The following is a 72,089-nucleotide window of genomic DNA, read 5'->3' on the forward strand; positions in this document are numbered from 1 at the left end:
TCTCCTCTACTCGCATCTGACAGACGTGAGTGAGGAAAAGTTGATCACCGGCTCTTCCTATTTACACTGTGATCAGCCATGATTCGACACGGCTGATCTCGGGGTAAAGAGTCTCAGTCGGAGACTCTTTACTGAGATCGTAGTTGTGGGGTGTCAAGACTGACACACCGCAACAACGATCGCCGCAATGCGTGCCCCCGGGGGCGCGCAGTGGCTCAAAATCCTGATCATGTTATATGACGTCCGGTCAGGATTTTGAAACCACTTTGCCGTTGTGCTTTTGTTATAGGGCGGGCGACAAATGGTTAAATATCTCACCATGTGTAAGGGAACAAACTTTTTTTCCTAGCATATAATTGGGTGAATACATTGGTGGAAATTTACTAGAGCTGGTGCACACAGAATCTGGTGCAGCTGTGATTAGTAACCAATCAGCTTCTAGGTTTTAGGCTGGGTTCACACTGGTATGACAAATCCTCCGACATTGGGAGCTCATGTCGCATGACGTGTGAAAAGCAATGTTTCTCTATGAGAGCTGTCTTAACTAGTCCGAGACAAGTTGGTCCAACTTTGAAAATGCTCCCTGCACTACTTTTGTCAGACTTTGATCCTACTTCAGCCCATTGAATATCACTGAAGTCGGATCAAAGTCAGATTGCGGTTTTAACTGATCTGACTTTGGCATGCGACTGATGATCTTGAAAGGGAACTCCATGCCAAGTAAAAAATAAAAAACAGTTTCCCCCTCCAAAAGCATACCTGGCCCTTCAGTCTGGTATGGATTTTAAGGGGAACCCCCATGCCGAAATCCATATCACACCCTTATCCAAGCCCGGCAGGTCAGGAAAGGGAGTGGGGATGAGCGAGTGTCCCCCCCTGAACCGTATCAGACTGCCTGCCCTCAACATAGGAGGTGGGTGCTTTGGGGCAGGGGGGTCTTGCGCCCCCACCCCAAAGCACTTTGTCTCCATGTTGATGAGGACAAGGGCCTCTTCCCGACAACCCTGGCCATTGGTTGTTGGGGTTTGCGGGCGGGGGGCTTATTGGAATCTAGAAGTTCCCTTTAACGAGAAGGGCCCCAGATCCCTGCCCACACCCTATGTGAATGAGTATGGGGTACATTGTACCTCTACCCAGTCACCTAAAAAAGTGTCAAATATAAAACACATTACACATGTTTTTAAAGCAATTTATCAAGGCAGCTCCAGCAACGCTTTTGATCTCCTCTTCCTTCTCTGGCTCTTCTGCCTCCTCCACTGGTGTCTTCTTAGATATCGGAATGTCATGCAGTAAAAAAGCTGCCAACACATCTGTCATTTCTTTAACTATTTCAGAGACCATCTTCCAAACTTCTTTCAGCCCAGGACATTCCCAAAATATATGTAGCATAGTGCCCTATGCACCCTGACAGCGCCAACATAAATTGAATACTTGTGGATATATCCGGTGCTATACTTCTGGGGTTCTATACCACCTAGTCAACATTTTATACCCCTCTTCTTGGTATCTGGTTGCCATTGACCCCTTGTGTGTGAGCATAAAAATCTTGTTTTTCTGTGTCTCTGAGAAAGTAACTCCCAGATCCCATTCCCATGCTCGTAAGAATGCCAGTTTTTGTGGGGTTTCTTGCTCAGTCAACAACGCATACATAGATGAAAGTGAGTGTTTCAGTGAGTCCCCTTCTAGACATATCTGTTCAAAACCAGATGGTGTCCTTACCATCGGTGCTCGCTGCATAATCAATCGAAGGAAGGCATTGAGCTGTATTCGCCTAAATGGGTCAAGGTCATTTGAGAATTCTCGTTCAATCTCCCCCTTGTTCATCACATGGTTGTCAATTGAAAAATGTATGATCCTGCTAATTCCCTGTTACCTTAAAACCCTGGCCTGTAAGGCCTGGCTCAAAGCTCAGGGTGCCCAGGATTGGTATCAAGGGGTATCTTAGTTTCTTAGTGCCCAGGATTGGTATCAAGGGGTATCTTAGTTTTCTATTGGTATCTTAGTTTTCTTAAATATCTTTTTAATAGTCTGAAGTGTAGCACCCACCGTGGGATGTCTCCATACCACCTGTGGGTATTTCTGCATCTGAGAGCCCTTCTAATCCCTCCTAGGGTATCGCGATTGTTGCTTGCTCCATATGTATCCATGGCTTTTCCTTTTGAAGTACACACCAATCCACTACCCGTGCTAGATGTGATGCTTCATAGTAACCCATAGTAGCCCACCGGGTCATTATCCCTTTACCCTTGTGAAAATATATTGTGTACTATGATCTTAAATTCCCCCCAGCGTGCCCCCTGCCCCTCTATCTAAAAAAAAAAAACTTAACTAGGTGCCTTCTCACAGCACAAAAAAAAAGAAAAAAAGGGGGGCCCCCTTTACTTTCGATATTATGATAAGCCCCCCGCCCGTAGAACCTGACAACCAAAGGCCAGGGTTGTCGGGAAGAGGCCCTTGTCTTCATCAACATGGGGACAAGGTGCTTTGGGGTGGGGGATGCTGCTGCATCCTTAACAACCAATGACTCATCAGCTGTCAGTGGTCTTCCCCACTAACAGCTGAAATGTAAAGGAAAAGATGGCAGCAATGAAGAATGCAGGGAAAAAAGGTGATTTTAAAGGGAACCCTACACCAACATTTTTTAAAGAAACAGCATGGGGCCCCCCAAAATCCATACCAGACCCTTATCCATGAATGCTGCCCAGCATGCGGGGGGGGGCTTTAGGACAGGGGAGGCTCTGCCCACCCAAAGCACCTTGTCTCTTTGTTGATGGCAACAAGTGCCTCTTGTTGTGGGGCCCCCAGATCCCAGGATACATAGTAACCCTACTCATTCACCAAAAAAGTGTAAAAAAATAAAGACACAACACAAGTTTTTGACTTAGTGGTAGATCCATCACATCCAAAGCACCCCCCCCCCCATGTTGAGGGAACGTGGCCTGGTCTGGTATGGTTCAAGGGGGGGCTCACTTGTCCCCCCCTTTTTCTGGCCCGCTGGGCTGCATGCTCAGATAAAGGTCTGGTATGGATTGTGAGGCCCCACATGATAAGTTATCGGCTGTTAAGGACGCGGCAGCCGGCTTCCCGGCCACTCCTTAACAACCATCTATTCTTCACACAGAATTGATCATGTTTTGATTGTTACGAATTCCAATTGTTCCAAAAATTAGAAAATTGTTGGAAAACAAATATATGAAATGAAATGAAACAAATTTCAATTAAATTCATTACTATTTCATTTGGAGATACACCAGAATCTCAGAATAACCAAAAATGTGTCCAAATTTATATTCCGACCGAAATTAATTGAACACATTTATTCAGTGTGTTTATGTATTTTTTTTCAAACAAGCGTCATTAAACCACACCACATTACATTATATTTTGAGAAGGATGTGCAATATACATGTGGTGTTAAAGTTTGTAAATTAGGGTATAAATGGTACCATATAATAATTCCAATGAAAACAAATCATCCCTGAAGCATATAAAAAGGAAATGGGGTCCCTGATGCAAAAGGTTGATTTGGGATGGCCCTGGATGCCTAAAACCATTAGAGAAGCAAAACAGGCAGAGAGCAAAGGGTATGTAATTGAAAGGAACAGGGGAACCAGAGAAGGAAGGATAGAGGAGAAAGGGGAGGAAGAAAAAAGGAGAGAAGAGGAAGAGTGGGTGGGGAAAAAGGTAGAGATGAGTGAGGAAAGGTAGGTGTATCCCACAAGCACAGTCTTCTTCAGAGGATCAGAAGGTCCCACTCAAATCCAACTGGGAGATAGTGAGAAGGCCAGGGATATCAGATAGTCAAATATGTATGTATTGTATCAATCAGACTTCTGTCTCTTTGTGGAGCATGATTGCATTAACCTCAGATTTAGTTTCAGCCATAAAAATAGTGGGCAATTTCCAGCAACAATCTGTTTGGCTGCTGTTAAAACATAAAGTAGAAGTATAAGTTAGATCTTGGAAAGATGTGGAGGTTTGAAGTTTAATAATGTGTGCTGCACTAAGAAGTAGGAAAATGTCTTTCTGGAAGTACTTTGCTACTTGGCAAGTCTACCATATGATCCCAGTTGACCACAATTTTTGGAATTTTAGAACAAAGCAGCAAGTGTTCAGGTACATAGCGTGCTATTTAGGTCTACAAAAAATATCAATGTGTCATTACTTTATAGCTGATCTCAACAGCAAGGGTATTTCAAGAACAGGATTTGGCTGTTTTCCATATTTGGGACCAATGTTGTGCACCCATTTTTGGGTGTATTTATGAGACTGTTGGAAGTTAGGCACTAAGAGAATGATGTATAATAGGATGATAATCTCTTGTGCTGCAGTGGTTCTGCTTGCCTTGTGGCTCTACTCTCATATGCTGCAGGCTTCCGTGTTCACATAGCCTGCTCTATTGTGGATTTATATCCCTTTTCCTTCTATCACTTCCTGGTCCACCTCCCAGTCTGCTTCTCCTTATATAGACATGCTCAGTGAAGCCAATATTGAGCAACTTCCTATTTTCTCCATGTTCCTGCTTGCCCAAGAATTCTATGTCTGACTTCCCATGTGCTGACCCGGATTTGTCTACCATTTTACCTGCCTGCTATATGCCCTGACCTTGGCTTGTTTCCTGGATTCTTTTCTATCTTCTGCCATCTATACTGTGCATATGTGAGTGGTCTTCACATCTTCAGCTGGGCGTATCTGGGACCATGACCTGACTCCAGTTTGCTTCTTCACCAGGGCCCCTAATGGTGGGGATGGACAAACTGGGGCATAGATTCTGTGCCCTTGGGAAGTTGGCTTTCTGCAAGAGCTCACTACCATAGGAACCTGACATACTGTATAGGTTCTGAGTAGCATCATTGCTGAAAGAGTGTGATGACTAGAGGGTCATCTGGGTTACAGACATTCACCTGTAGAAAATTAAATATAGCAGATAACTTCACCATTGAAAATAATTTCTCTCTTTTTAAGAACAAAAAAGGGCTTTACTTCTGCTTTATTCATTCAGTGTTGCACTTGGGAAAGTCCTCTAGTTATTCATTATTTAAAGACATAGGGGAGTATTTAACTGCAGTATTTAATTGCATCCCAGGCTTGCATTGAAAGCTTGGTGATAGGGTAGGACAAGAATTGTCTGTAGGGCAGTTGAGCCATAAAAAGTTGTTTACACATAGAGGGTCACATTCTATAGCCTTGAGGACCACCCAGAAGGGTGTCTCATGTAAGGCATGTAAATTAGGGATTTGGACTAAATTAGCTATGTATTAGTATTTGAGCAGGTAGCCAGGTCCTCCTGAGCAATTAATGTGAGTAAGGGTCTATTATGGTGATGTTAGCATAGTCAGTGTCTGGGAGCTTATGGGGTTTCAACTGTTTAATGGTTTGGATGACCTCATCAGAGGAGAAACATTGTTCAAACATAGAACTAAAAGCTGTAGTAAGATAAAGGAGAGCAATATCAGTTAACATTTCTTCCACATAGGCTACTGAAAAAGAGTCAGAATCAAAGTACAATTTCAGATGTAGGGAACAAAATTCAGACAGAATCTTAAATGGGTTTCTGTTGAGACCCAAAGTTCCCATCCTAAGTCTGATAGGTTTGTGTTCCAAGTGAGGAAGCCTAAATCTGTGGGCTAGCAAAGTATTGTGTATGTTCCCTTTGTGTAGAAAATGTGTCTGTTAACTAGGTTCCATGTATATGTGAACACACTCCAATCACTATAAGCATATTCACAAATACTGTACACAGCTAAATTTGAGGATTATTGAATAAAAGTAGTAGTTTGATATGCAATATACATTTATAGATAGGGTTGCATAATATATACAAATTATTCATTAAACAGTATTTACAACACAATGTAAAACATTATCATAGTGGATTACATGATATTTACAAATTACAAGCAAAAACATAATTACAATACAATGTACAATTTACCTCTCAGCTTCAGATCTGGTCATGCTGACTGCTTTTGGTGTCCCTGCACAAAGAACATTAAGAGTGAACAGTTGGTAGCAATGCATTATATCCTCCTCTCCTTCCTGTACAGTGGCCAATACAATGCACTAATTGGTCATTATTAGGGATGAGCCCGATGTTCGAGTCGAACGTGAGTTCCACTCAAACATCGGGTGTTTGCCTGTTCGAGTAGCGAACAATTAGGGATGTTCGTGGCAAACTTGAAAGCCGCGGAACACCCGTTAAAAGTCTATAGGCGAAATTAAAAGTGCTAAATTTAAAGGCTTATATGCATGGTATTGTCATAAAAAGTGTTTGGGGACCTGGATCCTGCCCCAGGGGACATGTATCAATGCAAAAAAAGTTTTAAAAACTGAAGTTTTTTTGGGAGCAGTGATTTTAATAATGCTTAAAGTGAAACAAGTGAAATATTCCTTTAAATTTCGTACCTGGGGGTGTCTATAGTATGCCTGTAAAGTGGGTCATTTTTCCAGTGTTTACAACAGTCCCTGCACAAAATGACATTTGTAAAGGAAAAAAAGTCATTTAAAACGACTATAATGAATTTTTGGGTCTCGGCAATACAGATAAAAGTCATTGAAAAAAACGGCATGGGGGCCCCCCAAAAATCCATACCAGGCCCTTTGGGGAACCCCGAACCAAATTTTTTTAAAACAATGCATGGGGGTCCTCCCGAGTTCTATACCAGGCCCTTCAGGATATGGATATTAAGGTGAACCCTGCTCCATTTTTTTTTTTAAATGGTGTAGGGATCCCCCTCAAAATCCATACCAGACTCTTCAGGTCTGGTATGGATCTTAAGGGGAACCCCATGCCAAAATGTAAAAAAAATGGCGTGGGGGTCCCCCCAAAAATCCATACCAGACCATTATCTGAGCATGCAACCTGGCAGGCTGCAGGAAAAGAGGGGGGACAAGAGAGTACCCCCCCTCCTGAACATACTAACCCTTAAAATTAGCACATTTAGTTTTTCACATTCGTGTCCCATAGACTTTAACGGTGTTCACGTGTTTGAACAAATTTTTTGGCTGTTCGCATGTTCTGCTGCAAACCGAATCGGGGGGTGTTCGGCTCATCCCTAGTCATTATACCCAGCAAATGTATATTGGGTGCAGCCTGATTGTGGAATTCTAATAAGGCTTCTGTTTACAACCCATGTGAGATGTGATAAGGAAAGACAATGGAAGTAGAAACTATTTACAATAACAGATGTAAAGTGAATGTAAACAATTCTGCCCAACACCCAATGCATAAAAAAATCCTCAAAAAACGAAATTAATGAAAATGTGATCATTCATCAGTGAGTATCACCACTAGTCACTCTCTGTGCTCACCTTAACACTTCGACCCAGCATTACCAGTCAATTGCATCCAGGCAGCTCCTTCCGGGGTGGCGTGATGACATCTCTAAGTTCCGCCCTGATGTGTTTTGTCATTTCCTGTGACTTATTCCAAGGCATTGATGAGCAGGTTATGTAAAGGCTGCGCAGCACTTTATAAGATATTTATTTGCAAAAACACCTACAGGGAAACTAGTAATGGTTTGATGCTGAAACACACTCAGTGGTTTTAACCATTGAACACAAAAGCGTTTGACCCTAAATGTTTTTCCTTTCACATCTGATATCTTTCATCATCAGTTAATCATATTCAAAAATATAGGGCTGATATACTGAACAGGAACAGATCACTTAGCAAAGTGGATGTTTACGGGAATTTCCACCATTAGTAAGAACAATTAAAGTGTTTTGCTAACTTTAGTAATACGAACATGTGCCAGACATAATACTCCTTTTTTTTTCATTTCCTTCCATGCAGGATTAGGTATTCACCAGGGCTGGACTTTCATCACTGGGGTCTGTAGAAACAGCCTATGAAATCAAGCATAATTCCCCTCTTCAAGGGTCACCTCTTTTGCCCAGAATATTTTCATTTTTTTTATCCTTACTTAATTAAAGGAGTTGTAAAGGTAAATGTTTTTTCACCTTAATGCATTCTAAGCATTAAGGTGAAAAAACATCTGACAGTGCTGGCGCCCCCAGCCCCCCCGTTTTACTTACCTCACCCCTCGAAAGTCCCGCGCTCGTCCCCCGACGTCCTTTCCACCGTTCAGCCTGGCCGCTGATTGGCTGGAGTGGATGGATAGAAAGCAGCGCAGCCATTGGCTCGCGCTGCTGTCAATCACATCCACTGATGCGGAGCTCCGGGGGCGGGGCCGTGTGATACAGCGAGCAGCTATAGCCGCCGGCTGTATCACGGGAGCGTGCCCGCAGATGCTTCTCACCATGCGAGGGAGCTCGCATGAACGTGAGAAGCACATGCTGGAGGAAACCGAGACAGCCGCCGAGGGAGCCCAGAAGAGCAGGTTCGGGGCCCCTCTGTGTAAAATGAGCTGCACAGTGGAGGTAGGTATAACATGTTTGTTATTTATTTATTTTTTTAATTCACTTTACAATCCCTTTAAGGATATTTAAATTATTTGTAAATAGTCATCCCTCTGCCCCTACCAGCTAAAGACACAGGGCTACTGAGGGAGATTTACTAAACCTAGAGCATGCAAAATTTTGTAAATAAACCAATTAGCTTCCAGATTTTATTAAGTGAACAAGCTGAAGTTAGAAGCTGATTGGCTATCATGCACAGCTGCACCAGTTTCTGAGGGCTCCAGTTTTAGCAAATCCCCCCCACTGTTCTGGAGAAGCTGTGCATGGTAATCAATCATCTTCTAACATTCATTTTCAAAGCTGAACTGAACAAGTTTATTGGTTACTTTGCCCATTCGCTCCAGATTTTCTCTGCTCCAGTCTTAGTAAATACCCCCCACTATGTTTACTATGTGAAGGGACAGGTTTCATTATTTTCATATGTTTAATAGTTTCCAACAGTGTATAAACTTGTGCTGCTAATAACATTCTATGTGTTAATGAGTTTTATTAACTGCCCCATCCACAACCATTCAATTCTCTAAAATTGGGTTTTGCATTTGCAAGAAAAATATAAATGCAGACAGTTTCTAGGAAAATGTTGAAACAGGCACTGTCTCTATTTTATACCTCTTGTATACTGGTATATACAGTATACTGTACATATACAATATATACAGTATATATTGGCATATCCCTAACCAGTTGTAATGAATTAATGGTTAATGCTAGACCTTCAGCTGTTATTGAACAGAATTTTCTATGTTGCGCTGTTTAAATGATGTTCCTTTGGGGACTATAGGGTGAAATATGAAGATATCCAAGATAGTAAATTTGAGATGCTGGACAGATGGTGAAGCCTCTCTGCATCCTTGGAAATGCATTTTATTCTTTACAGGATGCTTTCAAACAGTTTTTGACTGATAAAACAGTTGTTGTTGTTTCATATCGAGCTTGTTTATACTTTTTTTTTTCTTTGCAAATCAATGACTAATCCAATTACACTACAATGTCTTTGCCTTAATGAATTATTAATGAGTAACATAAAACAAGCAAGAAACCAAAGTATCAGGAATAAAAACATGCAGGAGAAGATACACTATGAATATAAGATTAGCTCAGGATATGTGCTTTAAAGGTAGAAAGTGCTTTATATTCCAACTCCATTGATTTTTATTTTTCATTTTTCAAATATATTTCATACCTGTCTGTGTGCCTAACATTCTACCTGATCTCCAATACTTGCTTCCATTAGAAGGCTTCTCTGTACTGTATTAATAAGTATAAATATGTAAAAGAGGAGGGTGGGAAATTATGGTCTGTTCTGTTAACATCCCTGGCGATATGATTATTTCAGATTTTTGATGCTCAAAGCGATACAATGTTTTGCATGGAAATTTGGCGTTTTATATTTATTGTAGGCCTGTAATGCTTAGGAAAAACACATTTAAATCTGTCCAAATGAGAGTCTGGTAGACAGCCCGGGTATGATAAAGTTTGAAACACGAAATCATCAATTATAATATAATAAATAACTATAAATAATTATAACAAATAATAATATAACAATAATAAAAAAAAATATTCAATAATGTAATCAAATCCAAAACACTGAAATTTGCTCAGTTACAGAATTGTCGCTGTCATTACTTTCAGTGTCTGATGATTAGTGATGGACGAACTTCCGACAGCGGACCGTGAACGCGGCCAATAGTTCGCGAACCGGAACGTTCGCGGCGGGCCCCATTGACTTCAATGGGAGGCGAACTTCGCAAACCTACAGGTCAAATTTGCAGCCACAAAATAATTAATAGCTGTGCAAACATAGTCCCACCACATGGCCAATGACATAACACATGTATGAGGTGAATCTGGGATCGACAACTACAAGCATTCTTTTTTTATATGGGAAATTGTTGTGACAATTCAGGACTGTGGAGCACATGAAGGCAATGGAGGAGAGGGAAGGTCAGGGTAGGCAAAGAAGAGGGTGCAGGAGATGATCACCAGCAGCGTGACATACAGCAATGACACCTGCACCGTGATAGAGTCATCTGACACCAGCACCGTGATAGAGAGCACTGACATCAGCAGCGTGACATACAGCAATGACACCTGCACCGTGATAGAGTCATCTGACAACAGCACCGTGATAGAGAGCACTGACATCAGCAGCGTGATATAAAGCACTGACAGCAGCACCGTGATAGAGAGCACTGACATCAGCAGCGTGACATAAAGCACTAACACCAGCACCGTGATATACAGCACTGACAGCAGCACCGTGATAGAGAGCACTGACATCAGCAGCGTGACATAAAGCACTAACACCAGCACCGTAAAATACAGCACTGACAGCAGCACCGTGATAGAGAGCACTGACATCAGCAGCGTGACATACAGCACTGACACCTGCACCGTAAGCAGCCCCAGGAGGAAGTCAGCATAGCACTGGGATGGTGGGAGCCCCTCATAATGAGCATAGCACAGGGATGGTGGGAGCCCCTCATAATGAGCATAGCACAGGGATGGTGGGAGCCCCTCATAATGAGCATATCACAGGGATGGTGGGAGCCCCTTTATAATAAGCAGCCCCAGGAGGATGTCAGCATAGCACAGAGATGGTGGGAGCCCCTCATAATAAGCAGCCCCAGGAGGATGTCAGCATAGCACAGGGATGGTGGGAGCCCCTCATAATAAGCAGCCCCAGGAGGAAGTCAGCACAACACAGGGATGGTGGGAGCCCCTAATAATAAGCAGCCCCAGGAGGAAGTCAGCACAGCACAGGGATGGTGGGAGCCCCTCATAATGAGCACAGCACAGGGATGGTGGGAGCCCCTCATAATAAGCCGCCCCAGTAGAAATATGACACCGCTCAACCTCTTCAAAGAGGAGGGTACAGGCATATAGTACGGTGTGCTTTTTTTGGACAAGGAAGTGAGCCAAATGAAGAAAGAAGGTATCTGTGCTTGATTAAAAATATTGTTTATAGACATATACATGGTCTACTGGTCACATGGGTTGAATTCCTCCGAGATCCATGCCTCATTCCTTTTTAGAAATGTGAGGTAGTTAACACTGTCGTGAGCTAGGCGAGTACGCTTATCTGTCACGATCCCCCTGCTGCGCTGAACGTCCTGTCGGACAGGACACTGGATGAGGGGTCAAGCCTGCCCACCCAGTAGTCCAGGGGTTCATCATTCCTCAGAGCGTCCACATTGGCCGTTAACCCGATGTAGTCGGACACCTGACAGTCTAGGCGTTCCCTGATGCTGGAACCGGATGACACATGTTGATGGGTCGGCTGAAAGAATGACCTCATATCTGAAGTCACCAACACATCTTCAAACCGGCCTCTTCTTGCAGGCGCTGTTGGATTGGTACCCACAACATCTTCTCTGGGAGTGGGAATTGCTCCTCTGCCGGCGCACGCAAAGCAGAATGCAGCATTTCTCGAAGCAAGGCCTGGAAGTGCTCCATTCTGCCAGCCCTCTGTGACGGCGGTAACATTTCAGCCATTTGGGGGTTGTACCGGGGGTCTAAGTACGTTGCCACCCAGTACTGGTACTTGACCCTTATGCTTTTTATACGGGGGTCCCTATTAAAACACTGGAGCATGAAGGCCCCCATTTGCACTAAAGTAGAAGCGGTGTGGTGGCCTGGCTCCTGCTCATCATCCAGGATAATGTCGTCCTCTTCATTCTCCTCTCCCCATCCACGCACAACAAGGATCCCAGAAAGGTTTAAAGCATGCTCTTCTTGCTCCTCCTCATCCGCCCCGGCACCATCCTCCTCTGACTCCTCTTCAGACTCCTGTTGTTGATTTGTCTCAGATAGAGTAGCCCCCCCTGGGAATTCATCCAGCATTGCGACTTCCTCATCTTCCCGCTCCTGCTCCTCCACAGCTTGATCAATGACACGACGCAATGCACGCTCCATAAAGAAGGCATAAGTTACCATGTCACTGATGGCGCCATGGCTGCGACTGATCTGTTTGGGGATCTCCTCAAATGGGCGCAGAAGTCTGCATGCTTCGCGCATGAGCAGCCACTGGCGCGGTGAAAAAAACCCCAGCTCCCCAGAACCTGTTCTGCCGCAGAGTTCATACAGGTAGACGTTAACTGCACGTTTCTGCTGGAGCAGCCTATCAAGCATATAGAAGGTTCCATCGTGTCGGGCAATCGCAAATAAGACGTCTGACCGGCAGATTGTGTCGCCGCTGAATGTCAGCAAGGCGAGCCATGTCCCTGTAAGATCTTCTGAAATGGGCCGATATTTTCCTTGCCTGCCACAAGATGTCCTGGACCCCAGGGTATTTGACAAGGAATCGCTGCACGACCAAGTTTAAGACGTGTGCCATACATGGCACGTGCGTGATTTTGCCCTGTTTCAATACGCTAAGCAGATTGGCACTGTTGACACACACCACTTTACCAACTGTCAAATTGAGCGGTGTTAGCCACTGATTTGCCTGTGAACGCAAAGCTGAAAGGAGTGCCGGGCCAGTGTGGCTCTTGGCTTCCAGGCACAACAGACGCAGCACGGCATGGCAACGTCTCACCTGGCATTTCGAATAGGTTCTGGGGAGCTTGGGCAGCGCAGCGGAAGAGACGATAGCAGCGGAAAAGGAGGAGTCAGCCGAGGAGGAGAGGGAGGAGGATGGAATAGGAGGAGGAGAAGAAGAGCCAGGCCTGCATGCAATCCGTGGCAGTAAAACCAAATCTACAGAGGTGCCATGGGTTACATGCTTGACGACCGTCAGAAGGTTCACCCAGTGGGCAGTAAAAGTGATATACCTTCCCTGCCCGTGTTTGCTAAACCACGTGTCTGTGGTCAGATGTATCTTGGCACCGACACTGTGTGCCAGAGATACAGTCACTTACCGCTGAACATGGCCATATAGCTCTGGGATGCCCTTCTGTGAGAAATACTTCCTTCCTGGGACCTTCCATTGTGGTGTTCCAATGGCCACAAATTTATGAAAGGTCTCCGCGTCCACCAGTTTATATGGCAGTAGTTGGCGGGCTATGAGTTCTGACAAGCCAGCCGTCAACCGTTGGGCAAGAGGGTTATCCGGCGTCATCATTTTTTTACGCTCGAACATTAGGCCCACGGAAGCCTGCCTTTTTGCAGAAAAACATGAGCTTGGCGTGATGGAAGGTGGAGTGGAGGACAATTGTGAGGAGAGAGGAGAAGGAGAAGTAGAAGACGAGGCTGGACGGCGAGAGCCTGGAGTGTGGCTTTGTGTGTTCCTTTGCTCCCACTGGGCTCGGTGATGCTGCTCATGTGCCTTCTTAAGGTGGTCATCCCTAGGTGAGTGTTGGGCTTACCGCGACTAATGCGTTGACTGCAAAGATTGCAGATGGCAACGCTATTGTCAGAAGCGGACACATTAAAAAAAAGCCCACACTGCGGAGCCATGTGCAGGTGTCCTGGGAGCCCCAGATGTGACCGTACATGGTCGATGACTCGCTCCTGATACATTTGTAGTCGGCTTTGTCCCTCCTGTGCAATGTAAGTTATTCCTGCTTCTCCTCCCTATCTGCTGGTCCATATCTCCCTCTGAACTCCCCTCCTCTTCCTCTCTTGTGGGCACCCATGTGACATCACTAGACACGTCATCATTGACATCACCTTCCCCACCACTATAAGTAGAGATCTCGGAGTAGGCAGCAACACCGGGGACCAACCTCCTCCTTGGGCTGATCTGGGTACTGTCGTCAGACTGCTGAGTAGCAGTTGTTGCTACCTCCTCTTCCTGATCCAATACCAAGAGTGGCTGTGCATCAGAAATGTCTTGATATGGATCGGAAAATAATTCCTGTGACTCCAGCGGAAGGTATGTGGTGGTGGTGGTGTTGTTGGTGGTAGTATCTTTGGGGGTGCACATAGCAGAGAGTGAAGAAGAGGGTGCAGATTGAGAGGATGAGGAGGGTGCAGAAGAGTAAGGCTGAGTGAGCCACTCAACCAAGTCTGGTGCGTCCTTTAAAGTAATTGAACGCACCTTCTGCAACTTCCCACTTTGGCTCAAGCCTGTTTCTCCTGCCCTACCCCTACCACCCCTGCGGAATGGCCTGCCTCTTCCTCTGCCTGTCATTTTTTAAAAGACCCTGTGACAAAACTCTCAGTCCCTATACCGATGAAGGACTACTGCAGTATAGGGCAGCGGTCAGCAGTAGTGCACCTCAACCCTATGTATTGTGGACCTATACCAGTCCTTATAGAATGGCAGACTGTACCTCACTCAACCCTATGTACTGTAGCACCCTATACCTTACCAGTCCTTATAAGGACCTTTGTGGAACAAGTAGGTTGTGTGTGACTGATTAGCAGACTGTACGTCAGTCCCTATACCGATGAAGGACTGCTGCAGTATAGGGCAGGGGTCAGCAGTAGTGCACCTCAACCCTATGTATTGTGGACCTATACCAGTCCTTATAGAATAGCAGACTGTACCTCACTCAACCCTATGTACTATAGCACCCTACACCAGGTTATTACCAGTCCTTATAAGGACCTTTGTGGAACAAGTAGGTTGTGAATGATTAGCAGACTGCAGCAGAAGGGCAGCAGTCAAGTATAATATTCTTTCTATATCTGGAAGAAAGAATATTATACATGTACAAGCCTATTACCATACCACTGATACCAGTCCTGAAAAGAACCTTTGTGGACCTAATATAGTAACAGCTACTGATTAAACTGACCCTCACTGCCTCACACACTGCTTCCTGCCTGCCCCTATATAAACTGACAAAACAGAGGCTACTGGAACAATAACTGGAATAGCACTTTTGTGGACCTGATAGTAACAGCTAATGACTAAACTGACTGTCCCTACAGCAGACACACCGTCCTGTCCCTTTCTCTAAACTGACAAAAGACATTCAGGCTGATGCAACAATCAGTAGCACGGCAAACCTATATCCTGAACTACACCTAACACCTATACCAGTCCTGCAAATAACTTTTGTGTACCAAATAGCTAGCGATTTGGGTCACTGCAATCTCTCCCTGCTCCACACAGCAACCTCTCACTATAGTAACTGAAGAAAGAATGTAAAATGGCCGCCGGATCGGGTCTATTTATAAGTTAGGGGGAATGTCCAAGTGTCCATGTGCTGTAATGTCTCAATTGGCTGTCCTGTACCCCATGATGGATGTGTCATCATAGGTCAAAGTTCTTTTACACAGTAAACACGGAAGTCCGCCGGGCGAACGGCGGCAATAGTCCGCCGAATGGGCGGACCGCAAACAGCCGAAATTCGCCGCAAAACGACCGCTTTTGATGTAAAGGGACACTTTTTTTGGTTACTATGGACAATCTTCAGTTTCCAGGCAGGAAGAATAGTATTTATAATATAAAACTGCATGCAGGGCACTAGACAAACCACTAGGGACAAAAGGGATGTGAAATAATTTGATACAGTAAAGTAATCTGTAAGATTACAGTGTACTGTGTGTTTAATGTGTTTTTTACTTTTTGAATTTGGCACTGTTCTCTGTCTTCGTGCGTCATAATGCTCGCGGGGAATGGAACTCGGTACTGTGATAGAACTGGCGGAGGACACGGCTCACTCACACAGCAGGGGGACATCGCAGGATCCTAGGGACAAGGTAAGTAACTTTGCCTGAATCCTGTGATGTGATCCCGAGTGTGGCTCGGGGTTACCGCTTTTGGTACTAAAAATTCACCACGAGCCACATTATTACTATTACTATTGCTATTACTGTTAAGAACAATGTCCAGACCCATTCACTTCATTGTGTTTTATATACACTATAATGAAGGGGCAAGCAAGCTAAAAGCCTATGGAACTAGTTACTATTGTAATATGCAAAGCTACTCACAAAAGTGTGTCATGTTTGTAGGCAGCACTTTGCATTTTTTTAAAACTTGCTTGCTGCATGTTTTGGGCATTTTGGTAAAAATATGTGTGAAGTTATAGGGAATGGAAATGCATGGAAAACACACTGAGAAAAAAAACTGTGTAAGCCCTGCTTCACATTGATGCAATTTGTAATGCGATTTGACAAGTCAAATTGCATGCCAAATCAGTGACTATTGCCCACAATGAAACCGTCCAACTTTGCAGCGCCGCACTGATTCCCAAAAGTAGTTTCTGCACTACTTTTGGTTATTTCGGAGGGGATTTCAATAGACATCTGTGCAGGAAACCACACAGATGTCTCTGAAATTGCCAGACTGACATACAGGAATTAAATTGTGTGAGTTCAGCTGAACTCACATGATTTCAATCCCGCAGCAGTGTGAAACTAAAAAACATTAAAAACCATGTAAAACAGACACAAACAAATGTAATGCAAACCTTGCTTTGTGTCACATTTTAATGCAACACATTAAAAACTAGACATGTGCATTTGTTTTCGCCCGAATGCATTTTCGTCCAAATTTCAGGTATTTTCGTTTTCCTTTTGACAAACGATAACGAAAGTGCAGAATCCGAAAAAACGAAAGATCCGACATAAATAAATGCTTTATTTTCATTTTCGTTGTTACAACAGTTCGATATAGAATAGGAGATTCGATGTGACTCTGACAATAACAATCTGTGTCTATTGAACCTGTGGTCGAATGTGCTTAACCTTACCTCTATTAGTCCAAGATTATATAGAGAAAATAATCGACAAAGAGAAAATATTCGACATAGAGAGAAAAGATTGACAGAGAGAAAAGATTCTAAAGTGCTCATTTTAAAGGCTAATATGCAAGTTACTGTCCTAAAAAGTGTTTGGGGACCTGGGTCCTGCCCCAGGGGACATGTATCAATGCAAAAAAAAGTTTTAAAAACAGACGTTTTTTCGGGAGCAGTGATTTTAATAACGATTAAAGCGGAGGTCCACCCTAAAGTGGACCTTCCGCTCATTGGAATCCTCCCCCCCTCCGGCGCCATAATTGGCACCTTTCAGGGGGGAGGGGGTGCAGGTACCTGTACAGTACAGGTATCTGCACCCACTTCCGGCGTAGATTCTGCAGAAGGTACGCCCCTTTCCGCAGAATCTACGCCCCTTTCCCAAAGTCCCCCACAGCCTGCTGGGAAACACACGGATCCCAGAGACAGCGGGGACCATCCTTATTGCGCAGCGCGACTCACGCATGCACAGTAGGGAACCGGGAAATGAAGCCGAAAGGCTCCACTTCCTGATTCCCATACTCAATATGGCGGCGGCAGCACCCGAGAGACGATTGAGAGATCGGCTTTGGGTGCCGACATCGTGGGCGCGCTGGGCAGGTAAGTGTCACTATTTTAAAAGTCAGCAGCTGCAGTATTTGTAGCTGCTGGCTTTAAAAAAAAAAAACGGCGGACTAACGGCGTACTCCCGCTTTAAAGTGAAACAATAAAAGTGTAATATTCCTTTAAATTTCATACCTGGGGGGTGTCTATAGTATGCCTGTGAAGGGGAACATGTTTCCTGTGCTTAGAAGTATCATTTTTTCAGGAAAAAAAAGTCATTTAAAATCACTCGCGGCTATAATGAATTGCCGGCTCCAGTAATACAGAGAACACTCATTGAAAGTCATTGATAAAAAAACAAACAAAAAAAGGCGTGGGGTTCCCCCAAATTCAATTACCAGGCCCTACAGGTCTGGTATGGATATTAAGGGGAACCCTGCATCAAATTAAAAAAAAATTGACACGGGGTCTCCCTAAAAATCCATACCAGACCCTTTATTCGAGCACGCAAGCTGGCAGGCCGCAGGAAAAGAGGGGGGATGAGAGAGCGCCCCCCCTCCTGAACCATACCAGGCCACATGCCCTCAACATTGGGAGGATGCTTTGGGGTCCCCCCAAAGCACCATGTCCCTATGTTGATGGGGACAAGGGCCTCATCCCCACAACCCTGGCCGGAATCTGGAAGCCACCTTTAACAAGGGGACCCCCAGATCCCAGCCCCCCCTGTTTGAAATGGTAAGGGTACCCCCTTAAAAGTACCCCTACCATTTCACAAAGAAAGTGTAAAAAATAGTTAAATAAGACAAACACACTTTTGAAAAAGTCCTTTATTAAAAATAAAAAAATAAATAAAAAAAGATTCCAGTGGTGGTAATCCACTCTTGCTATCCAGTGATGGATGATCATCTCTTGGGGGTCCAGTGATGGCTGATCTGATCCAGCGCAGCAAATCCATCCATCTTCTGTCTCCAAGGAGGAGACACTGCAGGATCCCGGCGGCCTGACATTTCTGATATGCGGAGGGCGGGCCACCCGTCACCTGACCCCACCCCCCTCTGATGCAAATGGGGAAGCTGGGCTTCCCCAATGATGTGTGGGTGACCCCGTCCCCCTCTGATGTAACGGAAACCAGCGTTACATCAGAGGGGGTGGGGATAGAATTGTAGGAGAATGTTGATATGAAAAATACTAAGGCAAACCATACACTGAGTGGATTTCTTTCCTGCAACCACAGGTTGTAGGAAATATATTTGCTCAATGCCCCCAGCAAAACAGAGAGTGTTGATGTGGGAATCCCTTCTGCCAGGTCATCATCTTCACTAGGTGGGAGGAGGTATGGGAGAGCAGAGAAGACAGTGATTATCGCTAGCCGCTATAGCAGCCATTAGCAATAACTGCAAGAGAATCTGGCAGGCTGGTTGTACCCAAGTTGATCGATCAATCGGGTTGGTACATTCAGCTTGCCAATTGATGTTTCCAATCTCGGCTGGTTCCTGCTGATCTCACCCCCTCCTCTGAACTCCTCACAGAGGATTTTATCACAATCTGCACTTTTCAAGGGTTGTAGACATAGAAAACAACAGATAAACAAGTAAAACTTATGTAGGAGGATTTGTTTAATCTCTGTGTATCATCTGAGGCTATTCACTTCATTCTGTTTATGTGAGAGTTTACATCCACTTTAAGCATACACCTAGTGAGGGCTATGTTTTGCCTGCATAGGTTGCACAAGTGTTCCATTCATCAGCAAGCATGCAATTACTTTCATTTCAATTTGGATGCAGCAGCTACAAAGACACAGCTGCTGGAAACTGCCAGAGACCTGGATCACATGAGCCGACCAGAGCAGGCTGAAAAGAAGGTAAGTATATACATCTTTTTTACACAGGTTAGGCAGCATAGGTGTTAGGAGGGGGAGGAGTATTTTTAGGACTAGTTAGGTTTAGTCTGGAATTTGACTTTAAAGTGATTGTAAACCTTGACACAGACAGCAGGATTTGACCCCACCCCCAGCTCCTGCGATGGGATCAGGACCTGAGGAAAGGGAAAGGGCATGGTACCAACAACTCAGAAAGTTTTAGGGGCATGCATGGCAAGCATAAGCTCCTCAACCCAATAAGGAAGTTCATGCATTTGATGGTATGGCATAGTGTTTTGAAACACTGTGATCCAGGAAGGGTTTCCCTTTATACCACCTTAATTGATTTATTCTTGTCCAAGGTGTTTATTATGTCCTTCCAGCATATTGGAGTCCTAAAAGACATTCCAAAAGGTGTATTACATACAGGTACTGTGTGGTAGGTGATAAGAAATTTTCATCTGATCATTTTTCTTGGTTCTGATAAGATAAGATAAGATAAGATGAATTTTGTTCTTTTGCTAAAACAGTTGCATGCCACACATCTTTGTTGCTGACATCTGTACCTGCCTACTAATGTATTGTCCTTGCTGGAGTGCATTTGGCATTTTCCCCTTGGTTTTGAACTGTGGAACATTTTTAGCTTCTGGTTTTGAATCTTGTGAGCATGATATTACAGTGAAGAAATCTATCGTCTTTGTTATACATAATAAAAAGTCTTAATACACAAGGAAATCTAAACTTCACCAGTAACCAAGACCAATACACCACACATTTCATATCCCCTCAAATGTATATAAAATTGCAACATGTATTCCAGAACTTTCTTATCATAGTAGATTGAAATAGCTAAATGTTTTTTGTTTTTTTTTCAGTATCGAGTATTATTCTCCTATAAGAACTATATTTCCTGTGGATGGTTTTTTATGCAAACATTGTTCCATGGTTTAAGATTATGAGATGCAATATTCCATATTATCCAGCAAATTTAAGATATGCACCATATAGAAAATATAATTGAGAAATATAGGCTAAAAGCATTAGGGTTAGTTTAAACAAAAGGAAAAGATGTACACACAAAAGACAAAAGCTTAAAGTGGTTGTAAAGGTTTCATTTTTTTTTTTTATAAATAACAAACATGTCATACTTACCTCCATTGTGCAATTCATTTTGCACAGAGTGGCCCCGATCCTCGTCTTCTGTGGTCCCTTGGCGGCTGTCTCGGCTCCCACCCGCAAGAACTAACCCCCCTCTGCGTAGGGGGTTAGCTTGCGGGCATGCTCCCGTGTGATACAGTCGGCGGCCATAGCCGCTGAGTTTATCACTTGGCCTCCACCCTCGCGTGCCTCATCATTGATTTGATTGACAGCAGCATGAGCCAATGGCTGTGCTGCTATCAATCATCTAATGAAGAGCCCGCAAGAGCTGGGCAAAAGCAACGCGGGACGCGTCCACAGAGATTCGGGGCTCAGGCATGTAAAAGGGGGGCTTTGGGGGGGGGTGGAGAATGCAAGGTGTTTTTTCACCTTAATGCATAGGATGCATTAAGGTGAACAAAAACATGAAGCTTTACAACCCCTTTAACTTTATTACAAGGTACAATAACAATATAATAATATCAGTAAGGTTCTAAGAACACACTAGTATTTACAAAATGACGTATAACTGAAAATAACTTAACACTCAGCTGTACATTCTTCAAGCTAAATGTTTAAAAAAAAAAAAAAAAGGTTTACACCTAAATACATTTGTGGGCAGCAGACATGAAACTCCATTAGCAATGGAATACAATTAATCTCATGAATTCGGCACAAAATAAAAGTTATCAGATTAAATCTGTCATCACCTGCAACTCAGACTACATGATATACCTGTTGTAATGCCAGTTCAGACTTCAATATGTTGGTGCCATGACTGCGCAAAAATTCCAGAGAATAGGTCAACATAAGGGGAATATATAGAAAGGCTTCATGCATGTTTCTAAGCATGATAGTCTACTACACAACAAACTCTTAAATATTTGTAAGGTCACACCCACAGGACAAATACAACTCCCTGAAAAAATATATATATTGCATCATCAGCTGCAGGAATAATTGTTTTTTTTTTTTTCCTGAACCACACCCTATCATTTGTTGCCTGTTATTCCTGCAGCTAATGATGCAATATATAATTCATCCACTTCTGGATACTCACAACTCTATAATTAAGCTCCGTGGGCAGAGTGAAACATGTTGGGGACATGGCTTTGGATGAGGTTGCTTTCACATAATGGCCTTGCTAGCAGTGGCGGCTGAAGAAGTTTTAGGATGGGGAGGACGCAATCCCCTGCCCCTCCACTTTGGCCCCTTCCACTTCTCTTAAGCCCCACCCCTTATATAAGCTACATCATATACCAGGCTGTACATTATACACAGGGCTCTGCACATCATATATCAGGCTATACATTATACACAGGGCTCCTCTGCACATCATATACCAGGCTGCACGTTATACACAGGGCTCTGCACATCATATACCAGGCTGCACATTATACACAGAGCTCTGCACAGCACAAAATAAGTTCTGCAAACAAGTGAACAATATATAATTGATTAAAGACAAGTGACTGGGATGGGGATTAGAACTGAGGGAGCCTACCAGACAAGTGTAACTGTACCAAAAGTATACGCAAATACAGGAGATCTGTACCTTTTGAATATCCATGTCCCTAATAAGCGTATAAACATTTAGGTCGACTGTGGGAGTGTTGCAGTGCAGTGGAAATAGATGCAGGCACGCAAAGCCATCATGGGACTTGAGTCTCCATTGTGCAAGTTTAGTATATTTGTGGATATTGAATGGACAAAGATGTCTGTGAACCGTGCTCTGATATATTAGCAAAACAAGTCTCAAATTATCCATTCTGTCAAGAACTCTAAATATGTATACATAGATTTATTTACAGCCACAATTATAGAGAATCAAATAAAATAAAAAAACAATATAGAGTGTTATCTGAAAGAAATGTTGTGTGGTCACCCTAGAAGGGATTGTTTTGCTGATTTAGGATTTCCTGCATGCAAGGTCTGGTTATCTACAGCCAACATAAATTTGTGTTACATTCTTATTCTTTCTTGACAACTCAAAATTCTACTGTATGAATTTGCTTGTCTCCGAGGTAATGTATAGCCACAACTCATCTAAATGTAGTGACAATTAAACCATATAAGTTGTGTCAGCTATTGTGTCCAGGAGCACTGTTGCACATTTGGTTTCAAAATTGTATTTCTTTCTTCCAGACAGTATTACATTTACCGGTCTCAATTAAATCATTTTAAAGCCCCAAACACATAACTAAAATGCTGTCAGTTTTAGGCTGCTTGCAAGTCTCTTTTACTTGGTAATATGAATTGTCACTATAACATCAATCAATTCATTTGGTCCTATTTTACCATGAAAGTGTTAGTGAGATTGCATTTTCTGTAAAGAAAGATTCAATTTAGCGTATGTACACTAATGCCCTTCAAAAGCAATGCTCTGTTTTTGCTTACACATTCCTTCACCACCAGGTGTTTTAACATCCCTATATAAGAAAAAAACACATTTATAAAATAATGTATTCACCATAACATTGCCAGAGATACAGTCCTAAAAAAAGTACTAGGGTTACAGTGATACAATGTTGTGATGCAATTTGTGTTAGGCAGAGCTGTCCTTGGAATTCATGAGAAACCTTACAATCCTTCTGTCTGTTTTTTTTATCTTTTATCTGCACCCTAATTTTCAGAACCATGCTCTGTAGTGTGCAGATATTATATGTACTGTATGTGAAAAAAAGCATTTTATAAATAAAATATACACATAGCAATAAACAGCCCATGGTAAACACTGCTTTTAGCGGCCATAAGTGCAAAGAACTGGCCAGCTAGTGTCAGCATAAAAGCTGAAGATAGTGGTGTGGTTACAAATGAAGAAGTCATAGAAAGAAAGAGAGAGTATATGAGTTTTAGATGAGAGATGTACTATAAGATAGGAAAGATGTGAGCATTCAATTCAAACCTGAGAATTCAGGTTTTAACTCTTAGGCCGCGTACACACGGGCGGACTATCCATCCAACTAAGTCTGTCAGACAATCCGACAGACAGTCTGTCCTACTTTTGAATGAACGGACTTGACCACACACGACGAACAGACAGTCCACTGAAAGCTTGCGCGATGACGTGTACAGCACTTACGACGGGACTAGAAATGCGACGTCTTTCTGAGCATGCGCCATACTTAGTCCGTCGAACTAGCCTACTCACGAGCGGACTGTCCGCTGAAACCAAGTTTGGACGGACAATATTACGGAAATTCCGAAAGACTTAGTCCGCCAGACTGTCCGCTGAAAAAGTCCGCTGAAGCCCACACACGAGCGGATTGTCCGCTGAAACACGTTTCAGCGGACCAAGTCCGTCAGACAGTCCGCCCGTGTGTACGCGGCCTTAGGAGCCCATTTCCCCAAAATTAGGTAAACATTTAAATAAATAACAAATTTTACTTGAAACTAATGTTATAAATACAGTATATGGAGGGGGAAACACTGTGCTATACCAAACACAAACTGGAAACTTCAAAACTGCTGCCAACACTTCAAACAAACAAAGTTCAATAGATATAAGGTAACAAATAGTGTGGCGCTGGATATATATAGAAAAACCATACATAAAAAATTATGTGGTAGTGAAAAACAGCATGTGAAAATACAAGAAATGCAACATGAAAACTAAAAAATATTAATAACTAAATAGTGAGTCCCAGTGAACAAGTCCACATATATTAAATGGTGCGCAAATGTTGTGATAGATATTCCTCACGGGGAACTCAGGGAGGTCCACAAATCGGATGAAACCAAGGGTATCAACTTGTCTGAAGTGATTTAAAAAAATGGATAAAATACTCTTACCAGAGGAGATGGACTCATCTGTCTTACGATGGTTGAGTCAACAGCGCTTGGGGTCCAGACATGGAACCAAATGATGGATTGAATGTAGTCCGAATGGATGCTGGGGAGGCTTCAGATGTTAAAAGACCGTGGTGAGCGTCTCTCAGAGCGTCTCTCACAATGTCAGGATCAAATGTATCGCATTTGGGGTACCAACCCCAAATGTGGAAGGAGGTCCACAAAAAATATAGAAGAAAAAGAAAGCTCCAAATGGTGCAGGTCAGAGAGTAACCATTAGGTTTTATTTAAAAAGCCATAAAAAGGAACAAAATTATAACATGTGATCACAAAGAAGAAAAATTTAAAATAAACAGCAATGTGGGGTGCCATGATGCAAGCCCGACGCGTTTCAACAAAGTATGTCTTCAACAGGGGCAGGACATACTTTGTCGAAAAGCGTCGGGCTTGCATCTGGCACCCCACATTGCTGTTTATTTTAAATTTTTCTTCTTTGTGATCACATGTCCTAATTTTGTTCATTTTTATGGCTTTTTAAATAAAACCTAATGGTTACTCTCTGACCTGCACCATTTGGAGCTTTCTTTTTCTTCTATATTTTTTGTGGACCTCCTTAGTTATTAATATCTTTTAGTTTTCATGTTGTATTTCTTGTATTTTCACATGCTGTTTTTCACTACCACATAATTTTTTATGTATGGTTTTCTATATATATCCAGGGCCACACTATTTGTTACCTAATGTTATAAATAGAAGAAGAAACCGACTATAGAATAAAAATGGTTATATTTGTAATAAACTGCTATATCTAGTGCAATTTCAGACTTACAATGCTATTACATTTTAATATTAAATATATTAAATTAAATTATGTAATAAATAAATGTAAATGAAATGCCTTATCCTTAAGATAGGAGTCCAGTTGGAGGCACCTGCTACACTTTTTGACTAAAGGCCTTGACCGGGTTTAGGTTTACAAGCTCCATTTGCTTGCTAGTTGGTAAGCCTTTATTTTATCTGGTGGTTGAATGTGGTGGTAGATTTGTCACAGAATCACTATTTCATTCATTTTTTTCTGAACACCTTGATATTCTTCTTTGAACAGTTGATCTATTAATTTGGATGGTTGTCACAGAGGGAAGAATCAATTTAGACTTTCACATTTATGGACTTTTAATATCATGATTCACTTTTATGATTGTTTTTTATTGATTTAATACATTTCATTATTATTTTGATCAATTTAATATTGCTCTTTTTTGTCAATACACTGTATAATCATATGGTTATTATTTAGCACCAGTGGTACTCAAGTATTTTTATTTTTTATTTTTACCGCTGCTACATTCTTTCCTTGATAAGTGTAGAAATTTTTGGATGTAACTTGAATTTATAAATGTTTCAAAGTTTAGAGCAGATGCAGTCAAATTTGTTTCTTTTGAGCTTTAAGAATAGATACTCTGAACATGGTAATTACTGAAAAAAATCAACTATTTTCATACACTTGAAAACTGAACAATATTAGGAGAAGTGTAAAAGACGAATAATGATGTCATATTTAAATGTTAGTTGTAAAGTTTACTTTATTTTTTTATTTTTGGCTTTTATCCAACATGAAAGAGTAGACACATAAGCAAGATGTTAAAAGACACACACTTTGGATGCTTTGTTTTGTCTGACTCCAAGGTCACCTTATCTCTCTACAATGTATCTGCTGAGAGTTTACACTGTGTCATGATGTTATAAACCTGAAGAATTCGATTAGAATGATAGTATAAGCATGCAGTTATTACAATACACACTGGAAAAAACTCCTAGACAATGGAAAAGATTAATTTATTTGTCAATAAGTAGTTCAAACTAGTTTTATAATGTTGCAGCTAGCTTGATTTCTACATTTAAAACATCTTTGTAGTTGAAAACAAACAAATGAATCAAAATAAATATTTTATTACATTTTCTTACAAAGCCTTATAATAAATTATATTTATAAAAATGTATTACAATTATAACTAAGGTGAGAACATTTGACTTAGTTTGAATATAGGGCTTTAATGAAGCATTTTTCTTTTTTTTTAAATGCTGTCATGATTGGTTCAAAAGGAACTTTCTTTTAAAAGTATGTGATAACAGAAACAGAAAAATAACAGGGACTTCAAACATATTGACAATGTATGTGAAAAAAATTTAAACTAAAGGGAGATTTGTTTGGATCTTTAAATTAAACTTGTGAAAATACATACCTCCATCATTGTATCTGTATGCACAAAAAAAGGAGTTGTGGGACTTTAAATGAGGTGTGTGTGGCATAACTAGATGATATGTAAATGGTAAAAAGCATGTTTGTTTATTCTCTAAAACAATAGGTGGCATGACACATTACAGTTGGTACATACATAATCATAACATATTGCAATACATATATGCATAGAATTACAATGACAGCATAGCACATTGCATTATGAGGTGTAAACGATCATCTTCCATGTCATAAAGTCGATTAAATAATAGAATAGTGCAGTGTGGTCTAATTGAGAATTTTTGAAACCATCTATAAAAAGTATATGAATGCATCAAGATAAGCCCAACATGTTTTGTGGATTCTCTCCACTTCATTGGGAGCGGATGCATCAATAATATATCAGCTAATCAGTTCAGGACTATACTATATCTTATTGTGTTCTACTTGTTATACTGATATTCTCAATAAAAAAATTGAAGCAAAAAAAATAATATATCAGCTAGAGAAAATGTGATACTGCAAGCTGAGGGCTGCCTAAGAAGTCTGTCATGGGAGCTGTAGTGACAGAGACCCGTGGAGATGGAGAAGTCAGGTGCACACATATGGTCTCAAGAAGAGATATAGATAAATGAGAACTATCCATGTAGTGGTCTGTAGGAACTCCAAATTCTTAATTTACTCATATTTGTACAGAGAGCCATAATCCAAAATCACTAGTGCAGAGTCAACAAGATGTGCTTCCAAGAAGAATCTGAAAAATTAGATTAGAATGATAGTGTAAACATGCAGTTATTTCAATAGTGTAAATGGGGGATATTACTGCGGTGTGTGAAAAGGAAAAAAGCTGCTACATAGGAATGTGACAAAAATTCTATATAAAAGGCTAGTATAAATGCAGTGCTAAGTGATAGAAAGCAATAATCAATAACAATATACCAAATAGTATATCAAAATAGTGCAAACATATGATGAAATCAATCACAAAATAAAGTTAACATGTGAAGATATGTATATATAGTGTGTAAAAACACAAATGGAAAGCCCCAAAGGTGGAAAGACCTTAAAGGTAAACATATATACAGTCTGCCACAAGAAAAGTTGTTGCTCAGAAGTGGGGCACAATGGCCTTGGCAGGCATGTAGAGCACCAGAGGTAGTGTGTTTTCCACCCAGGATAAGGGGTATGTACTTCTACCGGAAGGAGTAGACTCGAGTGCCAGCGACAACGAGTAAATCACGCAAGAATGACCCAATTAATGAACTTCCAGAAATGATCCAGGGAATCCAGCGAACTCCAAGCAAGGATACAGGAAATTGTGCAGATGGATGTGAGGCTGGATGTTATAGAGCCAGAGTGGAAAGCAAAAAGCTCTTATCAGAGGTAATATAGAAAGAGAAAATGCCTCCATATTGTGTAGGTCAAAAAGGTGGGTTTTATTGAAAAAAACTACATTCATCCATTTAATATAAAACTGTGATCACAGAATAAAAAGCAATGTGGGAAGCTGAAATCCAAGGCCAATGTGTTTCGTCCAAATGGACTTCAACTGGGGCATACATCCCCACCATTGCACATATTTGTAAAATATAAGTAAATTAAGAAACCAATCATCAAAGCATGGTATACGGCATCAACCTAGAAGAGTGTCAGGAACCATGAAACAGACAGAGACAGAAGTACAATCAAATCACACTAGTTTATTAATAAAAATAAAAAGGTAAATAGGAAAAAGCGTAGTCAAGCAAGCCAGAATCCAGTAGCCAGATGGGTAGTTAGCTAGTCCAAAGTTCATAAACCAGATCGGGTAATCAGCCAGTCCAGACGTCAGGGATCCAAGGAGAGCAACTGCAAGCAGGATGGAAGCCAGGAGGGATGTTAGCAAGCCAGTCTTGAAACAACAGCAGGAGATGGCTCCTAGTGATGTGACCAAACGTGAAGGCAATGGAGAAATTAGCTGGAAGACTTTAAATAGGCAGGCTAGACAAGCATCATTGGGAACAGCTGGTAACAGTGGAGAGAGAAGAGAGCTGGCAATTAGCCGACAGCTGAGCGGCCAGCCCAGAGGAGGAAGGGCTAAGGCAGCCCTGACAAAGAGGCATGGCTGGCATAATTTCCATGCCAAAATCCCGAGACCCGTGATTGGAGAGAAGCCGTTTACATGATGGCATGAGTTCTGAGCCTCAGTCTGGGAGCCAATGAACCAAGCAGACCTGGCTCCAAGACACCAAGGGTACCATCATGGGGATGTGAATACACTTGTGGCATCAACCCAGAATACACTTGTGGCATCAACCCGGAAGTGACGCAGCCAACACGAGGCCAATGCCTCACTCAGAAAGCCTGCAAACAGAGTGACGTTGGTCATGTGACCCACGATGGCTCAGCTGAACCTCACTGGGATCAGGGGTGCAATCTCGTCATCACCTGGTCACATGACCACAAGTACAACATCATGGGAACGTGATCCAGCCACCATTGGGCAAATACCTTGTTCTAAAAGCCTATATTCCGTGTAAGTGACCGGCGTTATGCAGCCTATAGGCTTTTAGAGTGAGGTGTCTGCCCCGTGGAGGCTGAGCCCCTTCCTGATCGATGCCTTGCTCTGAGTCATGTTCCCATGATGTTGTACTTGTGGTCATGTGATCAGGTGGTGAAGAGATTGCGCCCCTGATTCCAATGAGGTCCAGATGATCACGTGACCGGCATACTAATAACATACATACTAACAAATGTTTGTTATTTGTAGATCTATCTATCTATCTATCTATCTATCTATCTATCTATCTATATTTAAATTTTTCAATAATGGGTCAATTTAAGGGTCTGTGCAAACCTAATATGTGTAATACAAGAGTTGATTTGCTAAAGGCAAAAAGACTGTGCACTTTGTAAAGTGCAGTTGTTCCAGGGCTTAGTAAATGAGCTAAAGATTCACTTTGCAAAGAATAGCCAATCACATGCAAGGAAAATAAAAAAAAACAGCATTTTGCTTGCACATGATTGGATGGTTGAAGTTAGCAGAGGTTCTGCTCATTTACTAAGCTTAGGAGCAACTGCTCTTGCAGAGTGCAACTGCAATTTGCAAAGTGAACAGTCTATTTGCCTTTAGTAAACCAACCCCACAGAATCCATCCTTCAAAGAATTTCTTGCAAAGTTATCAAATGTGCATTTTTTATTATTGGCCACTACAAGTACTAGGGATGAGCTGCTGGTTGAGTCTGAACCCTGGTTCAAACAGAATTTCAACTGTGTGAGACGAAACAAGGGTCTATCCTCAGATTTGATAGCAGTCTCTGGATGGCTCCCTGTGAATAGGCATCAACAGACATTATGCCAAGAAATAAGAAAGAAATGGGTAAATGAGGACTTAAAGTGGTTGTAAACCCTTAAGGACCACTTTTACCCACAGGTAAGCCTAGCTTAAGGCTTAAAGCAGGAGTGACGTCATCCCAGCTCTGGCTAATCACAGTGCCAGAGCCACGATACCTGGAAGGAAGATGGATGTTTCATGGAAGAGGGGACAGCGGTGACATCGCAGGCTCCTGTATCAGCTATGCAATGCATAGTAGCCCATTATGCTTTACCTTTGCAGGGAAACAAAGAGGAAGTAAAACTCATCAGGGTTTACTTCCCCTTTAACTGGGGGCTCTAGAGGTATAAAGGGTGAAGGATTAGCTACAACAATGCCAACTACTACTACTACTACAACCTCTGTCATTAGGGTAATTGGTATCAAGACTCCTATCCTGTCCACTTATAAATGTCCTGCTTATATTTACTAGTTCTTAAAGTGAATGTAAATGTAAAAATAAATAAATAAATAACACATGTATACTGTACTTACCTGCAATGGAATTGCAAAGAGCAGCCCTGAACATCCTCTTGTCAGGTCCCCCTCAGGCTCTACTGGCTCCCTCTGCTTCCTATGGGGACATTCAAAAGGGCTCACTCCCGAGTCCTGCTGCTTGCATCTATAGACACACCCACACTCCCTCAATACTGGCTTTGATTGACAGCAATGGGTACCAATGGCTCCTCAGCAAAGACTGTAACACCTGGAGGTGAGGAGAGAGAGAGAGGCTGCAGATGGGCACAGTACTGGATCAAATCATGTAAGTATAAGGGGGAGGGAGGATGAGGGGGCAATTCAGATGTCTAAATATGTTTTATTTTAATGCAAGGAATTCATTAAGGCAAAAAATGTTTATGCTTTATAACCATTTTAAGCTGGCCATAGATGGATAACATTTTAAATGCAACTTCTTAGAAAAAGTCCTAGGAAAATTAATACATATAAAAAATATATAAAAAAATGCAATATATTCAAAAATGTGTCTGTTGCCATTGCTGCACTCCCTCTTGTGACAGCTCCAGCAGATGACTCCTGATATACATAAAAGAGCAGAGTCTACTGCATTATGTCACTAACCATATACAGTATGAACACCACCAATGGGTTCTGATGACGTCACTGGTAGTTATGGACCAATGATACCAGGAAGCTATCATTTATAATAACACTAGTAAAAAAAGTTGTCGCTATTTAACCCCTTATTAACACTTCGTTTACAATAACCAGCTCTAATTAACTCTTTATTCCCCCTCTACCTTCATCTATTATTTTCTTGTTATGTATTTCTTTTTTATTAACCATCCATTTTTTTCATCTTTATTTGTTTTATTGATTTGTTTTTTTTTTAGTTCCACATTAAACAAAACACAAATTTTGTTCATATCTTAATAACTTTACAATGCCTTGTACCCGAATTACACTTTTAGTACCATTTTTAACAGGACTAATTACAAACTAAAATGTACCCTTTTATCTACAGTAACAATACATTTTAAACTATACTGTTAAGAGTGTTTTGAGGTTTTGTTACTTTGTTTTATTGCATGAAAAAAATCATTTTTGCATGACAATATCATAGCATATTTGGCTTTGTTTGTCCAGAAATGTAAAAATTGCTCTGGTCCATAGGAAGTTTAAAGGTATGAGAGCTGAAGTGGTTAGGTGATGGAAAACTGCTAGTTTACACACAAAAATCCACTTTTCTGTGCTCAGATATAAGTGTCAATTTATAGTAAAAACAAAGCAAAAAGCAATATATGGTAATCCAAGTGAATCTCAGGCCTTGCTGACTTCTTTTCATCTGGGGGATCCTGGAAACAGGATAAAAAGAACAAGAAGGGCATGCCAGCCATGTGCGATACCTAAGGTACTATGTATTTGAACATATGAAAACAATAAAATATACTTACAAACCATGTTAGGTATCAGTCTTGAGGGGGATATCCTTTCTATCTGGATTCTTGCCTGACTCTCCAGAAATGGTATTTTAAAAGGATCCACATTTTTTCAATGTTTTTTTCCCCCTCTGTTTATTTCTGTATTTGAAGCTCTATTAACCACTTCAATACAGGGCACTTAAACACCTTCCTGCCCAGACCAATTTTGAGCTTTCAGCGCTGTCGCACTTTGAATGACAATTGCGCGGTCATGCTACACTGTACCCAAATGAAATTTTTATCATTTTTTTCCCACAAATAGAGCTTTCTTTTGGTGGTATTTTATCACCTCTACGATTTTTATTTTTTGCGCTACAAATAAAAAAATACCGAAAATTTTGAAAAAAAAAATGTTTTTTTTTGTTTCAGTTTCAAAACTTTGTAAATAAGTACGTTTTCTCCTTCACTGATGGGCACTGATGGGGCTACACTGATGGGCACTGATAAGGTGGCACTGATGGGCACCAATGTGGCACCAATGAAGTGGCACTGATAGGCGGCACTGATGGGCGACACGGATGGGCGACACGGATGGGCGACACGGATGGGCGACACGGACGGACATTGATAGGTGGCACAAATTGGCACTGATAGCTGGCACGGATGGGCGGCACGGATGGGCATGGATAGGCGGCACAGGTGGGCACTCAGGCGGCACAGGTGGGCACTCAGGCGGCACAGGTGGGCACTCATAGGCGGCACAGGTGGGCACTCATAGGCGGCATCGGTGTTATAGTAATGGATGCCAATCAGTGCCAAACAATAATGCATGCCAATCAGTGATGCCCATTGTGGCCACTGATTGGCATCCATTATGGGCACTGATTGGCACCCATTGTGCTGACTGGCACCCTGGTGGTCTAGGGAGGATTATGCATTTTTATTACCTTTTCCCTGGTGGTCTAGTGGTGTCCCTGGTGGTCCAGTGTGGGCATCCTCGGGGGGGCTGTGCTGATAATCGATCAGCACAGACCCCCCCCTGTCAGAGGAGCAGCCGATCGGCTCTCCTCTACTCGCGTCTGACAGACGCGAGTGAGGGAAAGCCGATCACCGGCTCTTCCCATTTACACTGTGATCAGCCGTGATTGGACACGGCTGATCACATGGTAAAGAGTCTCCGTCGGAGACTCTTTACCGAGATCGTAGTTGCCGGGTGTCAGACTGACACCCCGCAACAACGATCGCCGCGATGCGCGCCCCCGGGGGCGCGCAGCGGCTCAATAATCCTAATCACGTCATATGACGTCCGGTTAGGATTATGAAACCACTTTGCCGCCGTCAATCTGTAATAGGGCGGGCGGCAAGTGGTTAAGATAAGTTTATTTGTTTATACATATGATTTTGCATTTGACAGTATAGCTGAGATAATCAGTGGCATTTCCGTAAATGTATCATTAGCTTTTGTATGTTTTTATTGATGTAGTTTTAATAAAAAGGCTTTTGCATACTGCACTGTAAAGCCGCGTACAAACGGGCGGACTGTATGGCCAACTTAGTCCATCAGACAATCCGACGGACAGTCCGTCCTACTTTCGAATGAACGGACTTGACCACACACGGATGCACAAACAGTCCGTCGAAAGTTTGCGCAATGACGTGTACAGCACGTACGACGGGACTAGAAATAGGAAGTCCAATACACAGCAATGCAACCTTTCGCCGTGTAAATCCTTTCTGAGCATGCGCCATACTTAGTCCGTCGAACTAACCTACTCACGAGCGGATTGTCCGCTGAAACCAAAGTACGATGGACAATATTACGGAAATTCCGAAATACTTAGTCCGCCAGACTGCACGCTGAAAAAGTCCGCTGAAGCCCACACACGAGCGGACTGTCCGCTGAAATGTGTTTCGACGGACTAAGTTGGCCAGACAGTCCGCCCGTGTGTACGCGGCTTAAGAGAGGTCTTTTTTGGAAGCATACTGGTGGGAAGTGACCATCGATTGAGAGATTCATCTGGCCCAGGAGTTATATGCGTTTCATGATTTATTTTATGAGTATCTTGCGTTTTACATGCTTTTTTTTATATAGTTGAGTTATGTCCATTACTTTATCATCATTTTAATTTTAGTCACTGTATTTACCTTATATCTGTTAGAAATTTGCATATATATATTTCTTGCAAGTTGTCTCACTACCTATTATCTTTAGAGCAGAGCAGAACAAAAAGTAACAGTTCAGCTTTCTGTCACCTCCTGCTCTATAATTTGGGTGCGCATTCCAAAGGCTCCAGTGACCATATTTGGATATCCAATGTAATGTACATTACAGAGTCCTCTTGATGTGGGTTTACTGTTAATGGTACAGTATATTGTGAAGCTTCACCGAAGTAAGCTAAGCATGCTGACTATCATCGGGTACTTTTACCTGTCACTACTCTCATTATTATCATCATCGCCACAGGGTGATTGTTGAAATGTGAGGCAGGGAGGCTTTTATTTAAAGGTACATGTATCATTTCATTCACTTTCAATATTTATGTTTTGTTTTGTTTTTAATCTCTTTGCTTTATTGTGAACCCTTCCCCTTATTAGGTATTGGGGAGTGTGACCTATTACTAATCCACACTCCTATTTAAACATATCCAAGTCTGCAGTCAAATAGCTCTAAAGAAAGAGTAATGTACAAGGCTGGTGTGCCCTTCCTGTGTTCTTTCTTCCAGTTGCAGAACTGCCATTTTGATTATGAACAATGAAGACAAGCTGATTCCTTTTTTAGTACTTTCAAAAACAAGAACACACAAGAAAAAGGAAGCATTTGAAGTGAAGTTAAAGTCTTTTTTTTTTAATTTTGCATAATAAAGTGGTATATTGGTAACTTCTTAATTGTGTGTAAATACTATTATGAACATGATTTTCCTCTGAATCAGCCAATCGAGGTACCCAGGGCACACACAAAGAGACTTAATAATGTCTGACAAATTCAACATATATGTACTTGGAAAGAAATAAACAAAATCAAATAGATAAGCTGTTCTTATAAGCAGGTTGCCTTTGGATCCTTTGAGTTACACGAACAAAACATCCACCTCCAACCTCTGCAGAAAGTATTGCCAAGGAAATCATTATAGATCATCACTGTGAAAAATATTAAAGCCAAAAATATGAGTTATATTAGAAAAAGCTAAAAATACCATCCACAGACATGTATGTGGAAGGTTTCAATGGATAATGAAATTCATAACGCTTCTTTTGAAAAGTATACCAATATATATTTAATTATCTTTTTGGTCTGGATGATACTTGCCGGTAAAATACATAAACAGTGAAATAAGCAAATAACCTGGCAATCACTTCTATCATTTGTCTAGAACTAGACATTTATAACTAAAGACCACATGTTATTTGTGGACAACGTTCAAGTCTCAGTATGACATGCAAAAAACTTTAACAGCCAGGTTAACTAATTGTTTGAATACTTAACTAAATACTTTGCTCTTATCTTAGACCCCCTATAGCATAGAACAACACCTATCAAGAGTTTGATAAGGCTGCACACCCTGAGACAAATCTTGCAAAAAACACATTGAGGTTTCCCCATTGGGGTTTTTTAGCAGCAAAAGTAAGTCAGAAAGAGGGATTTTCCATCAAAATAGATTTTATTGACAAAAAACTGGACATGGGTTACACAATGCAAAAGTTTAAAACAGGAGCTCTGGTTTACATGGTATGAGACCACTTGGATTGAATAGCAGGTTGAACAGTAAATAGTATCATAAAAAGTTTTTTGTTATGTGGAATATGCATCAAAGGCTTAGACCCCTTTCGCACTGGGTGGTGGGGCAGCATCTTTGGGGCAGTTTGGGAGTGCTGTATTTAGTACAGAAAAGTAGAAAAGCATGCAACTCAGAATTTTGAAACCTCTTCTTTTGGGCTCAAATCACCCCGCTAGCAGCCGAAAAGTGCCACTTAAACAGCACTAAAGCTCTGCTAAAACAAGCGGCGCTTTAGGGCTTATGCAGCCCCAGTGGGAAAGGGGTCTTATACTTACACACACGTATTACGTGACTGCAGTTTGAAACTCTGGCAATTGTCTTTTCTAGCTACATATGGCAACTTAAGGTGATTGTAAACAATCACCTTATAGAGCAAGCTATTCCATTTAAAATAGAAATTAAAGGCAAACATTTGCTTATAGATAAAAAAAAAGTATAAACACCCTTTTTTCCATTTTCTATTCTCAGCTGCATAGCTGGGGAGAGGAGAAGCAGCAGCACACTGAGTTTCCTAGTGAATGGCAGTGCGGGGGAGGGGTTTCCAGACAATGTCTGCTCATTAGCAGAGAGCACACTGAGTTTCCAGAAAAGCTGGATGACTGACCACAGTGTGTTCTCCTGTTTAGTGTGGTCAGTTTGTAAAAGGAAAGCCAAGAGGCTAGCAGGAATGTCAGGGATTTTACACAAAGCAAGCAATACAAAGAGAACAGGATACTTTTTCATACAAGTACATGGTACAGCAGGCACATATCAGGAATCTGAAATGTTGGGGTAACAAACACTTTAAGCCTATTAACTTTATAGTTGCAGCTCTCTTGGTAGACCTATCATTGTCATTTTTAGTATTATTAAAGGAGAAGTACAGCAATTGCTTTTTAGGCTGTACTTCTCCTTGTGCAGTTCATTCTGCATTCCTCTGACCTGTTTTCAGCTGACAGCTGGCTGAAGTGAGCCACTGAAGACAGCCACTCCTGCAGGACAGAGCAGAGAGCCAGTGACTGAAGGTCACCAGCTCTCTGCTAACTGTGCACTTGTGCACTGAGAACTGAGTGATCAGTGGTTTTTGATCTCCCAGTTCTTGGCCTTAGAGCCGGTGGGGGACTGATGCAGCATCGCACTGATGCTGCATCCGCCTATGTATGTATGATGCTACAAAAAAACATACTCCTCTTTTAGGACTATTTGAAGTCTTTGATTGGCCAAGGAAAAACATCTCATGGATGTCCCCTACAAATGAAGTAAAAGTGTAAACATTAAGTAATACAAGGACCAAATCAAAACTGTCCCCCTGAGATTCGTAGGAAAAATTTGGAGATTGGAGTAAATAAAAGCTTGTGCACTACACATTACAAAATGTATTTAGCTGTGCAACGTTAACATGGAGTGCAGCCATTGAATCTCACAAGTACAATGAAGAATAGGATTTCCCTGTAGGTAAATCTGTTGGTAAATGTTCCTTATGGTTCTGAAACTGTGTTTAATAATATGATGGCCCTTTGCATTCAAATTTTTGCTTGTTAATTGAAATGATCATTTAAAAAAAACAAGAGATTAGGTTCACTCCCCATAAGGTGTCTAACATCTTCTGATCTCCTATGATCAACAGCTCGATTTAGTGGCCAGAATGTGATATTATCCTAATTAAGATATTTCAGGAAAATACCACATTATGACCACTGGAGATAGCTGACAATCAAAAGAAAATTTTAAATTGCATTTCACAAATAATACACACATTATTTGGATTATACACAGCAACTGTTCAAATGCTGAGACATTCACGCAGTCATTTTTTATAAATAGACCCCCTAAGTATTAGGCCTGGTCATATGGAACCTTTAAGTTGACTACTATTATTTGTCCATCCTTACTCAAAGGGTTTTATTTGGCTGCATGCACACAGTGCTTTAAGTGCCTAGTCTTACATTTTATTGTCATTACAGACAGAGCAGAATGGTTTGCCATGCATCAAGAATTTTGTCACTTTTCTAATTCTGCAAGCTCATGGCCGAAGTCACATAAATATAAAGGAATTATTTAAAGAAATCATTAATTACCTACTGTGGACTAGACACTTTAATTCCAAACTAGTTTGAAGCTGAAACCCTTGCATCCAATGGAGGCATACAAGTATAAAAGCTATTAAGTATAAAAGCTAATTGTGTCCTGATTTTAATTGATTTAACAAAGACAAAAAAAAACCTGTTAATTTTGAAAGGGAATTTTTCCTTAGCTTAGTGAATTTGGTGAACATTCACTTTGCAAGAATACCCAATCATGTGCAAGGAAAATCAAATAAATATTTTTGTTTGCACATGATTGGATGGCATTAGTCCCATATGTTAGCAGAGATTTACCTCTTTCACAAAGCTAAGGGAAAAATGTCCAAAGCGAATCGTTTGTTTGCCTTTCGTTATTTAATCCCACATGTTCATAATTTATCTGTGGAGGCTTTTTGACCACCATTTCCTCTAACAATTATAATTATTACCATCAACACATATTTCTAGGAAAATTATATTTGGCTATCATCTTGTTTGTTTTTTAATCATTTGAATCTGATTAATAGACATGTGCAATTAGTTTAGTTCCAAATTCGTTTTTTTGTTTAATTTAGCATATTCGTTAATTCGGAAAGACATCTGAATTAATAATTTTTTCACAAACTAACTTTCTAAAAGAATGAAATTTCAAAAATCCAAAAATTCTAAATGAAAATCTGAAAATTCAAAAGACCGAAAATCAGAAGATCAGAAAAACCAAAAATCCAAAAATAAGAATGACAATCCAAAATTTTGAAAGAACAAAAACCCTAAAATTCAAAAGAATGAAAATAAGATTGAAAATCCAAAAATTCAATAATCCAAAAGAACATAAAACATTTTATTACAATTAACCACTTCAGCCCCTTTGCAATACAGTACTGTGTTACTTTAACTGACAATTGCACGGTTATGCAATGTTGTACAAACAAAAAAAAAACAATGATTTTGAAAAAAAAACTTTATTTTTTACATTCTGCTATAAAACATATCCAACAAAAATATGTAAAAAAAAAATCGAATTTCTTCATCAATTTAGGCCAATTTGTATTCTGCTACATATTTTTGATAAAAAAAATGCCAGTGTATATTTTGGTTTTCACAAATGTTATCATGTCTACAAACTTTGGGATAGATTTACGGACTTTTAATATTTTTAATATTTTATTAGTAAGGGCATTGATCAGCAATTTTTAGTGGGACTGTGGCATTGCGGCGGACAAATTGGAAACTAAGTGACACTTCTTGGGGATCAGTGACACCAATACAGTGATCAGTGCGAAAAAATGCACTGACACTGTATAAATTACACTGGCAGGGAAGGGGTTAACATCAGGGGCAATCAAAGGGTTAAATGTGTTCCCTTCCCTATGTGTGCTTTCTAACTGTGTAGGGGATGCTGACACTATATGAAGAGAGGGATCGGTGTTCCTGATTAGTAGAAATCACAGATCTCTCTCTTCCTCTCTGACAGAATGGCAGTCTGCCTTGTTTACATAGGCAGATTGCTGTTCTGTAATTTCCCGAATGATTGCGGCCACCAGACACGCTGATTGGCTCCCGCTGTGTCCAATCACAGCAGAACAATGTGGCTGGCGATTTATGCATGCGGCCAAGATCAGGAAGTGTGAACACACAGCTACATTGTTTCTCACAACCAGGCCACCCTGCCACAGTATATGTGCGGTGGATGGTTCAGAAGTAGTTAAATTATTATGTTTATTAACCAATATTATAGTTTTTTTTTATTAATATTATTATGTATTAATAATAAATAATAATAATGAAAACAATATTAATACTTATAAGCTATTAAATTATAGGTATGGCAATTTGCTTTCAAATTTGTCTGTTAGAGAATGTAACGAATACAAATGTATCCAAATTTACGAATTATTAAACTAATGAAAACCGCATCTATACGAATGAAACATAACAAATACATTTTTTCCAGAATTTATGAATGGAAAGTAATGAATTCAAAATTTTCTGAGTTATCAAAATAATGAATACCGCATCCATAGGAGTGGAATGTAACAAATTCAAATTTTTCTGAATTTACAAATTTATTCAAAATAACGAATATCAATCATAACGAATGATTTGAAAAATGAAAAAAAAAATGGATAAAACAAAAAATAAATAAAATAAAATTGGCAGTGCACATGTCTACTGAATAAATGTGAGATACCACAAGTAGAGGATTTTTTTTCATGCGCCAGTATATGAAATATAAAATTTGTTTTTAACTTTTTCTTTAACATGAAAAAAGTTATGTTATAAGTATATATTGTATTTTATTTGCCTACTATGCAGATGAGTGGAATATATGCTGTACTGTTCCAGAAGGATTCAAACCCATACTTGAAATTCATTGTTGTGCTAAGTCTACTGACCTTAATATTTAATGTAATTTACGTTTTACATGCCTAATCTTATTTCATTTCATGTTTCTCTTGATTAAAGTTTAAAAGGCTTAAGGCAGATGCTCAGTTTTAGTCTACCTAGAACTAATAATAAACAAATACTTATATGAAAATTGATGAGAATTAATGTTTTAATTTTGTTCTGTTGTAGGTCACTGACATGCTAAATCCAACTATTTAATGCTTAATAATCCATAATGCTCAGACGCAGTGATGTTAATCTAAAAGTTATTTACATTTTATATCAAATGTAAAAGAAATAGAAGTGGATATAATACGCTGTAGATAGCAAAGTTCAAACAGTAACTGTTATACAGGGAATACAGGTTTAATATTAATATCAATTCTTTAAGGATTTAAACATCTCCTGTTTCCATTAAAAACAATAGATGTCATTTAGAGCTAGAAAGTGGACTTGCCCAAAGATGTATACTTTAGATGACACCTCTTTTGTTATCCTTGTGCAGATGATTTACAATAAGTGACAGAGGAAAACATGTGTTATCTTAACCCCAGCTCTCACACAAAAAGCGTTTTAACTTTGCACTGATCCAACTTGCCCCACCCCAAACAGTACTTTAAAGAGGAAGTAAAGCCTCTTAAAAAAAAAAAAACGCCATGCAGGACAAATGCATAATGAGCTAGTATGCATAGCATACTAGCTCATTATGAATTACTTACCTGAGATCGAAGCCCCAGCATCGGCCCTCGTTCACCTCCTCCGATGCCGCCATCTATCCCGGAGTGACTTCCAGGAATCGCAGCTCCGGCGCTGTGACTGGCCAGAGCTGCAATGATATCACTCCCACACATGTGTGTTGGTGCCGCCACTAATGGCATCACCGTTAGAAACAGCACGCTCAGTGCACCTGTGCCCAATGTCTACGGCGCATGCGCCGTAGACATCGGTGCCACTATTCCTGCAAATATTGCCTAACCCTTTTAGGTTTGGGAGATATTTCTTGCACCTACACGTAAGTCTTAAGGATTACCTGTAGGTTAAAGTGGTTTTAATGGGTTTAAGGCCAAGTACATACAGGCCAAATAGTGTACGGCATAGATCAGTTCAATATAAACCGGTCGACATTTGGCCCATGTGTACTGCAGCCGGTCCAACATCTCTTGAAGGGGCATGTTCCAAAAAGGTTTGCCGATCGGCGATTGCAGGGGAGATCATTGTACTAGCCTCACATAGTCAGTACAGCTGCTCCGCCTGAACTGTCAGTTTTTTTTGTTCAGCCCTGCTTGGTTGAACAAAAAAGAAAACAATAGTAGTGTGAACCAGGCTTTAACCATTTCGCTCAGCTGGCCGGTCCGTTTTTTCAATTTTTCCTTTTCTTTTTTCTTTTTCACTTATAGCTTTCAGAGTTTGTAAAGACCCCCAAATCATATATTCTCTGAAAGCACAGAACCAGTAGAATAAAAAGAATGTGCTACTGCTTTTTAACAATATTTATGCAAATGTTTATCAAAACAATATTTTTACTAAAAATACACTAAAATCATTATTAGCAGATAACACCCCCCCCCCCCCAACCATATATTTTCTGAAAGCACAGGACCCGAAGAATAAAAAGAAGGTGCTACTGATTTTTAAGGCCCTGCGATATTGTCTCAAATGTTTATCAAAACAAATTTTTCACTAAAAATACACTAAAACCATTAGCAGATAAAAACACCACAAATTTTACAAAATTCCTGCTAAATCCCTACTAAATATAAATGTTTAAGCTGTATGAAGTTAATAAATAACAAATATTTGTAATCTTTACATGCAAAATGGTGAAAATCGAATGTATGCAAAAATGGAAATATCCAAGCTTCTCAAAAAAATCTGAAGGTTTTAATTTTTCCCTTAGAGCTTTAAGAACTTTGTAATGGATGTCAAGGTGGGAGCAGTGGCTGTGTCCTTGCAGCTGTTGGCGTCTCAATTGACATGAATGAGACTGCCTGCATGGGGATGTACGCATCCCTCTGCAGCTATACACGGCCCTGTAGTTGTATGCCTCGCATGAACAAGGCCTTAGGCTTTGTTTAAACTTATGGTTGGTTGGTACAAAAATGCACTATTGAGCTGTGTTTCTGTTACCCATCAACCACACCCATCAAGCTGCAATAGGCAGTGGATGAGGGTGTTTACATGCTGGGGCTGCAATGCTTTGCACCTGTGGCAAAGTTGACCTGACTTGTAACGATGCTGCCTGCCGAACATTACACATTCAAATGAATGGAGAAGTCCCGCAAAGACCCCACATCTGTGTGCAATGCATGCAGTTGTAGTGCATTTTTCTGCAAAAATGGGGTTAAAACAGGTGATGAGGAGGCATTGCATCACTTCCTCACTGCCTGTCAGTAGCCTCTGGAGCATAGCTTCAGGCTTCAGAGGTAAGGGCGATTTAGACACATGTCTCAATATACTCTTAGGGCCCTTTCACATGGGCTGTCCGATCGGGTCCGCCTGTCAGTTTTCCAGGTGGACCTGATCAAACCCTCCATTCACCCCTATGGAGTGACAAATGTCAGCAGCAACATGTCTGAGACATCCGCCACTATCTGATCCGATCCTATTCATAACAAACAGAGAGATGTGGTCCTATATCCAATCCACATGGCGGATCAGATCAGATATGTTTGGATGAAAACAGAGAGGCGGTCCAATTTCACCAGATCTCCCCATAGAGGAGAGCAGGACTGTGTCCATCTCTCCTTTGAACAGTGAGCAGGGATGGACCTGTCATCCACCTGCTCAACGGGGATCAGCATGGGGATCCCCCGCTGAGCAAGCAGATTCCATCCCATGGAGGCGCCTGTGTGAAAGGGTCATACTAAGATTTTTATTTATTTTTACAATTATTTTTTTTTTTTTTTTTTTACACTTTTCTTTGGGGGGGTGGGGGCTTTGGGGAGACATCAGAGGTATAAACAGACCCCTAATGTCTCTTTTTTTAGACAGAGAAAGGGACTGAAGACAGAGTTCAGCCCCTTTCTCTTCAGGCATGGCTGCAGTGCTTATAAATTGATTGAAGTCTCAGCATAGAGACTCCCATTCATTCATAAACTGGGGCATAGTAAACACTGTTTACTATGCAGCAGTGCCATCTGAATATAGAAGTGATTAGGAGTGATCACCAACTATGTTCACCTAGGAAAAGAAGGAGGCTGGTAAACAGATGTTAACCAGCTCCCCTGCTCTTCATCCTGATAGCCGGTGAAACGGACCCTGAGCAGAAGCTGCAGCTGGCCGGCTTTCCCTCCCCACCTCCCGCCGGCTGCAACTGCTACTTAATTCCAGCCCTACCATGTACCAGTATAGCATTAATGTACTTATTTTGCAAAAATAAAACCGTTTTCATTTATTCTACACACGCTTACCTCACTCTCTTCATAACTGTTTAAAAACACTGCTTGATTACTTCTGCCCTACTTTCTGGACAGACTGTAGGTCATGACACAGGAAGGAGTTGGCCAGCTGAGTGTAGATGGTACAGGGTTTGTGCTAATGAGATCAGCTGGTCAACTCCTTCCTGTGTCATGACCTAAAGTTCGTCCAGAAAGTAAGGTCCTTGCAGCATGTCTGCCAGCAGCACATCACAAGCTGTAGAGTATAACAGACACATTTCTTTGCCCCAGCTGCTGCAGTGAAAAAAAATACAGTCACTGACACCCACATGCCCAGCATCTAAATTCAACCCCCTTCCATGAATTTTCAAAATGTGCTGTACCACAATGGCAGGTTCCTAGTCGCTATTTCTTTGCACGTAAGGCCATTCCAGCAGCTCTGTACCTGTCAGGAACCATGAAACAGAGAGAGACAGAAGTACAATCTAATCACACTTGTTTATTAATAAAAATAAAAATATAAATAGGGAAAAGCGTAGTCAAGCAAGCCAGAGTCCAGTAGCCAGATCAGGTAGTCAGCCAGTCCAAAGTTCATAAGCCAGATCGGGTAATCAGCCAGTCCAAAGTTCCTAAGCCAGATCGGTAATCAGCCAGTCCAGACGTCATGGATCGACGGAGAGCAACTGCAGCAGGATGGAAGCCAGGAGGGATGTTAGCAAGCCAGTCTTGAAACAACAGCAGGAGATGGTTCCTAGTGATGTGACCAAACATAAAGGCAAAGGAGAAATGAGCTGGAAGACTTATATATAGACAGGCCAGACGAGCATCATCAGGAACAGCTGGTAACTGAAGAGAGAGAAGAGAGCTGGCAATTAGCCGACAGCTGAGCGGCCAGCTCAGAGGAGAAAGGGCTAAGCCAGCCCTGACAGTACCTTCCCCCAATGACCCCTCTCCCTCGGAGGGCCACCGAGCTTTAGAGGAAACCGTCTATGGAACTCGCGGAGGAGGACAGGGGCATGTACGTCAGAGGATAAAACCCAGGAGCGTTCCTCCGGACCGTACCCCTTCCAATGCACCAGGTACTGTATGTGCCCACGGAACCTACGAGAGTCAACAATGGATTGTACCTCATACTCCTAATGGTTCTCAACCTAAATAGGGTGAGGATGTGGCACTGAGGTGGTAAATCGGTTACAGACCAACGGTTTCAAAAAGGAGACATGAAACACATTAGAGATGCGCATACTAGGAGGAAGTTCCAATGAGTAAGCTACTGGGTTAATCCTGCGAAGGATACGGAAAGGCCCAATAAACCCAGGTGCAAACTTCAGTGAGGGAAAACAAAGCCGGAGGTTGCGAGATGACAGCCAGACCCTGTCCCCAACCTGGTAGGAAGGCGCTGGCAGGCGTCTGCGGTCAGCATGGAGTCTGTACCTATCATTAGCATGACGGAAAGCCTCCTGAACTTGTACCCAAGTGGAACGAAGACCATGGAGATGCTCCTCTAACACAGGAATTCGCCATAAATGGAGACAATCGGGAGGCAGAATTCAAGGCACTGTTGTGAGCAAACTCTGCCCAAGGTAATAGGTCAGACCAGTTGTTATGATGGTCAGAAATATAGCAACGTAGGAATTGCTCCAAGAACTGACTGGCTCGTTCTGTGGCCCCATTAGACTGCAGGTGATACGCAGAAGAGAACGCAAGCTGGATTCCCAACTGTGCACAAAAGGCTCGCCAGAACCGAGAAACAAACTGACTGCCCCTATCCGAGACAATCACCTTGGGTAGCCCATGTAAGCGAAAGATCTCCGGAGCAAAAATGGAAGCCAGTTCCTTAGAGGTGGGCAACTTCTGGAATACAATGACACATCTTTGAGAACCGGTCCACCACCGTAAGGATAACAGTGTTGCCTTGGGTGTTGGGCAATTCCACAATGAAATCCATAGACAGGTGAGTCCATGGCCTCTCTCCATTGGGTATGGGTTGTAGGAGGCCCACTGCAAGGTGTCGTGGAGTCTTACTCTGAGCACACACGGGACAGACAGCTACAAAAGCAGTAACATCAGCCCATAGACTAGGCCACCAGAATTGTTGGGAGATGGCCCAAATGAGTTGATTCTTCCCAGGATGGGAAGTCTGGAGTACTGCAGTACGGAGACGGGACAAAGCAGGGGTCACAAGGTTTATCAGGAGGAGCATGGACCTGAGCAGCAAGAATCTTGTCACCCAAAGGAGAAGTAAAACTGGAGCTAAGATACGATCAGGAGGAATCATAGGAACCGGAACCGACTCCGACTTGGAAGTGGAGGAAAATTGTTGTGACAAGGCATGCGCCCTTACATTCTTAGTAGCGGGTAAGAATGAGACAATGTAATTAAAGCTCGACAAGAAAAGAGCCCATCGCACCCTTCTGGGAGAGAGTCGCTTAGCCTCAGACAAGAATGTAAGATTCTTATGGTCAGTAAGAATAAGAACGGGCACAGTGGTACCTTCAAGGAGATGTCTCCAACAGCTCTCTGTTACCAATCTCATAATTGCACTCAGCAGGTGACAATTTCTTGGAAAAGTAACCACACGGATGCATAGCGCTCTCAGAGTTAGGACGTTGAGACAGAAGGGTGCCAACTCCAGTCTCAGAAGCATCAACTTCTAGGATAAAAAGCAACGTAGGATCAGGATGTGCCAACACAAGAGCAGAAACAAAGGCAGCCTTGAGAGTCTCAAAGGCCTTAATGGACTCCGGAGACCAACTCTGTGGGTTACCATTCTTTCTGGTCATATCAGTCAGAGGCTTGACCAGAGACGAGAAGTTACAAATAAACTTCCGATAGTAATTGACAAAGCCCAGGAAACGCTGCAGAGGACGTAAACCCACGGGTCGAGGCCACTGTAGGACTGCCGAAAGTTTCTCTGGGTCCATTGAAAAACCAGCAGTGGAAATGACATAGCCCAGAAATGTAACCTGTTCACGATGGAACTCGCACTTCTCCAGTTTACAATAGAGATTGTTCTCTCTTAGTTTCTGAAGTACACGACAGACATCTGTGTGGTGGCTCTCCAGGGACTTGGAAAATATGAGTATTTCATTAAGATAGACCACCACACACAACTGCAACAAATCTCGGAGGACATTGTTAATAAATTCCTGGAAAACTGCCGGGGCATTACAAAGGCCAAAGGGCATTACCAGGTACTCATAATGGCCTGTTCTGGTATTAAATGCAGTTTTCCACTCATCGCCCTCCTTAATGCGCACAAGATTGTATGCCCCTCTCAGGTCAAGCTTCGTGAAAACGGTTGCTCCTTTGAGGCAGTCAAATAACTCAGTAATCAATGGAATCGGGTAGGCATTCTTAATCGTGACACGATTGAGACCCCTATAATCTATACAAGGTCTCAGCTCACCGGTCTTCCTTTTCACAAAGAAGAAACCAGCACCAGCAGGAGATGAGGATTTGCGGATGAAACCTCCAGAAAGTGCATCAGCAACATACTCCTCCATGGCCTTATCCTCCAAGACCGACAAAGGGTAAACCCAGCCACGAGGAGGTATGGCACCAGGTTGAAGGTCAATTGCGCAATCATAAGGGCGGTGTGGAGGCAAACTACCGGCTTGACCTTTATCAAAAACATTGCCAAAATCATGGTACTCCTCCGGCAGGGAGGGCAGTGAAGTGGTGCACAGGACCTTGGATACCTTCAGGAAGCATGTCTCACTGCATTTTGGTGACCAGGAGAGAACCTCAGCATGAAGCCAATCAAAAGAGGGGTTGCGCCTCTGTAACCAAGGATAACCAATAACCAGCGGAAATCTGGGTGAGGAAATAACTTGGAATTGGATTATCTCATGGTGAAGAGCCCCTACGGCCATGCACAACGGAACCGTCTCATGAGTCACATGGGCAGGCTGTAAAGGTCTCCCATCAAGAGCCTCAATGGCAAGTGGAGTGTCACGCAGCTGCAGCAGAATCGAGTGCTGCGAAACAAATGCTGCATCAATGAACAGGCCTACAGCCCCAGAGTCGATTAGAGCCTGTATCTCGATGGACGACTCAGCCCAAGAAAGAGTGACCAAACAACGCCACCTAAGGTCTGTCCATGACAGGACCCCAAGGTTCGGGCATTCCCTGGATGGGTAGGACAAGACTTCAAAAAGTGACCTGCCTGGCCACAATAAAGGCACAATCTCTCCCTCCTCCTAAAGGCTCTCTCATCCGCAGGGAGACGCGCAAAGCCCGGTTTCATGGGTTCATCTTCACTGATCAACTCGGTACCAGTAGGCAAGGGAGATGAGGGAGGCATGGGTGGGACTACAAAGCTCGGAGGCAAATGTACAGGAGGCTTCCGCAAGCGCTCCTTAGTGAGTCTGGAGTCAATGAGGATGGCAAACGAGATCAAGCTCTCCAGCTCAGTGGGTATATCTCGGGCTGCTATCTCATCCTTGATGGAATCCGAGAGACCATGAGAAAAAGCAGCCATGAGGGCCTCATTGTTCCAAGCAACCTCTGCTGCCAGAGTACGGAATTCAATGGCGTAGTCGGCAACAGTTCTCGTACTCTGTTTGATGGACATGAGGCACTTGGCAGCAGAAGCGGAGCGTGCAGGAATGTCAAAAACGCCACAAACTGAGGGTAACTCAAGACAACAGGTTTTTGCATCTCCCATAGAGGGTTAGCCCAGGCCAAGGCTCTCTCAGAAAGCAAAGATATCACAAAACCTATTTTGCTTCTGTCCGTGGGAAACGCCTGGGGCAGCATTTCGAAGTATATCTCAACCTGATTGAGAAACCCTCTGCATTGAACTGGATCACCCCCAAATCGCTGGGGAAGCGGAGCAGAACCAGACATACCTCTTATAGAGGTAATACTTGAGGTGGGTGCTTGCACAGAGACTGGCGTAGCAGCAGGGACGGCTTTCAACTCAGGTTGTACCGGAGCAGCCACCGTGGGGGATTCCAGGTAAGCCGTACGATTCAGGAGCGTTTGTAACACCAAGGCAAACTGATCCATGTGGTGATCTTGCTCATCCAATCTGGAAAAAATATTACCAACAAGTGGATTGACTGTATCTTCTGAATTCATGGCCTTCACGTACTGTCAGGAACCATGAAACAGACAGAGACAGAAGTACAATCTAATCACACTTGTTTATTAATAAAAATAAAAATATAAATAGGGAAAAGTGTAGTCAAGCAAGCCAGAGTCCAGTAGCCAGATCAGGTAGTCAGCCAGTCCAAAGTTCATAAGCCAGATCGGGTAATCAGCCAGTCCAAAGTTCATAAGCCAGATTGGGTAATCAGCCAGTCCAGACATCAGGGATCCACAGAGAGCAACTGCAGCAGGATGGAAGCCAGGAGGGATGTTAGCAAGCCAGTCTTGAAACAACAGCAGGAGATGGTTCCTAGTGATGTGACCAAACGTGAAGGCAAAGTAGAAATGAGCTGGAAGACTTATATATAGGCAGGCCAGATGAGCATCATCGGGAACAGCTGGTAACTGAAGAGAGAGAAGAGAGCTGGCAATTAGAGAATAGACCATTGGCCAGAACTTGCTCAGTATGTATACTTGCCCAGCATGTAATTGAGCTGCTGGGCTGCCCTGCATTCAATGGGCTTTCCAAATAGGCATTCAGTGCTGCAAGAGTTTTTGTGACAGATAAAAGAGTGTGTCCGTTCACAGACTCTGTTGACCAGCTGACATTTATCAAAATTAATTATTCCTGGATCAGCTATCAAGTCGCTGATGCTGATGTCACTGATTAAGTGTTTTTGGAATGTGGAATTGTCACCACTAATGCCAGTACTTCGTTCCCAAAGAATGGGTTTTTATTTGGAAGATCTTGCCTATATCACTAAAATATGGGGCCACCCTCAACTGAGTCTGTTTGCAATAACATCCATTGACAAGATGCCTCTCTTACTACCCTCATCCTTTGGTGGAGGAAGTTGATGCTCCAAATTAAGGATGAGCTGAACACCCCCTGGTTCAGTTCGCACCAGAACCTGCAAACAGACCTAAACTTTGTGTGAACTTTAGAACCCTATTAAAGTCTAAGGGACTCGAACGTTCAAAATCTAAAGTGCTAATTTTAACGGCTAATATGCAATTTATTGTCCTGAAAAGTGTTTGGGGACCTTGATCCTGCCCCAGGGGACATGTATCAAAGCAAAAAAGTTTTAAAAGTTCAGGTCTGGTATGGATTTTAAGGGGAACTCCACGCCAAATTTAAAAAAAATGGCGTGAAGTTCCCCCTAAAAATCCATCCCAGACCCTTTATCTGAGCACGTAACCTGGCAGGCCGCAGGAAAAGAGGGGGGATGAGAGAGCGCCCCCCCTGAACCGTACCAGGCCACATGCCCTCAACATTGGGAGGATGCTTTGGGGGCCTTTAAGAAGGAGACCCCCAGATCCCCCCCGTTTGAAATGGTAAGGGGGTACAAAAGTACCCTGACCATTTCACAAAGAAAGTGAAAAAGAATGTTAAAAAAGACACACATGTTGAAAAAGTCCTTTATTAAAAATAAAAAAATAAATAAAAAAAGAGTGGAGCCAGAGGATGGATGGACTGAGCTGTGATGGAGGGAGAGATCACCCGTCGCTGAATCAGATCAGCCATAACTGAACCCCGGAGAGATGATCATCCATCACTGGATAGCAAGAGTAGATTACCACCGCTGGAAGCTTTTTTATTTTTTTTTATTTTTAATAAAGGACTTTTTCAACGGTGTGTGTGTCTTTTTTAACATTCTTTTACACTTTCTTTGTGAAATGGTAGGGGTAATTTTGTACCCCCTTACCATTTCAAACAGGGGGGCTGGGATCTGGGGGTCCCCTTGTTAAAGGGGGCTTCCAGATTCTGATAAGCCCCCCACCCGCAGAGCCCCACAACCACTGGCCAGGGTTGTGGGGATGAGGCCCTTGTCCTCATCAACATGGGGACAAGGTGCTTTGAGGGGTCACAGAACTCCAAAGCATCCTCCCAATGTTGAGGGCATGTGGCCTGGTAAGGTTCAGGAGGGGGGGCACTCTCTCCCTCTTTTCCTGTGGCCTGCCAGGTTGCGTGCTCGGATAAAGGGTCTGGTATGGATTTTTTAAATTTGATGTGGTTCCCCTTAACATCCATACCAGACCTGAAGGGCCTGGTAATTGAATTTGGGGGAACCCCACACTTTTTTTTTTTATCAATGACTTTCAATGACTGTTCTCAGTATTACGGGGAGCCAACAATTCATTATAGCCGTGAGTGATTTTAAATTACTTTTTTTCCTGCAGAAGTGACACTTTGTGCAGGGACAGTTCTAAGCACAGGAAACATGCGTCCTGTCACAGGCCTACTATACACAACCCCCAGATATGAAATTTAAAGGAATATTACACTTGTATTTTTTCACTTTAAGCATTATTAAAATCACTGCTCCAGAAAAAAACGGGCGTTTTTAAAACTCTTTTTTGCATTGATACATGTCCCCTGGGGCAGGACCCAGGTCCCCAAACACTTTCTAGGAGAATAACTTGCATATTAGTCTTTAAAATGAGCACTTTAGATTTCTCCCATAGACTTGTACAGGATGTTCCGTGGTTTTTCGAATTTGCCGCGAACACCCCAAATTGTTCACTGTTCGCCGATAGGCGAACAGGCAATGTTTGAGTCGGACATGAGTTTGACTCGAACTCGAAGCTCATCCCTACTCCCAATTACCCAAGGAATAGTCGCCTAGCAGATGCCTTTTCTCTACTGCTTTTCATCATGAGGTTCCAGCGAAACTGTTGTCTGAGGGTCTCACTGTGATAGCAAGCATTACAATTGGCCCGCAGGCCTTCAGTTTACCCTAGCCCTGGAACCTAGTCAGCATCCAGCACTTCAGCCACCAGTGTTTCAACAACACTTGTCTCAGGATGAACTGGAAATCGAGAGGAAAGGATTGGAGGATTTGGGCCATCCTTTGGAAGTCATTCAATCCTGGCAAGGTCCCAGAAAGGACGGCAAAAAGCGCTATTTACTCTGAAGTCTGGAAAAGATTTACAGTCTTTGCAACTGAGCAGAATTTTGATCTTTGCAACCCGGAGGCTGCCCAGTTGTTATAATTTCTTTACATGGATCTGGATTTGGGGCTCAGCCTAGTTCCATAAGAGCTCACATTTCAGCAATTTAAAATTTCAGCAATTCCAAATTTCACTAGGAAAAATAGTTGTGTGAGCTGACAGGGGAACGCTTCAGGGGGTCGGTCCTGAGACTTTGCCCTGAGGAGAAATAACATTCCTCAGTGGGCTTTTATTCTGGTCCTGGATTTCCTTGCCAGCACTCTGTTTGCATCATCAGAAAGCAGTTCTCAGTGGGACATCACTTGATAGGCAGTGGCCCTCAATAAATTTAAGGGGCAGAGTATCGGATCTGTAAGCACTTGGGGCTACAGAGTCCTAAAGCCTATCCCTTCCCCAAGTTAGGGTCTATGCCCCTCGAGCACCTTTGTTCCCAAGGTGTCTTCTGTTTTCATCTTATAAACATAGTGTTGGTTGCCTCCTTTCTGGCAAAGACAGTACATAACCTACACTGGATGTACCAAGTGTTCAAAATGCCTACCTTCAAGCAACTTCCATGTTAAAATCATCTGGAAAGGCTGTCTGTGTTTCCATCAGGCAAGTTTGGAGGAGGAAGCTACAGGAAAACCTTGTCATCAAGGGCATCGAGAAAACTCAGTTCAGCCAGGCAAGAGCCTCCAGAAGTAATATAGGCTCATTCAGCTAGGTCCATTTTTACATCTTTAAGTTCAGGCAGCTCATGAAAAATTCCTATGGAGACATCTGCAAAGCAACAGGCTGGCTGCCTCAAGCACTACAGGGAATGTACAGGGGCTTGTACATACAGAATAATGATCCAAGCTTCCATTTTCATTGCAATAAAGTTTGGTTGTACATTTTAGCCCTCCCTGTTTAGCTCATTATTTGTCAAATGTATGCTGCCATGTTGGCGTCAGAAAAATGAAAAATTGTATCAAATATTTACCGTAGCTTTCATTTCCTGATGCCAATCCATGAAACCCTCCCTTTTTTGATCTTGTTATTTTTACGGAGAATGGGGGAGGTTTCACTAGCTTTACTTTTAAAGATTTAAATCCTGTGGGTGGATATAGGGGCAGAGCTATATGAAATGCATGTTGCCATTGATTGGCATCAAGAAAGGAAAATTATAGTATTTGATACAAATTTCCATTTTTTTCTCAATAGACTTTTGTTGTGTTTGGGTTGATATGCATCTTCATGCCTCTGTATGCATTGCGTTGTATTAAAGGAATACATGTAGCATCGTAACACAATGCACCACACTGCACATGACACCAGCATTGTGATGTGAAGAGGGAAAATAAAAAATAGCTTTCCATGTGTCCGTATGGTGACTTGCATTCTTCCAGTGTGATAAAATGTAAGTCACTGCAGTATGTCCGAACAGAGCTTTTTTGTGCATTGATTTTTGTTTTATATTTTTTAGACTATTGCAAGAAAAAAAAAGAGCTAAGTTAGCAACTTGAAAATTTTAAAGAGGCAGTACACTTTTTTCTTTTACTGTATTCCCTTATTTTCAGTGTATTTTATAAGTATACCTTAAGAAACATCAAATAACAATAAAACACAGAAAAAACAGCATACGTATGTTGGCTACTTAAGCAATTCGGCCTCCTGATTTAGCTTTGTAGCTTCCTATGTAACCTGTTCACTTCCAGGTTAATCAGTGAACAATATATGAGCATCAAACAATTAGAGAAATAAATGTTGGTATTTTTTTAGGTGCAACCTCAACAAGATTCACAACATATACATTGTTTATTGTTTAAATGTAAGACACGCTTTTATGAAAAAAAAATATTGCTTAATAAAAAAAAAGGTTTATATATTTTTTAAACACATAGCTTGTATCTTGTTGAAGTTGCACTTGAAAAGTCCCAATCTTTATTTCTCTAATTGTTCAATACCCATAATGAAGGGTGTGGTGCAGGTTCAATATGATAGCTAGTTCCAAACCACTGTAAAAAGTATTAAGAATTGTGATTTTTGACCAAAACCCAGAAAAATAACCCAGGATGCAGTAAAGATGACCCAAGAAAAATCAATAGTAAACCAGTAAGTAGTGTCATCCTAACTAATAGAAATGGTTATGAGAATGGTTGGCCAAAACCCGTTGACTTTTTAAAATAAATATTATACTTAATCACTCACAGAGAACATGTCTCCAGTGGAGATCCACAACTTAAAGGATAAGCATATATTTTCATAAAAAATAAAAATCTGAACTAACTCCAAATGTCATAGCCACCCCTCCTGACCCCACTGCATGTAGTGGATGCCCAGTGCAGCAAGTCTGTACACCATGTAGCAGTCGTATAGTGTATACTGCAATACATAGCTCTTGAGTAGGGATGAGCTTCGAGTTCGAGTCAAACTCATGTTCGACTCGAACATTACCTGTTCACCTGTTCAGCGAACAGTGAATAATTTAAGCTGTTTGCAGCAAATTCGAAAAGCCGAAACACCCTGTACAAGTCTATGGGAGAAATCTAAAATGCTAATTTTAAAGATTAATATGCAAGTTACTGTCCTAAAAAGTGTTTGGGACCCAGGTCCTGCCCCAGGTGACATGAATGAATGCATAAACAAGTTTTAAAAACTACAGTTTTTTCAGGAGCAGTGATTTTAATAATGATTAAAGTGAAACAATAAAAGTGTAATATTCCTTTAAATTTCGTACCTGGGGGGGTGTCTATAGTATGCCTGTGAAAGGGGCGCATGTTTCCCATGCTTAGAACTGTCCCTGCACAAAGTGTCATTTCGCAAGGAAAAAAAGTCTTTTAAAATCACTTTCCATTGTCGGCTCCCGTAATACAGAGAACACTCAATAAGTGTTCTCTGTATTAGCTGACAATTCATTCATTGATAAAAAATAAAAAAGTGTGGAGGTTCCCCTAAATTCAATTACCAGGCCCTTCAGGTCTGGTATGGATATTAAGGGGAACCCCGCATCAAATTAAAAAAAAAATTGACTCGGGGGTCCCCCTAAAAATCCATACCAGACCCTCTATTCGAGCCCGCAACCTGGCAGGCTGCAGGAAAAGAGGGGGGTGAGAGAGTGCCCCCCCTCCTGAACCGTACCAGGCCACATGCCCTCAACATTGGGAGGATGCTTTGGGGGTCTGTGACCCCTCAAAGCACCATGTCCCCATGTTGATGTGGACAAGCCCTCATCCCCACAACCCTGGCCGGTGGTTGTGCAGGTCTGTGGGTGGGGGGCTTATCAGAATCTAGAAGCCCCCTTTAACAAGGGGACCCCCAGATCCTGCCCCCCCGTTTGAAAAGTACCCCTACCATTTCACAAAGAAAACTCAGGTCCCCAAACACTTTTTAGTACAGTAACTTGCATATTAACCTTTAAAATTAACACTTTAGATTGTGAACGTTCGAGTCCCATAGACTTTAATAGGGTTCTAAAGTTCACATGAAGTTTAGGTCTGTTCACAGGTTCTGGTGCAAACCGAACAGGGGGGTGTTCGGCTCATCCTTACTCCTGAGTGAATATCCATTGTTATGCTCACAATGACAAGTGCTCATTGGTCAGCATAACCACATGACTTAAATTACTTAAACTCTATCTCTCTTAGTGACCATTGTCAATGAGACAGTAAATGTTGGGAAAATCAAAATATTTACAGTTGTCAGTAAGGCCCCTTTCACAAGGGGCAGATCTGCTCACTGGGCTCCGCTAGCTCAGCAGGAGATCACTCCGTTGATCTATGCTTAGTCAGCAGGTTACAGATCCATCTCTGCTCACTGAGCAGGGAGGGACCTGTCAGAGCCACACTGATTTCTATGGGGAGATCGTACAAAAATAGACAGCTTGTCTGTTTTCATCAGATCTCATCCGATCCGCCAGATGGATGGCGAATGCATCGCCATACATCTATCTTGAGCGAACCGGATTCAGGTGGATGTCAGAGGACACATCTCAGTTGACACCCGCCTGCCCATAGGAGTCAATGGGTGGCCTGCTTGGATCAACCTGAAATGCAGACAGGCGGATCCGAGCGGGCTTATCGCGTGAAAGGGGCCTAAGACATCTTTCAATAGGGGCTTGTGTTCTGGTCTCAACTATCTAATATTGGAATTCCCCTAACTTTGTAGACATTTACTCTCACTTCCTATTGTGTTTGCAGATGTCACGTACCTGGTTGATGCCGAGCTGACAGGAGGGCTTTCCCTTACACCTCCTGTCCTGTTTCCCCTGAAGGTGGTGACAGAATATAACAGGGAACAGAGTGGTATGGGTGCCTGGTTGGATATCCTGAGCAGAGGGTACTTGCAGCAGGTGCCAAGCAGCGGGCAGGTTTGTGGACTGGCTAATGCCAACAGGTGCAGCACAGCAGGCATACTGGAAGACTTGCAGGTGCATGTACACAGCAGCAGGTGCAGGTGACAGAAACCATGAAATCAGACCGAGACAGAAATACAGCTAAATCACAATTGTTTAATAATAAAATTAAAAAGAGCAAACATAGTCAAAACATAGCCAAATTTCAGTAACCAGAACGGATAGTCAGCCAAAGTAGTCTACCAAAGTAGTGGAACAGCAAGCAGGATCCAGAGCCAGAAGGGATATCAGCAAAGACAGTCTTTAAACAGGAACGCAGGAGATATTTCTTGTGATGTTCACCAAGGTGAAGGCAGAGCTACTCTGGACTGGACGGCTTAAGTAGGCAGGGTTGATGAGAAGGATATCAACAACAGCTGAGTAACTGTGGAGAGAGATAGGAGCTAGCAATTAGCCAACAGCTGAGTGGCCAGCTCAGAAAAGGAACGGCTGAGCCCAGCCCTGAAAGCAGGGCAGCAGACAGTAACCATGTTGGAGAGCAGGCAGATACAGGGTTGCGGGTGGTCAGGCAGTCAGAAGTTGGTAACGGCCAAGCAGCAGAGGTACTAAATCTGATCCAGAAAAGAGTCAGGACCAAGCCTGGGTCGGTAGCAAGCGAGCAGAGAACTGTGCACTGGAATAGAATACAAAGGGAAGAGTTGGGTCACAAGCTGGGTCAGGAATCAGGTATCAGGAATGAGCAGAGTCAATCAGGCTATACACCGAAACAAGGACAGGATCGGGTCACAGACAGTAGAAGCTGTTGACCACTCAGCAATCTTCTGGTTTATGGAGCCAGTTTAAATATGCAAGAGGGTACCAAGTACTCATGCACATATACATAAGTGAGTCAGGAACACCTAGTTACATAATTAGTAAGGTTAAATAAAGACACCAGAGTGAGTGTCTACAAATGTCCCTATCCCTGTATGTTGCACACTCACACATTCCCTACCCTCAAGGAGCCCACAATCCAAGGTCCCCATTCATATACTAGGGCCAATTTTGGACAGAAGCCAATTAGCCTACCTGCACATCTTTGGAGTGTGGGAAGAAGCTGGGGCACCTGGAGGAAACCCATGCGGGCACAGGGAGAACATGCAAACTCCAGGTAGGAAGTGTCGTGGTTGGGATTCGAACCAGCGGCGCTTTCTACTGCTAGGTGAGAGTGCTAACCACTACACCACTGTGCCACCCCGCACACTTGTGTCACTTGTGATTTCTTTTACGCATGCGTGCAAGTTATGGAACCTCTAATTGTCACTCGAAAATTCATAGTATTAAGTGCACATCTTCGTGCACTTCTTTGTGCATAATTATGCACACAATTTCCCTGACAGCAGGACAGGAAATGAAGAGAAATACCCCAATTGGACACAGACAGCAAAACATAAGTCTCATTAGTGAACGCTCAAAGGTTATTGTTGAGCAGGGATTTGAAGCTCCACAGGGAAATTACTAGAACAATTGTGTTAGCAGTAGGCTAAAATTTCTTCAACTTTTAGCAGTCTTTTTTTATAATAGCTGTTTTTAAAATTCTAACCGTTTATTCGGTTCAACCAATTTAATGTATGTGCATGTGGTATTTGTACAAAGAAAAAAATACTCAAGCGCAAAAAAGGGATAATAAAAAAATAAATAAATAATAGGAGATAAAACTGGAAATCAAAGGAAACAGCTGCAAACACTCCCAATAGTTCTGCGAACCAAAATAGAATTAATATAAAAAAAATAGCATTGCGTTATCTTCAAACAAAGTGCTAAGTGCCTAATAGAAAGAAAATATCCAAATATTGCATATATTCAATTATCCCATAAAAACAAGGATTATAATAGACTTTCTTTAATATAACCACACCAGCAATATATATATATATATATATATATATATATATATATATATATATATATATATGTATATACACAATATCATATATATATATATATATATATATATATATATATATATATATATATATAAATAAAAATATATAAATATATCTGCATCTAAAAAACTACCATGAAATTGATGCAAAGGAAAAAAGATAATAAATATTACCCCAAAAATGCTATATTAAATATCACCACGTGAATAATCAATTAATATTTAAATTATAGATGAAAATTAAATTAATAATTAAATTTGAAAAACAGAACTGATGAAAATCCTTTAACAAGTGTAAGCAGTAACATATCCCCGCTGAGGTGACTTATCATAATTTTTGAGGTTGGTTAAGTGTGGAAATCTTCCCGGGATATCCTTATCATTACCCTGAAGTTTCCTATGGGGTTTACTCCCCTCAATATCTATCTCCTTGGATAAGTACAGCTGATTGACTTTTGCATATAACATCTCTATGTTCATGCGGAACTTTTGCTTTCTGGATGATTGGTATTTATTACAATTATTTAATTATTTTTTTTTTTTTAATTGAATACCTATCTACTTAAATATTATGATATTCCTGATATATTAAATGCTGACTACACTAGGCATGAAAGCACAGTGTGGTCAGTTCTATAGCTGTGCTGGGAACTCAGCCTTCTCTCATTCAATGATTAGACGTCTACCGACACCCCCCCCCCCACACACACACACACACACAGTCATGTACTGGGAAGATTACTGTGCTGATGTTTCTCCTCCCCTGGCTCTCTAAGCCCCTTATGCAGCTGAGAAAAGAAGTCATGTGATCACTCATGGGAAAAAGTGTATATGTATGTATATATAGTTTTTTTATGTATACATACATGTTTTGCCTTTCATTTCTATTTTAAACACAATGGGTTACTTTCCAATGTGAGGGTTTACATATACGTTCATGTGTTTGGCACGTGTGTGGTTACTTTGCAAGCAATTGTACACTGTATAATAACTTTTATTAAACTTACAAAGTGTGATTCTGTTTTGGCTTTTATGATAGTAACGCAATAATGGCAAACTCAGCATGAAAGAGGTCTTTACTTTTGGAAGTGATTGCACTAGATTGCTAGTGTTCATTTTTCTAAGGTTGTAAAACCTGCTCATTGTGTAAAAGTATGTTTTTTTCATACTGGTTTGGACATGAATGATCATCCATGTGCTTTTATGACAAAATAATTGATGTCTGAGTGGTGATTACAGGTTTTAAAAAAAAGTTCTGCAACCCTTGGAGTGACTGTTATGTTTCCTTTCTGTGATATGCTCAAAAATATTACTTGAAGTTTATATGAAGCTATAATAAATAATAGGGGCCTAAAAGGTTGTATTGACCTAGCTTGCTGTTTACCTTTATGATGTGGACAATAAAATGTGGTGTGAGCATGTTTATATTCTACACTGCCTGCATATTTATTAAGTGAATACACAAATCCATTTGTTTTGTTCTTATAAAATAACATAACAACACATAAATGCATAAGAATGAAAATGATCCTTAAAGCGGTTGTATAGGGTTTTTTTTTTTTTACTTTTACCTACAGGTAAGCCCATAGTAAGGCTTACCTGTAGGTAAAAAAAAATCTCCTAAACCTGTATGGTTTAGGAGATATTCCCCTCGCAATGCGCTTCTGACTGCAGTGGCGCATGCGCACAGGGGATTTTCGGCTGAAAGCCTGGCAGATGCCGGACTTTGCCGGAAAGAAATCTCCCGCGCACATGCGCGGGAGTGACGATATCATGGCTCCGGCCACTCACAACACCGGAGTCGCAATACCTGGAAGACACACTGAGGGAACATGTCAGCTGGATCAGGTGAGATGTCAGGGGCTTGTTCTAAGGTAAGTATTTCATAATGAGCTAGTATGCGGTGCATACTAGCTTATTATTCCTTTTCCCTTGCAGTTCTAAGAAAAAAAAATGTCAGCGGGTTTACTCCTGCTTTAACCACTTCCCGACCAGCGCACAACGATGTACTTCGACAGAATGGCACGGGCAGGCATATTGGCGTACAGGTACGTCCAATATTCAATGCCGCCCTGCCATCATGAGCGCGCCGCCGGCGGCGCGCTCCCGTGCTGGTCGGGACCCCCGTGAGTCCGGTCGCGGGACCCGCGGACTCGATCGCCGCGGGCATCCCCGCGATCGTCTCACGGAGCGGCCGAATGGAGGAAATGCCGAGTGAACAGCATTTCTCCATTCTGCCTAGCAACTAGTGACGCTGATCTCTGCTCCATGTGATTGGAGCAGAGATCAGTGTTCACTAAATGAAAGCCCAACCCCCCCACAGTTAGTAACACACCCCTAGGAACACTTAACCCCTACACTGCCACCCACTGGTTAACCCCTTCACTGCCAGTGTCATTTACATGGTCCCAAAAATGTGTCAAAAATGTCCGATGGGTCCCCCACAATGTCGCAGTCACAATAAAAATCGCTGATCGCCGCCATTACTAGTAAAAAAAAAATAATAAAAAATTATTAATAAAAATGCTATAAAACTATCCCTATTTTGTAAACGCTATAACTTTTGCGCAAACCAATCAATAATCGCTTATTGCGATTTTTTTACCAAAAATATGTAGAAGAATACGTATCGGCCTAAACTGAGGGAAAAAAATGTTTTTTTAAATATTTTTGGGGGATATTTATTATAACAAAAAGTAAAAAATAATGCGTTTTTTTCAAAATTGTCGCTCTATTTTTGTTTATAGTGCAAAAAATAAAAATCGCAGGGGTGATCAAATACCACCAAAAGAAAGCTCTATTTGTGGGAAAAAAAAGACGTCAATTTTGTTTGGGAGCCACGTCGCACGGCCGCGCAATTGTCAGTTAAAGCGACGCAGTGCCGAATCGCAAAAAGTGTTCTGGTCTTTGACCAGCAAAATGGTCCGGTCTGCAAGTGGTTAAAGAGCACCTGTATTGTAAAAATATAAATAGCATTTTTTTAAAACAGAGGTTAGCTGGCTGTTTTGGTTATACAAATGATAAAAGTTTCACTGTAAAGTCTAGTACTTACTAAAGTTTTTTTTTGTACAACCCCACCAGTTGCAGAAAAAAAACTGACAGCTCTGGCCAGGAGGCGCTGTACTAACCATGTGAGGTTAGTCCATCAATCTCCCCCACTGAGCTGTTGTGTTCTGACAGGGGGACACCCCATCAGAACACTGTGATCAGCACTCTCCCCCATTGGTTGAAAGTACTGATCGGAAGTTGGTCGGCTGCTGTTTTTCCAGCATGCACGTCTGACAGAAGCTGGCCGAACAGCTGGCTTCTGTCGGATAGACCGACTTGCACACGGGCAGAATGTTTGTTTACCAGCAAATGTCTCCCAACAATCTTCCCGCGTGTATGGGGCTTTATTTGGAAGTGTCATGTTTACTGCCAACTTCAGTTCTTAGTGCCTATATGTTGTGTATCTGTTACCATCACATAAGAGTCAGATTTCTCAATGAAGCTGTCAGACAGTTTGGTAACTCTTTAGAAGCCTCATTTTATGCTAAAATAGCTGTAACTACAAAATTTATAGAGATTGGTTTACTAGTAGAGACTGCAAATTTTTCATAGTAAATAAGGTAAATCTTTGTCAACTTTGATTACCCAATCATGTACAAGGGAATAAAAAAAAATATTGTCTGAATGAAGTAAACAAAGCCTTATCTAAGGCCCCTTTCACACATGCGGCCCGTATGTCCGTATTTCATCCATTCGTTTGCGGATGAAATACGGACATACATGCATTCCTATGGGATAGCGGGTGTCTGCGGATGAATATCCGCAGACACTCGATATCATCCGTCTCCACTATGGTCTGATTCTGCAGACAGAAAATCCTATTTTTCTATCCGTCTGCAGAGCGGATCGGACGAACACGGATAGACGGTCCATGTTCATCCGATCCCCCATAGAGGAGAGCGGAGATCTGACAGGGCGGTCCCTGCATAGTGTGCAGGGACCACCCTGTCATCCACAGGCTCAGCGGGGACAATGGAGCGATCCCCACTGAGCAAGTAGATCATCACGGAGCAGATCATTACGGATCCGCCCCATGTGAAAGGGGCCTTAAAAAGTTCAATAAACATTTGCAAGATGAAAACTCTCTCTAATTCTTTAGTAAACTTACCTCATGGTGTCAGCACGTTTTTACCTGAGTGTAATAGTTTTCATTTCTGTGAACTGTTAATTATCCTTATTATATCCATTTATATGTCTGGGTAGAGGAATGTACAAAATCACATAATAAGAACCATTTTTTTTATGTTCTGTATACCTATGCCAGAGTGCAATGTATAGGGACGGTGTTAGGTAATTTCATTTTATTTTATTGAAGGTTCAAAAAATAACGCTTCATTCAACTCTATGGATAACAGAACATTGCACTGCATTGCAAGGCATGTTGTATTTTTACACAATGCACTCCAGCACACATGTATAGTGTGAAAAAGACATAGAAAATAATATTTTTATCAGTCCCCTATATTTTGCCTGTGTTGATCAGTACAGAATCATCTGAGTCCTAAAATTTCATATTACTAATGTACACATTGCGGTTTAGCTAGAAAAACTTCATGAATGTGAAATATTGCCTTATTAAATTTTCTATTTTTACGATTTGGAAATGTAAGTGTAGTTCAAAGTGTGAAAGTTGAGGTTGACATTATTACTGCACATGACACAAACATGACACCAATTATTCCATCTCAGATTCATTCAGTGCCATCAAATGTGTGGTAACTAATGCTTTCAGTCCTGCTCATTGTTAAAAATGTATAAAGCACACAGTCTTCATTTTCATTCATATATGCAACCTTTAAATCTCACATCTACATTTGGAAAGTAATATTAAATTCAATATGTCAATATTTGAGAATTGGACCTCCAGAAAATCGGAATCAAATTAAAAAATAAATTCTTAAAACTATAGAAACTGTTGAAGGCTGTAAACCCCCGGAGGATTTGAAGTGTTTCAGGCAAAACAGCAACACAACCTTCCATGACAAATATTGAAAATGAAATATAAGATATAGTTACAGGCACAAAATATTTATATCTTGAAATTCTTTCTTGTAATCAAACTAACAAGCACTTTAGGTCACACAGAACCCTTTTATTTTCTTCTTCTTTCAAATGCTTCACAGCATCATAACAATAATAAAAAGAACACTCATGAAAAAAAAAAACCTTTGAGCTTTACATCATTTGAAATGTGTTTTTCTTAGTACAAAGTAAAATGTTTTGAAAACTATGTAGTAAAATGTTAAAGTAGAACTCCAGGAAAAAGTCATTATTTCCGATTTTTAGATATGCCGCACACACTGTACGTGTTCTACTTTACATTTATAGCTGCAAGCATCCACCATGTGTATAGCATGCTGACCTTCTTCTCCTAGTCGTTATGCTACTGTATAGGAGATTACAGAATGCAAAGGTATTTTCTGTAGCTATTATTAAAATATATTCTATTTTTTTTATATATAATCTGTTTATTAGTATTTTTCTTCATCAGAGATACATCATATAAAAAAAAAATTTTAGTAAACAAATACTTTGTATATTTTCCTTGAAATTGGGATAAAGATTTTGAATGGATGATGCCTTTGTTTTCATGAACAGTTAAATACATTTTTAAGACATTTTATACAGTAGATTGTAACACGTTTGAACATAAAGTGCCAAAAATATAAACCACATGCTAAATATAACATTTCAACAGGTATCATAGTTTTGTATCCTCACTGAGGAATATTTTTTATATATACAGTATTTATATAAGTTATTAAATATTTTTGAATGACCTCAGTATTTCATAGTTAATCTTATTGGTTATTAAACCTAATATTGTATTGTGTTAATTTTTTTTTTTTAAAGGGGGAAATCTAATCAGCTACCCTGCATCCTCAAAGTGGAACTAAAGTCAGAAAATAAAACAAATACTACATGGTATAGTTTTTTGAACCACATTGGTGGAAACCCAATAGCTGAAAGGGGAAGACACCTAGCAAAGGAAAAACTTATGCCATGTTCACACGATCTGAATTTTGTTTGGAAAAAGCTCTGATGGTTTTCCCAATGGAATTCTGATGGGATTTCGCTCAAGCTGACTTGCATACACACGGTCACACCAAATTCCGACCGCCAAGAACGTGGTGGTGTACAACACATATGACAGGACTAGAAAAAGGAAGTTCAATACCCAGTAAGCAATAGCTTCCATCCTGTAGTTGAATCTGAGTTTTTGAGCGTGAGTTTTTGCGCATCGGAATTGCATACACACGATCGGAATTTCCGATAGAAAGTTTTTCCAATGGAAAAATTGAGAACATGCTCTCAAATTTTTGCTGGCGGGAATTCGGACAGCTAAATTCCGATGGAGGATACACACGGTCGCATTTTCCAATGAAAAGCTCTCATCGGTCTTTTGCTGGCCGTAATTCCATATATGTGTATGTGGCATTAGAGATGATAGCAGATGAAGCAACATTGAGCATGGGCCTGTTGGCACTGTAAGAGAGCAGACTAATAAGTAAGTTTGCCATAATATGCAAGTATACTGTGCATGCTTATACATGGAAATGTAGGCCGCACCTATCCCTCCCTCAATACCCAATGTACCTTTAATAAATAAATACACTCACAACATACTTGGAATATAATTGGCCGAGGCACGTTTATTGGCGTAAACTGTAAATAACTTAAATCCATTCAAGCATTTTATTAATTCATAAAATTCCCACTTGTAAATGTAGCACTGACTCCCGAAGGAGCGGCTGATTTTATTGGGCTTACCATTATCTTCTTGGCCTCGTGTGTGTCTAGGGGTTTCCTGAGGTAGATGGCCCAAGAACTGTCGAGACTGATGCCAGAAGGAATTTTTATTTGCAAAAAAATAAATAAACGAACACAGTCTCTCAACTTAGGGTTAGAGGGTTTAGGTAGAAAAGTCCAGGTACTCTTAGTACTAAGTCGAATAGGAAAAAGTCTCTCACACTAGGAAATCCAGAGAATAGCCATTCACAGCTGGATCCTCACCCTTATCGGATAGTCCTTCTCTCACCAGGCCTAGCAGCCAACAGTGTGTTTAAATCAAACCAAGTCTCTGCCACAGACATGTTGTAGAACACTTGAATAAAGTCTCTGCCACAGACTTGTTGTAGAACACTTGAATAGAACTGAAAGATGTAGACCACTCGAAGAACCCTGCTAGTGTCTTGCAGCCGTTCCAGAGATACCACACAAGACCAGATTCACTTGGGGTCTTTCAGCATAGCCTCCAGGCTCCCTCTGAGAAGCCAACCTTTGCATGGCCTTCTCCCAAAGAGTCCTCCCCTGGATGATTCCACAGTTGCTGGGCCTCTCCATAAACCGAGACGGCACCGGACCACCTCTGAATCCTTCTTTCAGTTTCTTTGGCTCTGGCCAGCCAGTCCCGAGACTTGGAGTCGGGTGGATCCGCACCCCAGGCCATGAGAGCCCTGGGGGCTGGTCAGGAGGACCAGGACCAAACAGTCAGAAAGCACTTCTGAACCACAACCCCGAAGCACGTGACGTCAGCACCTTTAGTACCCTCTCCCAGAATGCACAGCAAAAGTGACACTCCAACTGGGCTGGTTCCGAGAGAGAATAAACTCTTAATGTACCCAACTAAACTGCGTTCTAAACCCTGCCAGGGATGACAGCACCACCTATAGTCAGGCAGAGCACCATGCAGTCCAGCCAGACTCGTACTGAGATCAAAATTTAGAGTAATGAAACCCAAAACCAAACTGCGGTTCCAGAAAAGTTAAATGACAAAACACATAGCGCATGCTCTTCAGGAGCTGGCGCTACATAAATAATAAATATAAACAGCTCAGTCTTCAGGACTCGAGCAATACCATATATCAAAAAACAAGTCCTCACCAGCCGGGCTTGAATTATCAAGTCCGGGCTACCCCATAGCCACGGCCAATTTGATGCTATTCTGAAATCCCACATTGAAAATGTCTAAACCTATATCGGACAGATGAACTCCATATGCCCTGTATAAGCCTTCATAACCTCCCTCTAAATCCCTAAGTCTATATGAAAAACCAACGATAAGCGGCATGAATTTTTCCATGGATCTGTTGCCCCAATGCCTGATTTTTTCCATATTTTTAAATTGAGTGTCTTGAAGCCATATTAGTCTTTGGACTATTTCTGAAAATATTATAGTTGCATTCGGGTCAGACAATTTAAATGTATGTAGATCCCATTTCATCACAAACATAAGGTCTAGGATTTTAGCTCTACCTACATCATTTCTCCCCAAGTGGACAATTTGAATATTTGGGACTGGCCACAATTCCAATAGTCTAGAGAGATAAAAAGACAAATTTAACCATTTCAGACCACAAATTCCTTTCCATAAAACTTGAAATTTCTGAGGATCCATTGACAGATTAGGTGTATAACAACACAACCTGGATCTTTTGTTGGCCCAAAATATAAAGGCCCAGGATCCAAATAATTTTTCTATTACCTATAAGAGAAATCAAAGAGAGAGATCAAGTCTAATATATATGTTAAATTGTATCCCATCTTCCTACTCTTTTAATTATTGCTGCATCAAGGCCCATTTTTGCAGCTTCGGTTGCTGCACCAATCCTAAATGAATGGGATGTAACATTAAATGCTTGTAGCCCTGACTTCAACATGCATTTTTTGAGAACTGTGTTAAATTCATATCCTGTAAGGGGTGACCCATCCAAATGAACCAAAAACTTCCTTCACCGGGTGGTCTAATTTCGAGGTACTCCTTTACCGTTCTTAACCACTTTCAGACCGGACCATTTTGCTGGTAAATGACCAGAGGTCTTTTTACACTTTGGCACTGCGCTGCTTTAACTGGTAATTGCGCGGTCATGCAATGTTGTACCCAAACAAAATTTGCGTCCTTTTCTTCCCACAAATAGAGCTTTCTTTTGATGGTATTTGATTGCCTCTGCGATTTTTATTTTTTGCGATATAAACGTAAAAAGACCGCAAATTTTGAAAAAAAATGATATTTTCTACTTTTTGTTATTAGAAAAATCCAATAAACTCAATTTTAGTCATACATTTAGGACAAAATGTATTCAGCCACATGTCTTTGGTAAAAAAAAAGTCAATAATTGTATATTTATTGGTTTGCGCAAAAGTTGTCACATCTACAAACTAAGGTACGTTTTCTGGAATTTACGCAGCTTTTAGTTTACGACTGCCTATCTCATTTCTTGAGGTGCTAAAATGACAGGGCAGTACAAAACCCCCCCAAATGACCCCATTTTGGAAAGTAGACCCCCTAAGGAAATTGATAAGAGGCATGTTGAGCCCATTGAATATTTTATTTTTTTGCCTCAAGCGATTGAATAATGACAAAAAAAAAATTTTTTTTTTTTTTTTACACAAAGTTGTCACTAAATGATATATTGCTCACACATGCTATGGGCGTATGTGAAATGACACCCCAAAATAAATTCTGCTGCTTCTCCTGAGTACGGGGATACCACATATGTGGGACTTTTTGGGAGCCTAGCCGCGTACAGGGCCCCGAAAACCAAGCACCGCCTTCAGGCTTTCTAAGGGCGTAAATTTTTGATTTCACGCCTCACTACCTATTACAGTTTTGAAGGCCATAAAATGCCAAGATGGCACAAAACCCCCACAAATGACCCCATTTTAGAAAGTAGACACCCCAAGCTATTTGCTGAGAGGCATGTTGAGTCCATGGAATATTTTATATTTTGCCACAAGTTGCGGGAAAATTACAAACTTTTTTTTTTTTTTTTTTTTTTTCACAAAGTTGTCACTAAATGATATATTGCTCATGCATGCCATGGGCATATGTGAAATGACACCCCAAAATAAATTCTGCTGCTTCTCCTGAGTACGGGGATACCACATATGTGGGACTTTTTGGGAGCCTAGCCGCGTACGGGGCCCCGAAAACCAAGCACCGCCTTCAGGCTTTCTAAGGGCGTAATTTTTTGAGTTCACTTCTCACTACCTATTACAGTTTTGAAGGCCATAAAATGCCAAGATGGCACAAAACCCCCACAAATGACCCCATTTTAGAAAGTAGACACCCCAAGCTATTTGCTGAGAGGCATGTTGAGTCCATGGAATATTTTATATTTTGCCACAAGTTGCGGGAAAATTACAAACTTTTTTTTTTTTTCACAAAGTTGTCACTAAATGATATATTGCTCACGCATGCCATGGGCATATGTGAAATGACACCCCAAAATAAATTCTGCTGCTTCTCCTGAGTACGGGGATACCACATATGTGGGACTTTTTGGGAGCCTAGCCGCGTACGGGGCCCCAAAAACCAAGCACCGCCTTCAGGCTTTCTAAGGGCGTTACAGTTTTGAAGGCCATAAAATGCCAAGATGGCACAAACCCCCCCCCCCAAATGACCCCATTTTAGAAAGTAGACACCCCTAAATTTAGGGGTACACTAGTGAGACTAGGTAATAAATGGCGGGTGCCCTGAAACTATAAAAAAATAACTAACCAACCAGCGTCACCTGTAACAGTTATATGGTGATCACTGGTGAAAGGGTTAACTAGGGGGCAATCAGGGGGCTTTATGCGGTAGTATATGGGGGTCCCTGGCGCTATAAAAAGCTGCGGCGAACCTAAATACCTACCTGCCTAACTAGCGTCACCTGTGACACTAATACAGCGATCAGAAAAACGATCGCTTATTAGGCTGGGTTCACACTGGAGCGATGCGGGAACGCCACGAATGCGCGGCGGGTTCCCGCATCGCATGCCTCCCGGCGGCAGTTCACACTGCCCTATGCGAACTGCTGGGAGTGTCAGTGAAATGTTAATGACACCCCCAGATCAGTTCGCATATCGCAGTGCGATCTGCAAACTTGGATCGCATGGTGTGAACACCCATGCGATCCGATTCTGCTGCGGACCAAAAAAAGGGTCCCGTGCGAGTTTGCGGCGGGTGCGGCGGGTGCGACACGAATTCAGCCATACTATCTGTATAGCTGAACTCGAATCGCACAGAGATCGGATGTGATTTGCACTGCAGTGCGGTGCGAATCACATCCGTTCTCATAAACCGCTGCAATGTGAACCCAGCCTTAGTGACACTGGCGACGGGGGGTGATCACGGGGTTAAACCTTTATTGGGGGGGTTAGGGGGGTACCTTAGAACTAAAGGGGGCTAACCCTAACTGCCCTAATAGTTATTAGTCACAAATGACACCTGCCGGGTGATCAGGGGGTTAAACCTGTATTAGGTAATAAATGGCGGGTGCCCTGAAACTATAAAAAAATAACTAACCAACCAGCGTCACCTGTAACAGTTATATGGTGATCACTGGTGAAAGGGTTAACTAGGGGGCAATCAGGGGGCTTTATGCGGTAGTATATGGGGGTCCCTAGCGCTATAAAAAGCTGCGGCGAACCTAAATACCTACCTGCCTAACTAGCGTCACCTGTGACACTAATACGGCGATCAGAAAAATGATCGCTTATTAGGCTGGGTTCACACTGGAGCGATGCGGAAACGCCGCGAATCCGCGGCGGGTTCCCGCATCGCATGCCTCCCGGCGGCAGTTCACACTGCCCTATGCGAACTGCTGGGAGTGTCAGTGAAATGTTACTGACACCCCCAGATCAGTTCGCATATCGCAGTGCGATCTGCAAACTCGGATCGCATGGTGTGAACACCCATGCGATCCGATTCTGCTGCGGGCCAAAAAAAGGGTCCCGTGCGAATTTGCGGCGGGTGCGGCGGGTGTGGCGGGTGCGGCGGGTGCGGCGAATGGCTGAACTCGAATCGCACAGAGATCGGATGTGATTTGCACTGCAGTGCGGTGCGAATCACATTCGTTCTCATAAACCGCTGCAATGTGAACCCAGCCTTAGTGACACTGGCGACGGGGGGTGATCACGGGGTTAAACCTTTATTGGGGGGGTTAGGGGGGTACATTAGAACTAAAGGGGGCTAACCCTAACTGCCCTAACAGTTATTACAGTCACAAATGACACCAATGCAAAAAAAAAAAAAAAAAAAAAAAAAATGACATTGGTGTCACTGTGACTGGGGGGCAGGGGTAATTGGGGGGGTGATCGGGGGGTAAAGGGGGGGTGTGAGTGTGCCTGGCATGTTCTACTGTGTGTGGGATGTGTTGGTGCAACTCACTGATCCGCTCTCCTCCGTGTCGGAACGAAAAATACCGACACGGAGGAGAGAATACATCACTTCCTCTCCTGTGTTTACATTACAGGAGAGGAAGTGATGTCACCGGGGATTTCCATTCGTCGGGAGCGATCGCGAGGGGGTGGCCATGAATGAATGGCCGTCCCCTCGTCCGGGATCGCTCCCGAACGAAAACCGACCGCCGCAGGCACCGGGCGGGGGCCCGATCGGGCCCCCGACCCGCGGGAGGCAAATCACGTACATCTACGTGCTTATGCCTGCCCGTGCCATTCTGATGACGTACATCGGCGTTAGGCGGTCGGCAAGTGGTTAATAGACAAATTTCCACTGTTCTGCAACTATAAAGAGTAATCCATACACCCTTTCCCGATCTGTCTGTTTTGGAATGTGCAATGAAAATATAAAGTCCTGCCCTGTGAACAAATATGTGATGGGTCAACAGGCCAGACACCGATTTTTTGCTTCTGGGTAACAATTCTGATATTCTCATAGCACCAAAAAATGCTAATACAAAAGCGATTTTAAATATCAACTCAAAACCAGAGAAGCATACCATTTTTGTAACTCTATAAATTTCCTTAAGCAATGAGGCAGAGATGGGCCTTCTAGTATCTGGGAGAGAATTCTTCTTTTTGTAACCTATCATGGCTTGTTTTATAGAGAAGAAACACTGAGTGAAAACCTTGCAATTTAAAGAAAAATAACACCCCTGCCAGTATCTTAGCGATTTGGCTATAGGATAGCTCCGCCTGCATCAGTGTACATAAAAATATTTGAATGTTTGTTTCTGAAGGAGACTCGAACTGCATCTAGAATTCCTTGATGAATTTATTCCACCTCGGCCATGCAGCCATGTATTCGGCCCATGTACTGTTAGCCACCAAATTCTTGATTGACTGCATCAGAATTCCTAGATCAGGTTTCAAAGATGTTTGAGACATACCTGTCCTTCCTTGTCTGCATTTGGCATAAGCTGCCGGAATTTTTGTGTCTGCAATAGAGACAATGCATCCGCAATTTGATTATCCTTACCTGGAATGTGTCTTGCTTTTACCCAGATATCAAAACGTAAACATGAAAATACCAGATACCTAAGTAATTTAACTACCAGAAGGGATTATGTTGCTAGGCAATTGACTGCATATATTACTATTATTTATTATTAGACTTAATTAAAATTCTTTTATTGGCAAATTTATCACCCCATATTTCCAATGCTACAACCAATGGGAATAGTTCAAGTAGAACTATGCTCTTGATGGCTTTTATTTGAATCCATCTTTCTAGCCATACACTACAGCACCAGTGATTGCCCCATATTGCAGCAAAACCGAAAGATTGAGCCGCATCCGTGTATAATACCATCTCTGATGAGCATACAAATTCTGTTTGAAAAAATGAATGGCCATTATACAAGTAAAAAAATGTCATCCATACCAGGAGATCCTTCTCAAGACCTGATGTTAACCTAATGTGTGAAAACTGGGATTTAAGCCCTGACATAGCTACATATAACAAGACCTCCTGCTCTCTAGCTCCCTTGTCACCTCCTCCCATGCTCGCCTCCAGGATTTCTCCAGAGCTTCTCCCATCCTTTGGAACTCCCTACCCCAATCTGTCCGACTGTCCCCTAATCTATCCATCTTTAGACGATCCCTGAAAACCCTTCTCTTCAAAGAAGCCTATCCTGCTTCTAACTAACACTGTTTTACTTCCTCCATCAGCACATCCCCACAGCTATTACCTCTTGTATCAATTGCCCCTTCCTTTTTAGATTGTAAGCTCTAACGAGCAGGGCCCTCTTATGCCTCTTGTGCCAAATTGTAATGTAAATGTAATGTCTGCCCTCATGTTGTAAAGCGCTGAGCAAACTGTTGGCGCTAAATAAAACCTGTATAATAATAAATAATAATAATATAACCTTCTAGAGTATATCCTGCCCACTGGCATAACTCTTGTTGTAAATGCTAACTTCCCTAATAAAGATTGAAGGTCTTTTAATAATAAAATCTTTTTTCTTCTTAACATCCAATAAATGGTAGTTTTAATATTGTTAATGTTATTTAATGGCAGATGGAATTCTAATAATTCTGTGTCTATTTTTATGCCTAGAAACTTTATGGATGTGGAGGGCAACACAGTTTTTTCTTC

The sequence above is a fragment of the Lithobates pipiens genome, unplaced genomic scaffold (genome assembly GCF_037356315.1).
Source record: "Lithobates pipiens isolate NorthernLeopardFrog02 unplaced genomic scaffold, aLitPip1_a1.2 Scaffold_16, whole genome shotgun sequence".
NCBI classification, from domain to species: Eukaryota; Metazoa; Chordata; class Amphibia; order Anura; family Ranidae; genus Lithobates; species Lithobates pipiens.